Source organism: Pinus tabuliformis, chromosome 3_2, assembly GCF_031772625.1.
Source record: "Pinus tabuliformis cultivar Carrire ecotype Pingquan chromosome 3_2, CPIR1, whole genome shotgun sequence".
NCBI classification, from domain to species: domain Eukaryota; kingdom Viridiplantae; phylum Streptophyta; class Pinopsida; order Pinales; family Pinaceae; genus Pinus; species Pinus tabuliformis.
The window spans coordinates 548,895,217-548,967,305 of NC_142302.1; the positions used below are offsets into that span (position 1 = coordinate 548,895,217).

General features: G+C 40.2%; 1 protein-coding gene across 1 annotated transcript; it reads left to right on the forward strand.

Annotated features, from left to right (window-relative positions):
- Positions 1–6,064: 6,064 nt before the first annotated feature.
- Positions 6,065–57,394, forward strand: LOC149181681 (DNA-directed RNA polymerases II, IV and V subunit 11-like). The gene is made up of 5 exons (XM_089418376.1): positions 6,065–6,236; positions 6,406–6,495; positions 8,047–8,125; positions 8,290–8,385; positions 57,104–57,394. Exons 1-5 carry the CDS (start codon positions 6,184–6,186, stop codon positions 57,146–57,148), a joined length of 363 nt encoding a protein of 120 aa, XP_089274502.1. The 5' UTR covers positions 6,065–6,183; the 3' UTR covers positions 57,149–57,394.
- Positions 57,395–72,089: the final 14,695 nt, after the last annotated feature.

A 72,089-nucleotide genomic window follows, 5' to 3' on the forward strand; every position in this document is an offset into this window, starting at 1 on the left:
GTGTTAATATCATAACAAGATCAAACTATTTTAAAAAAAATTATGGTTTAGGAAAATTCAAAATCAATTGGATTTAGAACTAAATTGAAATCAAGTTTTTACTTCTCTTTTACATTATAATTTAGGGAGTTCAATGTTGAAATTTGTAGCTTGGGAGGTACTCCAAGCCCCAGGGGTTCAGGGGTTGGAGGACAAAGCGCTACAAGGGTAGCTTGTGGGCTTGGAACCCAAGAAAGAGGTTTTTGCACCAATCGTGTTTTTGGGGCATAACCATGATGGTTTCATGACATGTGATGGATGAGGATGACAATGCTCAGAAAGACGATTCCAACGCATTGAAAATCGTCCGAATCTGAGTTTCCGTTTGGGAGATATGAATTTTTTAAGTTGACGTAATTATTGATTTTTCAAGTAGGCCGACTAGAGAAAATCCAATAGAAGTGTCTCTTCAAATGACTCATTGGAGGCCTTAAAGGCTATATATTGAGGAAGAGTTCAGTCATTTTAAGCATTCATTTATGTAATGTCTCTCCCATAGAAAGGAGCTATGAAATTGCCCTAGCTGCAAGAAAGGAGGAGTTCTGGACAACGTGGAAGAAAGGGATTCGAAGTCTGCTACAGGAGACCGAGTGGCTGAGGCAAGTGCGGATTGTATTAGGGCTAGAACAATGGTGAAAATAGGGTTTGAGTTTGATGTGAAGAGGACCGAGAAGGCTAACTGTTAGGTCGAGCTCCTAAGGGTCAAATACATTGCTGTTTGGAGGTTGTTTGGGCACATTTGCGAAGGTCTGTTGCTACAACAAGTTGTTGTGCTAGGATGCAAGCCATAGCACATAGCTAGAGGTTGCTTGAGGGCTGTCAAGGGTGGAAAGTACCCTAAGAAAGCATCGTGGGTGAGGAGGATAACTTTGATGGTATTCTGCAACCCTTAAAAGGCTAGTTTATTGACTCTGGGATGAAACTAGGGCTGTAGTAAGTGCCCTAACCAAGAGTGCATCAAACAACAATGCAAACAAATGACAACAATGTTTTGTGGAGGGATGTTGGGTCAAAGGTGTTGACAAGTTTGGTTTGTGATTGTAGCAACTTGTTGGTGCCATGTGGAGGATCTTCCGAGGAGGTGAAGAGTCTTCCTAGGAGTAGAATTGACAGTGGCGTGATTGGGTGTCATTGATATGATTGGAGGGCAGTGTGTTGGCTACCCAAAGTAGCCGTTGACAATATATCTTGAAGGACATAGAGCAGCTGAAGGTTGGGTGAAGGACAATGTCAAAGTGCAACACTTTGATGGACGAAGGCTACTGCTAGCTGGCAGATTGGATCTCAGGTATTGGCCAGCCCAGAGGAGCAGATTGGACCAACCCAAGTACACCGTGCAAAAGGACGTGCAACAGTGTTAGAGGGAAGCCCTCTTAAAGTCTCAATGTGTAGTGGCCTTGATGGACTAAGGCACTACTATTGAGCAAAACAGGTGCGATGGACTGACATAACAAGATATGACAAGAAGTGTTGCAGCCAAGTTTGTCGTTATATCTTGTAACCATAGGCTGTTGTATTTATCAAATTTGGATTAATATAACGAAGATTGGTGATTGTACATTATTATACAATTTGTTTAAAACTATGTTCATTGTGCATTGTATGATTTACTACTTTAGATTTTCTGTTGTGCAAAGTATTTTATGGTTGAGACTCTTAGTTTGGTGATTTAAGACTCTAACCTAGATCCATGGTCACAAAATTTCAAAATGGTATCAGAGGGTATCTGAGCTACTTTAAAAGCTAGTAAATCAGAGTTTGCACAACAAAGTACAACGTGAGAGGGAGTTTTTCACATTGTGAGTGAAGGAGTCACTACAATGTCGAAGTTGCAGGTTTGTCTTCGGTATGAAGACGTGTTGGAAGGGTTGTCCAACTACACTACTTGGAAAGAAATGATCAAGTTGGTCTTGCAGGTCAACAAGATCTGGGATTTCGCTGAGAAAGATATCAAGAAGCCATCTGACCCTAATGAGTTGGAAATATGGGGAGACTTGGATACGAAAGTGAGGTTGATCATCCTTGATGGTGTGAAGGATCCCTTTATACCTCATGTGCCCGGGAATAACAATGCACACGAGATGTGGATGGCTCTTCAGAATTTGTTCCAAAATAAGAACAAGAACCGGGTGCTGGTATTGGAGGATAAGTTGAAATCCACCAAGATGATAAAGGGTGAAGGAACGACTTCGTATCTAACAAGGATATCTCAGGTTCAAGATGAGCTTGCTATCGTCAGGGTCAAAGTTTCAGATGCAGAGATGGTAAGGATTGCCTTGAAAGGGTTCACAAGGAATGGAAACCCTTCATCAAAGGAATTGTTGCCAGGGAGAAGTTGCCAGACTGGAATAGACTATGGGACGACTTCATTCAGGAAGAGTTGCGAGACGAGGATCTTCATCCTTCCAAGAAGGTAGATGAGGACGTGGCACTTCCAACAAAAATGAAGGGTAAGCAGAAGGACTTGAGTAAAATCAAGTGTTTTCACTATGGCGAGATGGGTCATTATGCGTCAAAATGTCTAAAGAAGAAAGGAGATGATGATAAGAGAAAATGGAAGCATGCCTCCCTTATTTCCCATCAAGAAAAGTTAGAAGAAGAAGAGGGTACCCTTTCACTAATTTCTCATTTCTCATAAAGTACTATCAAAGAGGATGGATGGTACATGGACAATGGTGCGACAAAGCATATGACAGGGTCACAAGATGTTTTTGAGACTCTAGCTGAATAGGACTCAAAGTTGCAAATGGTGCTGGGTGACAAGAGTCAGTTGGAGATCCAAGGATTGAGTGTGGTGCCATTCAGGTTGGAGATAGGACGTATGTTGTGGGTCTAGGATGTACTGTTTGTACCAGGACTCAAGTATAATGTGCTCTCTGTCTCGATGATGGAGAGGAAGGGTTTTGAGGTATTGTTCCAAGATGGGAAGGCAAGACTCAAGACTAGAGGCTCTAAGTCCGATGGGATTGTGCTTGGAGTCAGGGCAAATGGTCTCTACAAGTTGATGGGAAAACCTGAGGATCATATAAAGAAGCAGGGGTAGGTATAGGTTCTAGAGGAGCAGGAGTAGGTGTAGGTTCCTGAGATTAAGGAACACTTTTCCGAGAAACTCCAAGATCCAGAAGCTCAGAGGGAGTCAAGTTCGAGAGGGAGTTTGTAGACTCAGAGGGAGAAACTGCAACCCAAGAAGAGCACATGGTCAGTGGGGAGCAAGGGTGCTTCCACATTTGGCACGAAGGAACCATGGAAGGAATGGAAAGCATCGTAGGAAAAGAAAAAGAATCAGGAGGCTTTGAATGACAACGACACTTCCGAGCGAGGCATAGTTCATGCTTCTGGGATTGTTGCTATTGTGAGTAATAGGAGCTAGGAAAGTGTTGCGAATGGTGATGATAAAGATGAAGTACTTCTGAGGTGTGGAGGTACCTCTCTTGCTAAGAGGGAGTGTTGAATTTTGTAGCTTGGGAGGTACTCGAAGACCCAGGGGTTGGAGGACAAAGCGCCATAAGGGCAGCTTGTGGGCTTGGAACCCAAGAAAGGGGTTTTTGCACCAATCATGCTTTTGGGGCAGAAAACTGATGGTTTCATGGCACATGATGGATGAGGATGATAGTGCTAAGAAAGACGATTCCAACACATCGAAAATCGTCCGAATCCGAGTTGCCGTTTGGGAGATATGAATTTTTTAAGTTGACGTAATTATTGATTTTTCAAGTAGGCCAACTTGAGAAAATCCAATAGAGGTGTCTCTTCAAATGACTTGTTGGAGGCCTTAAAGGCTATATATTGAGGACAAGTTGAGTCATTTTAAGCATCCATTTGTGCAACGTCTTTCCTAGAGAAAGGGGCTCTCAAATTACCCTAGTCACAACAAAGGAGGAGTTCTGGACAACGTGGAAGAAAGGGATCTGAAGTCTGCCACAAGTGGTCGAGTGGCTGAGGCAAGTGCAGATTGTCTTAGGGTTGGAACAGTGGTGAAAACAGGATCCGAGTTTTTTGTGAAGAGGGCCGAGAAGGTTGACTGTTAGGCCGAGTTACTAAGGGTCAAATATGTTGTTGTTTGGAGGTTGTTTAGGCACATTTTTGAAGGTCTGTTGCTACAATAAGTTGTTGTGCTAGGCCGCAAGCCATAACACACAACTAGAGGCTACGTGAGGGCTGTTAAGGGTGGACAATACCCTGAGAAAGCACCATGGGTGAGGAGGAGACCTTTGAGGGTATGTTACAGCCCTTAAAGGGCTAGTTTGTTGACTGTGGGATGAAACTAGGGTTGTAGTAAGTGCCCTAACCAGTAGTGCAACAAACAATAGCACAAACAAATAACAACGGTGTTTTGTGGAGGGATGTTGGCTCAAATGTGTTGACCAGTTTGGATCGTGATTGTAGCAGCCTGTTGGTGCAATGTGGAGGATTTTCCGAGGAGGTGAACAGTCTTCCTAGAAGTAGAATTGACAGTGACGTGATTGGGTGCCATTGATTTGATTAAGGGAGATACACGTTCCTCACAACTCTCCGAAAATCCATGTCTTCACTTGTGACATAAATGGGGGGAAATTAACCAAAATTGAATTGTTTGTTTTCTTTCTCCACATCACGTTGCGACCTATCAAACAACCATCATTCTTAGCCAATCATCCTCCTAAGATGCAAGTCTCAGTGGAGGTCAAATAAAGCCCATAGTGGAAGCATGGGAGAGGACAAGAGGTAATAAGCCTCCATTGAAGACATAATGTATCATCATGATGGGGGGTGATGGGTGAATACGATGTGTGACTTAAAATACTCAACTGTGGCTCCAATCAATGTTGTTGTGTCGTGACACTTATTGCTCCATGAGATTATGGTATAAGATGATTGACATTTGTTCCATTAAAAAAAAAACCCCTTTTGTTCAAGTTCGCCATGAGTCTACCCACTGATTGTTTCACTGCATGATGTAGAACCATTCCACCTCACATCTTAGGAGTTAAACCTCAGCTCAAATTAGGTTGTTGATGGCTTCCAATCCGAGATCTATGACATTAGACCTTTGTGCATATGCCTTATTGTTACTTGTGAGTCTCTAAAATCCATTAGGTGATTAGGGTGAAGAGATCTGACAAAAGAGATATCTTTAAAAATAGTATATACTTCTACTAAGATATTAACTTGCAAACCAAGTTTCCATATGAATTTGCCTTCGATTGGTCCTCCAACACGAAAAGTGATCCCTTGGACCTCCCTCCCCTCATTTTAAATCATAACCATTTTTTTTCATATAGTGGGAAAGCCCATCATAACTTAGTTGTCAAACCAACAATGGGGATAATTATCACTCATTGCTATCTGTTAATGCAGGTTGACTCATCATTGTCATTGTGCATAGATGCGTCCTCTAGTCCAATATGGTAGACATGTTGTCATGTTTAACAATTTGACTCAGTCAAATAAATAAATAAATTAAAAATAATCATTATAATTATCAATAAAACATTTTAACTCAATCAAATTACATAAATAAATTATAATTATATTATATCTCTCGAGATGCAAATCCTTTTAAAAGAGAAAAGAAATTTGATCACTCTCTGCGTTTAGTAGATCCAAAGTTATGATGCATCTACGCTCGTTTTAATTACGTACTGGTGGTGGTCTATAAGGAAGTAGACTATGACTCCTACCAGATACCTCTAAGTTTTGAATTATTAGCCCATTCCCTTATGTCCAACAAAAACAAACTCTTAATCAAACAAACACAATTTTAAAACATAATCCAACTCTAATATTAAATCATAACCATCATACCCATACCAATAATATATATATTTTCAAATAATAACCATCATACACATACCAATAATATATATATTTTAAATAATAACCAATCATACACATACCAATAATATTTTTATTATAAAATACATTAATTTTTTAAATTATAACCATCACACACATACCAATAATATTTTTATAAAATAAATTTTCGAAGTAAATATTTTATTTTGATAACCGCCATACGATACAATTTATGTCGCTTAGCATATAAATTCAAACCCTTTGCCGAACAATTCATTAACCTTCACTATTTCAAGTGAGAATCACGGAAATCATCGTCTGTCATTCGCAGAAACCTGCGTCTTTTTATACCTGCACCAGAAGGTCACCATGAATGCCCCAGATCGATATGAGAAGTTTGTGGTGCCCGAGGGCACTAAAAAGTATGCGTACCGCTATTCCTCTGAATTATGTTCTGAACTTCCCTGCGTCCATGTTTTATTTTTTGAGTTCTGTTTGGCTTTCCGAGTTGGTGTTTGCATTTGGGTTTCAGCTCTGTTTTCTGAATTGAAATGTGTGTTTCTTGGTCGGTGCATTTGCGTCTGTGTTCAGAGTGAGCTATGAACGGGACATGAAGATTATGAATGCTGCAACATTTGTCATCGAAAGAGAAGATCACACAATTGGCAATATCGTTCGCATGTAAGTACTGCTTGCTTTCCTGCATATTTGCATATGAAGACGAAATGGGTATGGTCAAAGCTGCAAGATAGGGTCAACCGGTCTTGGTTGGGGTCGTTTCACATACGAATGAGGTTCAAATTCCCCAGAGCTTTGTTTTGCTCTTCGTGGTCCGGCTCGCCCTTTCATTCATGTATTTGACCAGGTGCAATTTTCTGGGCGAGTCTAGCTGAGTAGATTCCCTAGACATGGAACCTTACCTAAGGAATGCGTTTGAAGGCTGTAAGCTAGCTACATTTCATTTAAAGAGGAACAACCCAATTGTGGCCGAGTTGCAAGATAGTGTCAGTTTGAACTCTTTTTCGGGCACCGGTTCCAGTCTCATTGGATTCAGGACAGGACCCATATACATCGAAGACATATATTCTGGAAATTAGGACCTTATAATGCCAAATTGTGAAGATCAAGTTTCCTTAATCTTCTACGAAGCCCTTGTCATCAAGAATCATTGAAATCAAAATCCTATCGTGTTCTAAATTCCACCCATTCGATGACACAAATTCATTAAATTTCACATCTGTCATATGTATAATCTGAAGAGCTGCACTGTAAAGCTTAGAAGTCAGGTTCGAGGGGTATGACTTGTACTTAGCGTTAATCTCTTCTAAACTCAGGTCATTTTGATGGATTGCAGAGGGAGTGGAGCTCTTGTGGGTTGACAGTCGTTTAACCCCACCAGTGAACCAACTCCTGTTATTTATATACAGAGAGAGAGTGAAAGGAATGTCGTGAAACGCACTACTATATACCAAAAAATGCAGGCTGCCAAAATAGCCACCACGAAGAACTATCAAGATTCAAAACTCAAAAAGAAAACTGGTTAATTACCAAATTGCAGATAAATACTGTCAACGTCCACTAATGCCAAACATAAAAGAGAAACAGTCCATGAAGCATAGGCATATAAACATAGGCCCTTGGCCCAAGAACAAAGAACCAAACAGAAGTATCAGGTAGTGTTGTGATCCTAGTTAACCCCAAGTTTCCCCAAGTTTCAAGCCTAATTAAGGGTATTGAAAATTTGTTTCAAGCCTCGTCACTTAAGCTTTGCTTTTCTCGTGGCCCATTTTATTATGACATTGATGTTTCTGGACGGCCCTGAGAAGATTGGTTCTGGGAAGCTATCTTGCTGCGCTTGTGATTACGTTACATATGGATTGGATCGTTTTACGGTTTACCATGCCTATGATTGTATTACAAGCTCGAATGAGAGCCAGGGTGAAAGGGAACTGGTGTCAAAATTGATCATCCTTAGGGCCTTTCGACAAGGGGCATTTGCCCAGCATCTGGTTGCAGGTCATTAGGGTCACCGGGTGTTGCCTCCAATTATCTCCAATTTTTTTTTGTTTTTTCACTTGTTGTGCCCTTTTGTACACCTCGATTGAGAAAGTTCAGAACTCCTTTCCGTTTAACACATGCCACTGTTTTTCTTCATTTCGTTCATTCATTTCCAATTTTTCGTTCCTGGTCCCGAGAGAAAATAGCTATTGACATTTTATGTACATATGACAGGCAATTGCACAGGGATCCAAATGTGCTCTTTGCTGGCTACAAATTGCCACATCCATTGCAGTACAAGATTCTTCTCAGGGTCAGTTTTATGTCTTCAACAGGGATCAATCTTTCTCTCAAATAGATTTTGAATTCATCAATTTTGTTAGTGAACCATGTGCAAGGAGAATGTTCTTATGTCTATTTATGACTATATGTTTTAGACTAAATATTTATGCCTCTAAATGGTGTGTGGCTCAACAGATCCAAACTACAAGCCAGTCTTCTCCAATGCAGGCTTATAACTTGGCAATTGATGATCTTGATAAAGAGCTCGATCATTTGAAAAAAGCTTTCGAGGTAGTCTTTATTTCCTCTCTTCACCTTGTATTCTCTCTATTTCCCTTTACAATAGGTGATTGCTAAATGGGTACTTAACCAGATATTTGTCTAGCATCAGCCGTTTGTTACTGTTTTTACTAGTACTTGCATCATGATTCATAGCTGATGCTCATAGACTATTACGCTAATACTTGCAAGACAACCAATGCTTACAGATAATTACATCGGTAAGAACAACATAAATTCTAATTTGATAGTATGCTTCAGAGATCAGAGAAGGCTAATCTACTGAAACTATTAATATAGGCCACCTCCCTAATGCAGAAATGTGGAACCCATGTGAAGCGATTTTAATTATCCTAAATTTTACTTGGGAAAAGTACATTGATTTAATTAATTAATGGAAACTTAGGCTAGATGATGACCCATGGTATTTGGCCTTAGAAGAATTATAAATTGCTGGAATGAGTGAGTGAAGGACACATTATTTTCAAAATCACTTTGAGTGAGAGAGAAGAGGGTTGACTTGGGTGAAAAATAGGAAAGTCGAGCAGCTGAGGAGAGGGGTTGTATTCTAGGCCAAGTTTTCTATTGAAGAGGCCAAGTCTTGGGCTGTGGAAAGGGGGCGTACAATGTGAAAAGAGGCTGTGCTTCAGGCTGTACCAAGCAGAAGGGAAGGACCGATTTCTAGGGCCGTTGATTGGCTGTAATATCTTTGGTACTGCTGCTGTAATATTTTCCTGAAACCTAATAAAATTCCTCTCTGCTGGTTTTCCCCACATTGGGGTTTTCTAGGGTAAATAACTGTGTAAAAATTGAGTGTTTGAATTTCTGTTTTCTGGTGTGCATAAATTGTTAGAAGCTCAAGTGTGTTAACTGTGCGTAGATTTCATATTTAAATTTTTTGGGTTTTCAGTAAAAATAAAAATCTGGATTTAAAATTTTATTGGTACATTAAATTGATTGCTGGGCTTAGAGAATTTAACATGGTATCAAAGCCAAGCCTCTGAACAAAATTCAATTATTCAGGGTTTGATCTTCCATGGCAAGTAGTGTCAGTTATGAAGACAAGTTTGAAGGAGCCTCAAACTATCTTCAGTCAAAAGTTCGGATCACGACAGTTCTCAAGGAGAACAAGTTGTGGAACTTTGTTAACTCCACGGTGGTTGTGCCAACATCAGATCCTATTGCCCTAGATCTCCATGAGGTGAAAGAAGCAAGGGCACAAAGGATCTTGGACGGGGTGAAAGATCACTTGATTCCCCATATATTTGAGAAAAATAATGTCAAAGAGATGTGGGATGCACTCAGAGTGACAATCAGATTTGAAAGATGGTGCTTAGGGACAAGCTCCACAACACTAGGATGTCCAAGGGAGAGAATGCGACTTCTTACCTTACCAGGTTCACGCAAGTGCGTGATGAGATGGCAACTGTGGGGGAGATAGTCCTTGATTCTAAATTGGTGTGTATAGCCTTGAATGGCTTTACAAAGCAGTGGGATGTATTTGTCAAATGCATCATGGGATGATAGCGTCTTCCCACTTTGGAAAAGCTGTGGGATGATTTCATACAAGTGCGGATTTGAGAAGGGTCTCAACGTGGAGATCAAAAAAGAAGAACGAGGAAGAAGAGAACATGGCCCTTACCTCTAAGGGCAAGGGAAAGGCCAAGAAAGACTCCACTGAAGGAGCTACGTCGAAGGGCAATAAAAAGAAGTCAGATGCTAGCAAAGGGAAATTCTTTGCATGCCACCAACCAGGACATTTTGCCAACTAATGTCATAACAAGAAAAAGGGCAAACAAAAGAAGTAGACAATTGCTATAATTGAGATGGATGAGTTTGCAGCTAGATTTGAGGATGAGTTTTAACTTTTCACTCATCGTGTCCCTCTAGTTCAATGGCCACCAGTGTGTGTTATGTTGATAGTGGCGCTTCATGTCACATGAGTGGAATGTGAGACTACTTCACCAATTTGAAGGAGCATAGTTTGGACTTCCACATTAAGCTTGTAGACAATGTTAAGTATAAGCCAATAGGCAACGAATTGTCAAGTTTCAGAGGGAGTCTGGGAGGCCTCTATTGGTGAAGGATGTGCTATGCACTGCAGGCTTGATGAAGAATCTGATTTATGTTTCAACTTATGTTGCACGAAATGCCTTCCTGGGTGGCGTATTGATATTGGAAACATATTGAAACTTCCTTGAAATGTTGTCAATTGTACCGTACGGTCTTTTGCGATTTTTAAACGACATACTATACAACCAACAATGTTTCGGGGCCATTTCAACCAAAAATTGCAATGTTTCGGTGAGTTATGTGGCTGTTAGGTGTGGGTTCCTTCTATGGCCCAAAAATGCTTAATTAAACTTTTTTCGTAAAGTTTCTTTCACTCCTAGCCTAATTTCATTAAAACAATTATAGTTAGAGTTCTCTCTAGTCTTGATATTAGTGGTGATTCAAGCGGAACTAGATGTACTAGTAGAATTGCCTCTTTTGTTGGACAAGCATCTTGTTATAATTTTGTTGATGAGTTATGATTACTAATATGTATTAAATATTTATCTTTTATTTCAGTTTTATCACATATAGCCTCATGTATAAAGGTTGTGTTATCACTCAAACTAGTTGGGGTCCTAGGAGGGGATCTTAAAGGGCAACTACTAGGTCAAGGGAAACAATGGAGCGATAACCCATTGTCACCTCAACTAAGGCTCCCTACTCTTTACGGACTTATACCGATGGGAGGAGACTTGATATGAAGGGAATCACTAGATGAATGAGTCAATGAAGAGAAAAGGAGTGATTTCTTAGGTCTATTCACAAGAGAGACTCAAATGTATGGTTTACTTGCTTGAGAAGCAAGGTGTAAGGCTTTCTAAGAAGGGCCAAGGGGATTTCAAGGGCTAGGGTTTGTAAATAAGATTTATGAATGAGGGACCTAGTCCTAGAAAAATTTGTGAAAACTTGGTTCCAAAATGGTCTTTGTGAAATTATCTTCAAAAAGTTGCGGGACCAAACGAGACCAAGTGGACCCAAAATTAGGTCAAGTAAGAGGAATTGGTCATTAAGGGGGGGAGCTTGACCTAATTGTGGAAGAGAAGAAGATCAATGGACAAATCTTCTTGAATGCAATGCAATGATCTAGATGAGGTCACTAGCCAAGGGAAACTTAGGGCAAGAAATTATCCTTGAGCTAGAGCTTGCAATATCTCGAGATCCCACTGGCCGGATTTGCTTCAAATTCAGAGGGCCTTTAGAGCAAACTTGATCACAGTTGTGGACCAGTGTTTGGATGGCTAGATTGTGAGATAATTGATGCCCTAGGTGACCTATGTAGGCTAGGCCTAGAGAGAAAGAGAGAAAGGTGAGAAAAATATGCTTTTAGGTGATCACCTATGGAGGACCAATGCCTAATCCTTTGGGAGAAATGGAGTCAAGATGATTCCAATGCTTGGAGTGATTTCACTTGGTCAAGGAGGCCTCTAGAACAATTTCGCATGGCAATTAGGGCATGGGACAATTGCTTCAAGGTATTTATACTTCGATATGCAATATGTGATGACTTATCGAGATAAAATTTTAACGAAATATCTCTAGGAACATTCACTTATTCAAAATATGGCCCATGACATGATGCAATGCTATAAAAAGACAAATTTCCACCATTTCACACAAGAAAAGCAACAAAATTCAGTCTAGTATAACGAAATTCCCTAGCAACATGCATGTGTGTTAATTTTAGGTATGTTCTATGCCTAGAGCAATTTATTTCAATTTTCACAGTTAGCTCCATATCTTTTCCAGATTAGCAATCACATCAGCATTAAAGTAAACTGCAGATAGAACATAAACATAAATCGCAGAAGACAAGCCAAGACAAGAGGACACAAGATGTGGCACTAGCAAGGGACAAACCCCAATGCGGGGAAACCCTTGATCAATTCTTATTATATGTTCTTCAATAGTTCAGCAGAGAGAGAGAGAGAGATAGTATGTATACAACAGAAGTCAACACTTTGACTTATCTAGATAAGAGCATAGATCATCTCTAAGAAGATGATACATGAGATCAGTTGAAGACATGCTGCTTCAATTGACTCTCCAAGGTGACTCCTTCACCTTTTGTTGTCTTGCATTTTGTCATCATGTTACACCTCACCACGCTACACCATGCTGCACCCATCATCACTATGCTGCATCTCATCACGCTTCATTAATCATGACTGTACCCATCACTGTACTGCATTATGTGCCATTGTTGCACCATGTTGCCATCTTGACCTATGTGTTGGCTGCACCTTGCTTGCTTGTTGTCCCTAGCATGCTTGTTGTCCTTAGCATGCTTGCTGTTGCATGCTAGTTGTCCCTTGCATGCTAGCTGTAACATTGCATGCTTGGTGTATTTGCTGCTAAGTACCATACAACTGTCCCAATGTTAGTTAGTTGTCCCTTGCATGCTGCTCTCCTTCAGAGATAGATGCTTCGGCTGTTCCGATTGTTCCCAGCAGTCTCAACTGTTCTCGGTAGTTTGGCAATTCTGGCAGTTTCAGCTGTTCTGGACAGTCCTGACAGTTCCGATTGTTCTCGGCAGTTCCACCAATTCCTGGCAGTTCCCGACTGTTCTCGGCAGTTCAGGCAGTTCCACCAGTTCCCGACTGTTCTCGATGAGAGGGATCCAAGCAAAATATCAGCTTCCATTAATAAGATGATCCACATGGAGTTTGGCCCTAGTTGCCAATTTTAACACCCCCTCTCAACTAGGGAGAACTCCATCCGCTGATCCATATGTCCGACTGTACTATCTTTGCCATCAGTGCCCTACACTGCTCTGATTTGCTGAGCTCTGCTGAACCATGAAGAAGAAGAATTGATCGAGAATGTCTCATACCATTCTCTACTGACTTGAAGTCAGTTTCATTTGAAGAGAGAGTGTCGCATCACTCTTACTGACCTGGAGTCAGTTTTATTGATCCTAGATCAATATCACAAGAGAGTGTCTCAAACCACTCATATTGATCCCAGATCAATGGAGGTCATCCTAGCATAGGGAGTATGATAGATACAATGATGCGTCCATCGATGGTACTATTATGGTCCCTAACCCCCTTTCCCTGCACATTGATCAGATGAGAGGTACTTCCCATGAGTCCCAGACTGCATGGGTAGGATGCCTCGACAGGAGAACTAAACATCTTGTCCATGGGAGAACGAATCATCCTGCCCCACAGTCGCCACGGGAGAACTAATCATCTCGGCCCATAGGAGAACTAATCATCCTGTTTCACAGTTGCCATGGGAGAACTAATCATCCCGGCCCACAGGAGAACTAATCATCTTGTTCAACAGTTGCTACGGGAGAACTAATCATCCTGGCCCACAGGAGAACTAATCATCTTGTTCCACAGTGCCCACGGGGTATCACAGGGGAAGGTTGAACTTGTCATCCTGTACATAGCACACCACCAGGGGAGGGTAAGTCGCCCTGTGGTCGTATGTTGCTCCAGTAAGTAACCAAGCCCTCCAGAGCTCCCAGAGGTCAATGCATGAAAAATGCAGGGCCCTTATAAGAAGGTCTCCCAATGACTCCAAGTCGTTCGGGAAAGTCACAGATTTGACCTTTCCCGGAGGCTTTGACAAAAATGTCTGCGACCTGTACATCAATCTCAATGCGATGGAGCCTCCTCGCTCATCGACTTACCATATCCCAGATAAGGCAGTATCTGATGTCTATCTGCTGGAGCAATCATCGAATACGAGATTCCTCAATAATCGAATCCCCCCTCTGGTTGTCACAGAGAATCACAATGGTATTCGTCATGTGTACAAATAGCTCACTTAAGAGCTTCTGCAACCATGCAGCTTCACACAAGATCATACTCGTAGCTATGTATTCGGTCTCAACGGTGCTTATAGCAACCGACTTCTGCTTCCTGCTCATTCATGATATCGAAGCAAAATCCAAAGAGAACCAACACTGAGAAGTGCTCTAGTGATCCTCCACACTACCTGCCCAGTTAGCATTCAAATAATCATGCAGTTTCATATTTCGGCAGTGTATCTCAATCCATGAGAGATTGTGCCCCGAAGATATCTCAGAAGATTCTTGGCACCAATCCAGTGAGGCTCAACCAAATATGAGCTCACCATGCTAATTGCAAAACATATGTTCGGACGGAAGTTCACCAAGAACATCAACGCGAATGAGTTTATGAAACTCAGAGGCATTTCCCAAATCTGGTCCGACATCACTACCGTATAACTTCTGAAAGTTATGATCCTCGAGGTAGTCACAGTCTTGCAGTTTATCATTCCACATCCGGAATCCAACTCCCTCTTACTTCTGCAAATGAGAGGGTTTGCACCTGTCAGAAATAGGTCGTCCTCATTAGGTGCCTGTATGAGAGGTCTATCATCCACAACCTTCGGGTAATGGTTTGGATCGGTTTCACTGCTAGTGAATCTCAGCTTCATCAGACAACTATCAATCCTCTCATGCTATGCCAGGGGTGTTTTGCTTCAAACCATAGAGGGCTTTCTTCCACCTGTATACATGAGATTCTCGATCATGAATCTCAAACTCCTTGGGTTGTTTCAAACCTGTGGACCTGCTGCATGAGGGGAATAGTCCCCTTGTAAGATTTTCCTTCGGTACATCTCAGACATGTACCTTCATGCTCCACTTGAATTCAGACATCCCTATCACCATCTGACTCACATCGGGTAGGGCCCCATAGGTAGACCTCCAGTGTTATAGATGCGATATGTCAATTGACATGATCCCCAATGGACCATCCTGCAACTTGATACAAATTGCCAACCCAGAACCCATGAGAAAAAACATCTTTGAATTTTTTTTTTTAACACGTACCTTTCCATCGATGAATGCCACCCTTGAAACCTTTGACTTTCATTTCTGAGATGGACACCAGGTTCTTCTTGCGATCAGGTACATAAAAGAGATTCTGTAAATGAATTGAGTTACCCTCATTCAATTGAGGGTTAACATTCCCTACACCCTTTTCGGGATAGGTGGCATCGACTTCAAGTATAATCCCACAATTGTTTCCATCTTTACCAAATTAGAGAGTGCACCCATCTATCTGATGAAGTGCCTTGAAGCACTACAATCAATAAGCCAGATTCCCAAAGAATTTGAAGGAGAGGGCCAATACAAGATAATGCTTCTTTATCTTATCAGAAACAACATTTGATTCTTCATACATGGGGTTCCTTGCTTTCTTTGAAGAGTCGGCCATTTCCTTGATGACCTGCATTACCTGTCATTCCTTTGATCATTGAAGATGTCCTTGGAATGATTGTTATCATCATCAAGTGATGTGTCCCTGCCATTCAGACACTCCTTTGCATAATGGCCGAACTAGTTATCTGCCTTTCCTTCCACCCTGAGATCCGGTCTTCCAATGAAGTGATCTTTAGGTAGGCCATATTCCGCTGCGCCATTTTGATAATATTCTTTGCTTCGACTTCACCCTTGGTTAATTTGAAGAGGGATGAGTAATCCATCGATCATTTTTTCCTTTCCCAACTGTCTTTGGTGATTGCTCTTTCACTCTTGCTTGGGCATTGCCTTTACCTTAGCTCTGATACCATGTTAATTTTAGGTATGTTCTATGCTTGGAGCAATTTATTTCAATTTTCATAGTTAGCTCCATATCTTTTCCAGATTAGCAATCACATCAGCATTAAAGTAAACTGCAGATAGAACATAAACATAAATCGCAGAAGACAAGCCAAGACAAGAGGACACAAGATGTGGTGCTAGCCAGGGACAAACCCCAATGTGGGGAAATCCTTGATCAATTCTTCTTATATGTTCTTCAATAGTTCAGTAGAGAGATAGAGAGATAGTACGTATACAACAGAAGTCAACACTTTGACTTATCTAGATAAGAGCATAGATCATCTCTAAGAAGATGTTACATGAGATCAGTTGAAGACATGCTGCTTCGACTAATTCTCCAAGGTGACTCCTTCACTTATCGATGTGCTGCATTTCGGCATCATGTTGCACCTCACCGCGCTACACCATGCTGCACCCATCATCACTATGCTGCATCTCATCACGCTTCATTAATCATGACTGTACCCATCACTGTACTGCATTATGTGCCATTGTTGCACCATGTTGCCATCCAGACCTATGTGTTGGTTGCGCCTTGCTTGCTTGTTGTCCCTAGCATGCTTGTTGTCCTTAGCATGCTTGTTGTTGCATGCTAGTTGTCCCTTGCATGCTAGCTGTAACATTGCATGCTTGGTGTATTTGCTGCTAAGTACCATACAACTGTCCCAATGTTAGTTAGCTGTCCCTTGCATGCTGCTCTCCGTCGGAGACAGATGCTCTGGCTGTTCCGACAGTTCCCGGCAGTTCTGGCTGTTCCTAGCAGTTCTAGTAGATCCAATTGTTCTCGTATGTTCCGGCTGTTCCCGGCAGTCCAAGCAGTTCCCGACAGTCACGGCTGTTCTGGCAGTTCCTGGCAGTTCCGGTTGTTCTGACAGTTCCTGCAGTTCTTGCAGTTCCTGCAATTCTGGCAGTTCTCGGTAGTTCCTGCGTTTCTCGACAGTTTTGGCAGTTCCGACAGTTCTGGTAGTTCCTGGCAGTTCGGACAGTTTCGGCAGTTCCTGGCGGTTCCGACAGTTCCGGTAGTTCCCGACAGTTCCGACAGTTCTGGTAGTTCTGACAGTTTTGGCTTCTGCCCTCTAGATCAGGGCAGCGTTATCCGTTAGGATCTCTCCTTCTACTAAAACCTAAAGACAAGTAGAGAGGAAGAGATCCCAAGTGTGTTGAAGTGACTTGAAGGCCACCTCTATTTATACTAAAACGTTGAGCACAAGTGGGGTTTATTTGGTTGCTCGCTGACCTTGACGAATTGTCCCATAACACAAATAAATTCATATCTCCATGAATACTTATCGGAATCGGATGATCTTTAGATCAATCCTACACCTCTCGATGAGAGGGATCTAAGAAAAATATTAGCTTCCATTAATAAGATGACCCACATAGAGTTTGGCCCTAGTTGCCAATTTTAACAATGGGACATAAGAAAAAGACAAAATAGCATTAAAAGAGCACTTACATGTGAGAACAGATACATCCAATCATCATCATATGCCAATATAGAAGCTGCAAGACAAAAATTAAGAGATCCAAACATCAAAATTCATCCATCCATCCAATTTCATCCTCCAAAAAGAATAGCAAAAATCTCTTAAGAGAGAATGATCAATCCAAGTGATGATGAGAGAATGAATCGACATGCATGTGACATAAGAAAAAGACAAAATAACATTAAAAGAGCACTTACATGTGAGAACAAGTACATCCAATCATCATCATATGCCAATATAGAAGCTCCAAAACAAAAATGAAGAGAGCCAAACATCAAAATTTATCCATCCATCCAATTTCGTCCTCCAAAAAGAATAGCGAAAATCTCTTAAGAGAGAATGATCAATCCAAGTGATGATGAGAGAATGAATCAACTCTTCATCTATTTATACAATGTCTAATGATTTCAGTTTAGCTAATTTTGGCCTAATTTAGCCCCTAGAATAAAATAATGTGCAAGGTAACAATAACTTTTGGTGACAAGCCCACCAAATAGCCCAATAACACATGAATAAGCCTCTCAAGAGGGTTGAATGATCAAGAAAGTGAGTCGTTGGGCCATTGAGGAGGCCTAAGGAAGTCCAAAGGGTGCCATATTGTAGAAATTGACTCCCATCATAGTGGACAAGGGGGTGGCCCCTTGTTTTCCAAGCAAAACCCTGTGGTGCTCCCAAGTGGGTGTGGGGGCACAAGGTCATCCTCATGTGTCTCCAAATGGATCAGAAGTGCCTGTAGACCATTTGTAAGGGCTGGAATGATGACATAAGCCTTGCCTCTGCAGTGGGGAACAATCCTTTGGACCCTGGAACATCTGCCAATTGTATGGTGCATCTGTGAAGCTGGTTGGGCATGGTGAACCAAGTGCATCATCCTCATCTAAAAGGTGGAATAGGAGCAATCAACGAATGTTGTTGGGGACCTTGTAAGCCTCAAATGGGAATCCACTTGTAATCTTGTATAAGATCCAATGCATCCCCTTGCCCTCCAATACAACAAATCATTAGAATAATCAAGTAAAAAAGCTTACAAGTCATGACACCAGTGGGGTATTTCATGGTGGCATGCCCTTCCATAGTGGGCTTTGGCATGTGCAAGTGTCTTCAAGCTAAATAGGGGGTTAGCCAATGACCTTATTAGGTGGTTTCAACCTCTAGAGGGGGTGGCATGTCTGTGGTACATCCTTCAAGTGGTAGGTGGCAAATGATATACTAATGGAACGAAGTGAGGGTTAGGGAAAACATCCAGACCACATCCCACACCTGGGTATATGAGTGTAGGAGGGAGTAAATTGTGGTACATGAGTTAACCCGACCTTTGTTTTTCCACCCTTCTTCATATGCCTTTTGCCATTTATTGATTTTTCTTCATAATTGCTCAAGGCTCCAGGGGATGAGAGCATGATGCGTAATATGTAGCAGTGGATACTCCTTTAAGTTGGGGTGGTTCATTGCCCACTAAGGGTTGATGCAGCTAAAAAGAAAAGAAAAAGCATAATTTGCCCACTCTCAGCAGGAAATATACCAAAAAATGCAAAAGATGGTCGGGACATACAAATTTAGGCGCCTCACATAATGAATAAAACCATAAGTGCTCCAATTCCTTTCTGATGATGAAGAGCTTGCCACTTGTGGAAGAACACGAATGGCAAGATTTTGCAAATGTACACCATTTCCTCCATGACAAATGCACCACCTAACTGGATTCATGGTGCTTCTCTCCTCCAAATTTGATAGATCTGCATAACCATCTAATCCTACAACAAAACTGGCAAATTCTTCCTTTACCTCCTTGTGTAGATGAGATGGAAATATTCTCATAAGGGTTTTTTTACCCCATTAGCCACCTCTCCTTCCTCTTCTTATTGCTTTGAGAAATAAGCTCCTCATCATAAAATTTGGGGTTCAAGGCATGTGCTAAAGTGTGCAATGGAGTGTTGAAATTGTTTCACCTATCAACAATGATTTTCTTGACTAAATCAGCAAAATGATCATCAACAAACAAAAGTTGTGGAGACTCTTGTGAAATGATTTCCATAGTTTTCTCAACCATGGAATCCATGCCATCATATACCTCTCCTAAGAAAGGTTGGTCAATGTCAGCATTCCAAAGAAGCTCAAATGCAGGGGTTGTGAACTTTAGCAAGAAATCTATCTTGCTCCACCAATCCTCATCAAGGCACAAGCAGATCTGCTCTGAATCTGCTTGTATCCACTCAACCCAAAGTTGACTCACCACCATAGAAACTAATGCATGCTTAACCTCAACAAGGCGGCACAACATCAGGAAGTTTGAGGCATATCTTGTCTCAACAACTTTTAACAACTCCAATTTGGAGTACTCTCGAAATATTGCTTGAGATTGGTGGTGGTTGGTGATGAATTTAACAATCTCCCTTGCTTCCCCTGTGATTTCCTTTATCCATGGAACTTTGTTGTCGATCTCCTCTAAGATCAGATTCAGATTATGGACAATGTAGGGTGTCCAAAAGATGTGGTCATACCTCCCCTCAATAATTAAACCTGCAGCTTTGCAAACTGGTGCATTATCCGTGATAACTTGCACCACCTTGTTAGGTCCTATTTGTTCAATAGATTTTATAATAACATCAGCAATGAACTGTGCATCTTTTACCTCTCCTGAGCAGTCTTTCGCCTTTATAAACATTGCTCCTTTGGGGGAAGTGGCAATGATATTTATCAATGGTCTACGCCTTGTATATGTCCATCCATCTGAGACTATGGTAACCTAGACATACTCTGGGAAGAACAAATTGGGCCCCTTGTACCCTTGAGGAGCTTTGTTAATTGCCCTTATCAAATTTTGCTAGTAAGGAGAGCGAACAACATTGAATAATATACCACATGCATAAATGCACCTAGCCACTCTGGAATCAGTTTCTTCTCTCGCTTGCACATTCACCAATTTAGCAATTCTGTTATCTTGAACTGAAGGGGATGCCCCTCTGGTATTTTTGGATGGTGGTTGTTCATGTTGTTGAGTGGCACTGGCTCTCCTCTTCCTTGCTTCAACTACAATCCTTGGCTCAATGTTAGATGGAGCTTGAGGAGTAGCTTGACTAAGCTCATCATGCCTTCTCTTAATTCCATCTGCCTCATCTTGGTTTCTTTGATACGCCCTCCTTGCCAATGGGTCTGTTTTTGTGCAACCTACAATCCTCTGTCCTCCTCCATGCAAAAGATGTGCCTTCACTCTTGGGTAGGAGCCCTTGTATGAATTATTGCAAATGTTATATCGCCATTCCCATGAGCCACCATCTCCACATTTTTTCAGCTTCTGAACATGCCTCCAAAGAGGATAATATTTAGCACTTGGGTTGGCCCTGGGGCTTGAACTTGCAGCTGCACTTTGGTTGGAAGCCATTGCTGCAAAAAAAAGGAAAATCTGTAAAGAAAAAACGTTTTTCATATTTTTGGCAGCATAAACCCTTGAAAAATGGAAGAAATTAAGAAAATGAATGCTTCTTCCCCAAAATAATTTTTTGTAGCTGAAGCTACCCCAAAATGCCAGAAAAGACGTAGAAATATGGCTGTAGTTGAGCCAAAAGCCAAGAATGTCGTAGCCGGAAACACTGCACTCCAAATCTACTACTGAAATCTCTCTCTTGCTGCTGAAATCTCCTTTGCTCACTGTTGAAAATGCCCTAGTTGAAACCACTGCTCTCTTCCTCTTTTCTCCTTTGCTAAAATCGTCCGTCTCCAAGAGAAACGACTTGCTCAATTGTGTGATGAGAGAATGAGGCGAGAGTCTTTTTTATAACTTGAGAGAGGCATCTAGAAGCATCCAAAAGATATTTTAGTTGCCCAATAAAAAATTAGAAGCGAAAAAATAAAATAAAAATAATAAAAAGGCAAGTGTTAAGTGGAAACTCCGCCGTACGGCTTGAAAACTCGTTTCTGGCTGTATTGGCCACGTTTCCCTAGCTAGAAACATGCCAATATGGCCAAAAACGAGTTTCCAAGCCATATGGTACGAGTTTCCTTGTTTCCATTTCGTTTCCGGCCGAAAATGGACCCCTGGGCAATGTTTCCTGCAACATCGGCTTGACATCTAATTAAGGCATTGTTAAGTAATCATTAGTTAATTGTTCTAAGTTAAAGATCATAATCTTAAGAGACTTTGAAATTTTGATTGTTTGTCTTAAGCATTTGGCATCTTTAGTTTCATTGGTTATCATTCGAAGTGAGCATTTCAACATTGGTTATTGGCATATCTCAAGTAATCATTGTTGAATTAGACATCCGTTCTAAACATCTTTTGGAATATTGTTGGACATTGGCACTTGTATGTTTAAGCACATGCCTTGTCTTAAGATTGTTATCTAATCATTATTAAGTACTTTGGCTATAAGATAATTTACACGAAGTACTTAAGTAACATAAGTAATCTTAACTCAAGAAGACTTCACTCAATCTATCTTGCATACGCATCATAGGACTTAGTTTGCATTAATAATTTACCTACAAGCATAAGCTTGGTTGATAGACTCCTAGGGCAACCCTTTTCCAATTAGCTTGAGGGATTCAACTCTTCTTAGTGGTTAACACAATGACCTTGCGTTTGTTAGAGCCACAATTTTTGCAGCACCGAAGGCACTGGGTGGGTGGAACACAGGGGGATATATCGTTAATGAGGCCATTTCCTGCTTCCCATTGGCTTCCATTTCACATCCAACTCTGAAAATTATTTCTCAAAACAATTAAGGTGGAGGTTCAACTTACACTAAGCAGTTAAGCTAAAAATAACCAACATTCTTGCATCACACCTAGCTCTTAGGAATTGCATATCATATAGGATAGTCTATCATATTAAGCAGTAGGTGTCCATTCGGTTACTTGGTTTCAATTTATAATAAGCAAGAATTGTGACTCCATAAGGCACTGGTCTCATCTTAAAATCTAATCTAATCATTAATCTTGCTAAATTCTACCGAGTATCTAGGCCACTCATCTGTGTCTCCGAAGCAAGTTGGTTCCCAACTTGTTTTCCTTCACCTCATTCCATAGGGACTACCCCCCATAGCTTGCTATTGGGAGACAACTAGAACAGAGTGGGTGGGGATCAGAGTGACAACCCCTGCCTTGAGCGGTTGTTACGGTGCTTGTACAATCCAGGCGACAACAGGGCTAATAAGAATCCCTCTTTTAAACATCTCATAGATTTTTGTAGTGATGCTTATGTGCCTCTTCCAAAAGAGGATAGGAGCAAGTTTGATATAAAGTAGAAAAGTGCATTTTTTTTGGTTATAAAGATGGCATAATAGGTTACAAACTTTGGAAGTTTGAATTCAAGGGTGAAGCATTAGACTCAACAAAAGAAGATGGACTAGAAAAAGTAAAAACTTCAAACTCCAATCTTGAGGAGATTGATTCAGGAAAAAGGCAAAAAAAAGTATACCCTATTTGATTTTTGTTTTGGTTTTGTTTTATCTAATATGGTGATGAGATAATGGATTTAGAAGATTGTAAACTTTGGAAGAAGGTCATGGTTGAAGAAATGGTTGCCTTGATAAGAATGAGGCTTGGGAATTGGTTGAGTTGTTGACTAGAAGAAAGCTTGTTGGTAGCAAATGGGTTTTTCAAAAGTGTTTGAATATAGTTTAAAGCTTGCCTAATAATAAAGGGATATTCTCAGGCGGAGGGAATTGTTTTAAGTGAATTTGTTTTCTCCTTTTTTTTTAAATTAACTTTTATTTGAATTCTTTTGTCTATCGTTGCTACTGCTTTTGATCTTGAAGTAGCATAGATGGATGTGAAGATAACTTTCCTACATAGGAGTCTTGAAAATGAAATCTAGATGAAATAGCTAGAAGGGTTTGCAGTGAAGGGAAAGAGCTAGCTTGCAAGTTGAAGAAATCTTTGTATGGATTAATGCAATCTCCAGGATTGTAGTGGTATCAAAGTTTGATGCTTATATATTAGGACTTGATTTCTCAAGAAACAAAGCTAATCACTATGTATTCCTTGTTGATTGGTGATCATTTCCTATCCCAATAAGTGTAAAATTATTTGCAAATCAGTGTTGTCAAGTCACAAGAATAGGTAGATGACGCGTCTCATGTATAATATGCATGAGTTGTTGGAATTTTGATATATGCTATGGTATGTACTAAACAAGACATTGCTCATACAATTGGAGTTTTGAGTAAGTATGTTGCCAACCCTAGGAAAGGAAATTGGGTGGAGTAAGGAGGGTTTTCAGATATTTTCATGGCACTTTAGATTATGTGTCGTGGTGCCAAAGAAGACCTACAAACCACATAGGGAGATTCATACAGGTATTCTTGATGCACAATGGGTTAGAGATCTTGATTATATAAGATCTAGAAGTGGTTATGGTTTTAACCTATTTGAGCTATAGTTGCATTGTCAACTTCAGATGTTGGATACATGGCTACTAGCCATGGATGTAAGGAAGCTTAATGGTTGCAAAGATTGTGTTGAAGTATTCTGTTGTTCAGAAAGCAGTGATGATACATTTTAATAGCTCAAGTGCAATTTTTTTCAAAGAACTTTGCTTATCATTCTAAGACAAAACATATTGGTGAGCAATGTTTTTTTGTTAGAGACATGGTTGAAGACAACAAGGTTGGAGAAGGTTGATGCATTGAAGAATGTTGTAAACTCATTGATGAGGTTCATTAGTATTTGGAAGTTCTCTCAGTGTAGAGAATCAATGGCCATTGTTGCCCTTAAGAGCTATTAATTCCTTGCCCTTGACCCATTTTTTTCAAAGTATACAACAAATGTAACCTTTGCAGGTGGACTTAACCACATTCTAGTGGGGGTTCAAGGGGGACCCACACTTTTAGCTGTGGGAGCATGGCGTTCTGTTGTGCTTTTTTGGTGGGTGGTTTTAACTTTTGGTCCATTGTAATCTAATCATTATTAAAGGGTTAAGGTTTTGATGGATTAAAGGATTGGGGTTGATTGAAGCTACAAAGCACTTGAAATATTGTGCGGTGAACTAATGAGTAAACAAAATGAGTTAGAGAGAGGTGTGACTCTTAGCAAGGTTGATTTTCTTGGTTAAGGGTTTCAAGGTAAATTTTGTCTATACTGCGTGAATGTGCTATTATTATTTTGTTTTACATTTTCTTAGTATTGTGTTGCTGCTTGAATCCACAATTGGGATTATCGTGGAGAAAATATTTAAATCCACCTGGTGTGGCCTTGGGGGCAAGTTTCGAGTTGAGTTGCTGTTGCTCCTCTTGTGTCTAGGCTAACTCCTAGAGAAGCCAAGGGGGGTGGACCCGATGAAAATAACTAAGGCTCAACTACTCTAATGTTAAATAGGTCAAGTTCTAGGAGTTAAAATTGAATGATCAAAGATACATCCAAATTATATCAATATATCATTTGCAGCAAATGAATTCAAAGCATCATAATAATAATGACCATCTACAAGCTATAAGATATTACAATAATGGACAAGATGGAGCAGAAGTAGACTAGTGCTAAATATCAAGTAAATATTCCAAGTGAAAAGATAACTTTGAAAGTAATGTTTTGGAAGTAAATGATCAATAAATGATGCTTAAAGTAAATGTTTGGAAAGTAAATGCTTTGTTAAACGAAATGCATGTACTTGAAATATTGACAATTTGCCTTGGAAAGATGGACAAGCTTTATGAAACTTAGAAAGCAAAATGAAATGAAACTCCTAGTGCCATTGCTGCAAGATGAATGTATTGGAATGTATCTTGTTTTATTTTAAGTTAAACTAGTCCTAATTGGTTAGTTGCAAATTTGAAGCAAGTTTCAATTGAATTCTTTCCCCAAGCCTTATCCTCGTTGGGGCCTCGATCTTAGAATAAGAAGACTTATGGGGAAGAGGGTCCCTAAGTTTCTACTTCAACCAACAAAGTTGGAGGTAAATTTGATTATTGCAAAGACAAATTTGAAAGATTTAAATCAAATGTACAAAATTGCTTGAAGTGTAAAGTAAATGACTAAACTAGGTAGCAATTGCAAGACACAAGTAAATTGCAAGTGAGAGTAGATTGTATGAGGTAAAAATTTAACCCAACTACTCTAATGATGATTATGCTACACTATTTAGTTCAGCCAACAATGAAAATCATTCAAGCACCACAAAAAGGACTTCCCCAAATGGGGAAGGGGGGGATGCCTAGGGGAAAAATCCCATAACTCCCAAGAAAAATCAATTCTTTATTAGATCCCACTTATAGGAATGAGGGATAGAGAGATAATTTACAATGGATCTGTTTGGGAAAGGGATTTGAAGAGATTCTTTGGAAATAGTTTAGAATGAGATCCCTCAAAGGGATCAAGTACTCTTCTCCAAAGATTTGTTACAAATTAGAAGCAATTTAAAAGAAAATTACAATTGTCCCTTTTGGGAAAATTTCAAGAATGAGAGAAAAGTCTCTTTGCAAAGTTACAATGGATCACAAGAGGCCCTTTTGACAATCCTAAAAGAGAGACTTTTTCTACAAACTTCAAATGGTTTCCTTAAAATGATCTTTGGGTAGAAAAACCATTTAAAGGGGTTTTGCAAAACAGTGTTGATAATATCGGTATCGGGAAAATATCAGCGAGGGTCCAGAAAATATCTTATCGGCAATATCGGCAAAATATTGACAAATATCGGCAAGCATAAAAAATGCATAATATATTCTTTTTTTTGTTGTTGTTCTTTTTTCTTCGTTGTTTTCAGATTTTTAAACATATAAAGCAATAACAACATGAAATAAACACATTGGCACATAAATATGAAGAAAACACTGATATATATGATGTCAAATAGAAATGATATATCAAAGGCGATACCAAATCCTGCTGATCCCTGATAATTATCCATTCAAGGACTCAAATGTGGAGAACCAATACAAAATAATATCACATATATAAAAGTATCTCATCATCATGAGTTATATGTAGCATAACAAATAAAACTAGCAGCTATCTATCTGAAATCACTGCCCTCTCCCCCTTTTACGGGAAAACATGATGGGCTGTTTGCCAGGCCTGCCCCTAGTAGTAGAAGGCCCTGACCCTGCCTTTGCACCTAATGTCAAATAATGAGTGCTAGGTATGGGGCTATGCTCTCCAATATCTATAGCAGATGGTGTTGATGCTGATGCTCTCGCAGTGTCCTCCGACTCCGAGTCCTCCTCTTGCTGTCCCTGTTCTAATGGATCATCTGCCACTGGCTCTAACCATGAAGGTGACTCCTCCAATATGGGCTCCTCAGACTCCACCCTACATGGAGACAATACATCAATATTGTCTAAGGAAATGGCATCTGGATCCATTGGTGATTCTATTTGCCTCACTCGAAGTCGGATGTTGTAATGCACATACACCAAATCGTTGAGGCGTGCGAACTCCAACCTGTAAGAGTGTCAAAAAAAGTAATGAGTCTTGACTCTTGACTCTTGACACTTGAAGGTCATAAATTAAAAATAAAAAATTACAATAAGTGTAATTGCTCAACTGAAGGCTTGAGCTCAAAGTTATACCTGTTGCGCTTTTTGGCGTGTATTTTCTCAAATACACTCCAATTGCGCTCACACCCTGAAGAGCTACATGTTTGACTCAAGATTCGTATGGCCAATTTCTGCAAATTTGGTGCCCTTGCACCATAGCTTCGCCACCAAATATCTACAACAAAATAATGAAATAAAAAATTCAAAAACTTAAAACATAATTAAACTTTCAAATAAAAGTTACATAATTGAATTTAAAAAAAATAGAATTATAAGTAAGGAAATTATAAATTGAAAATTCTAATTTCTAATGAGTGATGACTTGTCACTTACGTGGCATGAAGAGGGTCCTTTCCCTAATAGCATCATCAAAGCCAAATAGGCCAACACAATCCTGATAAGACTGTATCTCGCGATTGATTTTGCTACGAAGCTCAGGATCAGGTACCATCCTCTGAATACAGGAATGGAGCCCTTCCATCACCTCGCCATCAAAATCAAAGTTGCATTTGTATGAAAATGCGGGGTTGAGGAAGAGTGCTGCTGCATGAATGGGTCGATGAAGCATCCCTGTCCACCGACTATCAATGACATCCCATAACATCATTTGCCTATCAAGGCCAACAGAACCCTTGTCTGCATAATAGGAACGAATGGCCTCCTTGGCCCTATCCATGCCCTCATACAAATAAGCCATTGCAGGCTTCTCCCCATCCACCAATCTAAGAACCTTTACTATAGGTTCACTAACTGCACATGCTTCTTCTACTCCATGACAAAATGTCTTAGGGTGCGCCATTTTTGCAATGGCTTTCCCGTCATGTCTCTTGTTGTATCTACAATTACGCCAATCATCAGACACAAACATTTGCTTCAACTCGAACTGACATCGAAGCAAAGACTGAAGAGTAATAAAGGTTGTGGCAAAACGTGTGATCACAGGACGCCGCAACTCCTTGTTTCTAGTGAACCTCCTCATGAGGCTAAGAACAAAAGCATGGTTATAAATAAACTTGGGGATGCTCCTAGCCATATCAACCGCCTCCTTGATGAAGGAGAGTTTCCCCATATCCTCAAGCAACAAATCGAGACAATGTGCAGCACACGGAGTCCAGAACAATGTGGGATGCCTCTCCATAAGCATTTCGCTGGCAGACACATAATTAGCTGCATTGTCTGTTATGACTTGCACCACATTCTGCACACCAATCTCTCGAATGAACCCATCTAACAACTCACATATCGTTGCTGCATCTTTGATATGTTCTGATGCATCCAACGATTTAATAAACATGGTACCTTTAGGACAATGTACCAAGAAATTTAGAAGGGTCCTACCCTTCCTATCTGTCTAACCATCAGACATCACTGTGCATCCAATAACTTCCCATGTCTTTTTCAACTCCGCCAATCTAGAGTCGATGTCCTGCTTTTCTGCTTGAAGAATTGGCCCCCGCAATTCCTCATATGTGGCACTTTTGTAACCTGGGCCCACAACAGCAATAACATCACACATTGGCTGCCAAAATGGATTGGTTTTGGTGATGCTAAGAGGTAAGTCGCTCCAGAAAATACACCTCCCCATGACTCTATCTGCTTCTTGCTTCTCCTTCTTTTTAACAAGCGATTTTATGCCAGGTTGTGCTCCAGGTCCTGTTCGTGGAACAAAAAATGATGACCTCGCAGTCGCACTAGCAGTAGCAGGTGATGGTGTGCCAGCTGTGGAGCCCCTCCCACTAGGGCCACTACCCTCAACATCAAAATCAGGAGAAGATATCCCGAAAGATCTACCTGCACGTTCAGCTTTGTTTCTTTCTGCCTCTTCCTTCTTTCTGTCCTTTTCATCAATTGCCTCAAGAGCTTTTTGTATAAGCTCCGGACTAGAAACTGTACAAACCCCAACATCATGTCCACTGAGTCTAGCAAGATGGTATTTCAGTCGTGTAACCCCACCTGTCATCCTAGTCCCACACAATTTGCATGTAAGATATGCACGATTTGTCCCACCATCAGGGTTTCCATACTCCCAAAATGGGTCTAAGGCTTTTGGCATATTTGTATTTTGTAGTGGGCTAACTCAAACCGAGGGCACCAAAAAAAAATTGGAATTAGTAACTTAATAAGTAATACTAAATTACTAATAACGACATCATTTTACAAAACAGTTTTTTGCTACATTATTTGCAAATTTGCAATTTTGCAATGTGAATTGAAAATTGAAAATTCATAAATTCATTTGAAATTTCATAAGTTCATTTGAAATTTCATAAATTCATACATAGAATTTACTTTTAGAAATAGGCAAACGGTAAACCTACCTCACTGTTTATAATAAAATTAATAAATAGCCTCTGCAGCTATGAACTCAAAAGAAATGGAGTTTGCTCTCCAAATATGGAGAAAACTTGAAAACTTAAAAACTTAAAACCCTTGCACTTGCTCATGGGCATGAAAATCTTTTCAAATGGAAAAAAAAAAAGCAAAATGATTGTAGGCAAATAGGCAAGCAAGAACAATCCTAAAACTAACAAAAAATTCATTAAAATAGGGGTTTATTTGAACATACCTGTTAATGGAAGAAATGAAATTGTCTCACTGTTCTTGAAGCTTAGATCAATGAAATCTTCGTTGTTGGTGGCGATAATAGCTATGGAACGCTCAAACCCTCCTTGGTAGCAAGCACATAGCTCTCCCCTTCCTTCTCTAGCAATCAAAAATGAAAATGATTGAAAAAAAACCAAAATCGGACTTTTATAACCCGCGCGGAAATTTTTGACTGTTGCTGGGCGATATTTTCGATTGTCGCGCGATATTTTGTCGAAATATCGGCGATATTTCGGAAATATCGCGATATTTTCTCTGTGATATTTCGGCTCGCCGAAAATATTGCGATATTTACGAATATTGCGGCGATATTATCTGTCAGGCCAGGGTAACTCCAGCTATTGATGAACGCAAGACAAAACTGATTATTTCACATTAGATAACTATTATTTATATACACAAGAAACAGATCAGTTCATCTTCTAGATGACTGTCCGGCTTCACCTCATCCGTTTCGGATTAGGTGTCAACATTCCCCCCCTTAATCTGAAGGGATGTTGGTGAGTCCAAGCATCGTTCTGAATCTTTCAAGCTTTTCTCTTCCAAGCGCTTTGGTGAAGATGTCTGCAATTTGTTCGTTTGTGGAACAATGACGGAGATGGATTGTTTTGGCCTCAACATGATGTCGGATCAGATGATATTTAGTATTGATGTGCTTAGTACGATCATGGAACTTTGGATTTTTGGCCAACTTTATTGCAGATGTGTTATCAATCATGAGTGGAGTAGATTGTATTTGTTTTACTTGCAAATCTTCAAGAATTTTCCTGAGCCACACAATTTCTTTCGTTGCTTCAGCTGCTGCCACGTATTCTGCTTCTGTTGTGGAATCTGCTGGTACTGATTGTTTGCGTGATCTCCAGGAGACAGCTCCTGATCCAAGACTCATAGCATATCCTGAAGTAGATACCCCAGTTTCTTTGTCTCCATCGAAGTCTGAATCAGAGTATCCAATCAAGTTGAAGTCGTCCACCTGTGTATACTTGATTCCAAGGTCTTGAGTTCCCTTCAAGTACCTTAGAACTCTTTTTGCAGCAGACCAATGTCCCTCACAAGGCTTTTGCATAAACCTGGAGAGGATTCCAACAGCAAATGAAATGTCTGGTCTGGTAGTAGTGAGGTAGATGAGACTTCCTACAAGCTGTCTATACCTTGTTGCATCCTCAAATTCCTTTCCTTCAGTAGATGTGAGCTTCAAGTTTTGTTCCATTGGAGTAGAAAGGGGATTGCACTCTGTCATGCCAAATCTGTATAACAAATCTCCAATGTATTTCTTTTGAGAAAGAAATATGGACTTTGGATGTTGGGTTACTTCAATGCCAAGATAGTAATGAACATAGCCCAAATCAGTCATTTCAAATTTTTTTCCTAATTCTTTCTTTATGGATGCAATATAGCTTTCATTGTTCCCTGTCATTAAAAGATCATCTACATATACCACAAGATATACAACTGTTTTGCCAACTTTCTTGACAAATAAAGTTGCATCATCAAGATCAAAATGTTTGAAGTTGAGTTTCAGAAGATGCTCAGTTAGTTTTTCATACCAGGCTCGTGGTGCTTGTTTGAGGCCATACAAGGACTTCACAAGTTTGCATACTTTGTGTTCATGTCCTTTCACAGCAAATCCTTCAGGCTGGGACATAAAAACATTCTCTTTTAGATCTCCATTCAAGAATGCAGTTTTTACATCCATTTGATGGACTTTCCAACCGTTCTGAGCAGCTAGTGCAAAGAGTGTCCGGATGGTGGCCCATTTTGCTGTGGGAGCAAAAGTTTCCTCGTAATCGACCCCTTCTTTCTGTGCAAAACCTTTTGCCACAAGCCTAGCTTTGTGCTTGTCAAGTGAGCCATCAGCTTTGTACTTGTTCTTGTAGACCCACTTGCAGCCAATTGGTTTGGTTCCAAATGGAGGATCAACCAGCTTCCAAGTGCCATTCTTTATGAGGGCATCATACTCCTTCTGCATCGCTTCTTTCCATTCATCATAAGAAGCAGCTTCTTTGAAGGAAGTTGGTTCAAAATCTGTAGACAAGTTCAATTCACAATCATAAGTAACATCCATATCAACAGGTGAATTAGAGTTATCTACATCACCTCCATCTTGTCGATTTGAATTTCGGGTTCCTGTTTTTCCAATTTCATCAGGATGAACACTTTCAAGTGTCTTTGTCAGCCACTTTGGGGGACCTTTCTGAGATGGTCCAGGCTGTTCTGTTGATTGAGTTGGGTCTGAATCAAGATTGAGTCTCCCAATTCTATCAATTACATCACTTAAAGCATCATCCGTTGTTGGAGTGTCATGCAGGGGAGATTGTTCTTCAGAAGAAGATTCCACATGTTGATCTAGTATAGGAATCCCCCCTTCAAGATGTGGAATCTGATTATCAAACTCTTGGAATGATTTTGGTTTTGTGAATCTATCCAAGCGATCAAGTTGCCGCTCAACAACACTGTCAGATTTGGATGATTCAAGAAAAATGACATCTCTAGATAAAACAAACTTTTTATTTACTTCATCATAAAGGCGGTATGCTTTAGATGTGTTTGAATACCCCAGGAAGATACACTTACGACTTCTAGCACCAAGTTTGTTTCTATGTACCTTTGGTATTAAAGCATAACAGGTGGAACCAAATATCCTGAGATGTTTTACCGAAGGAACATGTCCATACCACAATTCATAAGGAGTCTTGTTTCTTATAGTACTAGATGGACATCTATTCTTTATATATGCAGCACATAGAACAGCATCAGCCCAAAACATTGTCTTTACATTTTTGAAGAAAAGCATGGATCGTACCATATTCAAAATTGTTCTGTTCATTCTTTCAGCTACACCATTCTGTTGAGGATTATAAGGCACAGTTGTTTGATGTTTAATCCCATGTTGGCGAAGATAGTGTTCAAATTCATTTGATGTATATTCTTTTCCATTATCAGTGCGAATAGACCCAATATGAGATTGTGCATCATTTTCAATCCACTTATGAAAATTCTTAAATGTTTGAAAAGCATCAGATTTGTTCTTCAATAAGTAAACCCAACACATTCTGGTGTAATCATCAATAAATGTCATGATATATTTATTTCCATTTGCAGAAGGAACAGGCATTGGACCACATAAATCTGAATGAATAAGTTCAAGCTTCCTATGTGCTCTTGAATGTGAATCATGAAAAGACTGTTTGCTATGCTTTCCTAGAATGCAAGCATCACATTGTTTATGTTTTCTAGGAATTGTAGGCAAACCAGCAACACCATTTTTCTTCAACAAGCGGAGACTATCATAGTTTAAATGCCCAAATCTAGCATGCCATAATAAACTTGATGGAAGTGTACATTCTTCATGATGAGAAATATATGAGAAATGCTGTGCATGAGCAGAGGTTCCTTGCAGTTTAAGGAGTCTTTCTTCTTCTATACCCCTCATGACAAGTGAGTGGTTAGATGCCTTTCTTACCTCAAGCTTGCCATCAAACATGTGAATGGAGTGACCTTGCTGGCGGATGTGGACCAGGGACAGCAAGTTTCTCTTCAGCTGTGGGAGATATAGAACATGATCCAGAAGAAAGTCTGGAAGACCAGGCAGTTTAAGCCTGATTGTGCCAAGCCCTGATGGCTTGATTTTTGACTGATCTGCAAAGTATACTGCTCCATCAACATTGTTAGTGAAATCTTCAAAGAAATCTCTCCTATGAGTCATATGACAGGTTGCTCCTGAATCAAGCAACCAGTCATTTTTCGAAGAAGCAAGTGAAGCATTAAACAAATCTTCATTTACTCCAATATTACATTGTGCCTCAATATAGTGTGCAGATTCGGGTGCTTTACCTTTGTCTGAGTCATCAGTTTTACCTTTCTGCTGATTTCTTCTCTGCTCAACTTTGTCCCATGGTAGCTTGCATGTAGAAGCATCATGTGATCCATTTCGTTTGCAGCGAATGCAATGCAGATCTGCCTTTTCTGCTTGAGAATGTCTGCCCCCCCTGCCTCAGAAGTATCTTCCTCTTCCTCTTCGTCCACCTCTTCCTCTTGCAGAATCTTGAGCAGGATGCTTTTCTTTGTGAGCAAGGCAAACAGTCTCTTCAGAAGATTCAGGGACTGTTTTCTTTCCAAAGGCTTTCTCTCTTTCAGCAAACTTTTTCACAAGAGAGTCAAAGGTTATATCTTTAAGGTTTCCATTTGCTTGTAAAGACTCAAGATAATTGGAGTAGGTAGGATAAAGTGCTTTGAGAAAGGCAATAAGAGAGATATCCAGCTCAACCTTAGTGGATTTTATATCATGCATTATAGACTTTATTTCAGATGCAAGAGCAAGAGGATCATTATTTTTCAGTTCAAGAGTGAAGAGTTTAATCATGAGCTGAACAACTTCAAGTGCAGAATGTGTATCATAGAGTTCTTTCAGCTTTTGTATAGCTTCAAAGGCAGTGGAATAGCAGGAAATATGACGACTTACTTCCTCATTGACAGATGCTGCGATCAATGCAAAGGCTTTGCTGTTCTTGTTTTCCCAAATGGCGAGTTCTTTGTCTGATGTGGGTTGCACAGGGTCTCTGTCTTCTTCTCCGACACACACTCCTTTCCACAGCTCATTGTAGATGAGGGTGTGTTTCACCATCCGAGACCATTCAGAATAGTTCTCCTTGCCAGTGAGAACTATTCCGACCATTGAAATGATTGAATGCATTCTGTAAAAAAAAATTTATCTCTGCCAAAAACACTTCTGTTGAGAGAGAAAAAAAATCCTTATGTGATAGCCTTATGCATGTTATTTTCTTCTAACATTTCATCAGTATAGCATGAGCATTTCTTATATCACCATTTCTTTATATCACTTCCATTATGTTTTAAGAAAAAACGAGGGTGTTCAAATATATGTATCACTGCTCAAAAAAGGCATTCACTTCACTGTTCAAATATATGTATCACTGCTCAAAAAGGCATTCACTTCACTTTTCAAATATATGTATCACTGCTCAAAAGAAAGGCATTCACTTCACTGTTCAAATATATGTATCATTGCTCAAAAAAAAGGCATTCACTTCACTTTTCAAATATATGTATCACTGCTCAAAAGAAAGGCATTCACTTCACTGTTCAAATATATGTATCACTGCTCAAAAAGGCATTCACTTCACTTTTCAAATATATGTATCACTGCTTTGAAAGAAGAGGGCGCTCAGCATATACCATTGTTTTGAAAAAAAAAGGGCGCATATATATATCACAGTTTTGAAAGAAGAGAGCGCTCAGCATATACCATTGTTTTGAAAAAAAAGAGGGCGCACATATATATCACACATGAAAACGCTGCCTTACGATCCTTGACCCACTTCGAGGTTCGACGACGTTGGAGCGTTTTTCCAACAGAGTCACACTGCAGCGTGAATGTTAAATCCCTCCCGACAGACCAAGCAATTTGCTGCACAATTTGCAGAGACAACAGCTCTAGTGGAAGACAGCACACGTCCAGCAGAGAGAGTCACACTGCAGCGCTCACCTGAATGTAAATCCCTCCCGACAGCCTTCGTTTCATTACTGGACAGAATGCATTGTTACAACAACGTCTATATGGGAGATCAAATGGAGGACTGTGCGAGGCCGAGGTTATATGTTAGCGAAGATCAGGCCACGGGAAGAAGTATTTTGGTTTTAACAAGTCCACACCTGAGTGCAAATAAATGATAGACGTGCGATTTGATTTACCATATGCGACGGGAATATTGGTATACCCATCATTCTTTGCAAGGACCGAAGCGTTCCCGTGGACCAAAGTTCCTCCACAGCGGCACCGGATCCAAATGACAATACGTTTATGCCAGAATCTCTTAGAGAAAGCCGTGACAGAGCTTCAGGGATTCTGCAAAGAATCACGCAGAGGTATGTCCAGGAACGCACAAGGGAGTTCTCATAACGGATGCATTCATTAGAGAAAGCCGCAGAGATACAAACGTTTATTCAAATGCAGAGGGCGCAGTCTCATGAGAGGGCAGTGTCAGAGAGCGCAGGGCAGTCAGAGGCAGCGCAGAGAATTCAGGTCAGAGGCGCAGCAAATTCAGGTCAGAGGGGCAGCGGATTCAGGCAAAGGCAGAGGCAGAGCCAGGTTATCACGCCAGAGCAGCTCTCAAGGCAGGAAAGGCAGGAGTTACTACTATTTTAGGGACTGGGACCTGAGCTCTGATACCATGTCAGGCCAGGGTAACTCCAGCTATTGATGAACGCAAGACAAAACTGATTATTTCACATTAGATAACTATTATTTATATACACAAGAAACGGATCAGTTCATCTTCTAGATGACTGTCCGGCTTCACCTCATCCGTTTCGGATTAGGTGTCAACATTATACGAAGTGCAAATGGAAGTTTATTTAATTTGCTGTCCAAAGGTAACCTTTTGAGTGTTTGGTTCCTCCACCAACACTCCTTTTGAACTGTTCAATGTTAGCCAAAAATCAACAAGCAAATTAGTTTAGAAAGCACTCAAAGGAAAATGATCTAAATCTATTAAAATTGCTATCATATAAAAGGAAAAAATAAGAAGTTTATAGTTGCAGGTAAAGGAGATGAGAGTGAGTCTTGATGGCTATGATCTTTAAGGTTTGGTTCAATACACCAAAGTTACTCCTCTTGGAAAGTATGGTCTACAAAAATAAATCTGCGAACAATACAAAATGATAGATACCAAAGCAAACTTTGGATATCTGCAATATTAATACCAATCCTGATCAAAATTTCTTTGCAAATATTAGAGAAATTAAATGAAATTTTAACTTTAGAAATTAGGACAGCCAAGAAGCACTGAGTTTGATCAGCTCTTTTTGGCTGATTTATGACTGTTAGGACAACCAACAATTCAAGCCTTTAATCTCCTAAATTTGACAATGTAGTACTTGAAAATGGCACCAAGAAAATTTATAGAATTTTGTGAGAAGGAAAGAGAGATAGTGGGATCTTTGAAAGCACTTTGACAACCTTTGAAAATCCTTTAGTAGAAACTCATTGATCTGGGTGGGAATAATGCTTCAAAGATATGCTTGAAGATGGCTGATCCAACCAAGGATTTCCCCAACTCCAAGCTTGAGAAACCTGCAAAAAACCCTTAGTCTTGCCAAGAAATTAGAATTTAGTAGTGATAGGTGTAGTTTACACAATGAAATGAATCAACATGCTATTCAACCAAGAATCACATATGAATTTCAATTCTAGAATTTTAATGAACAAGAGGTTAACAAATAATTGCTAACCTTCTCCTTTGGACAACAGTTTCCCTATCAAGGCCTAAGCTACAAACTCAAAGCAATAGCATGAAAACACAAGGTTACTTCAATATGCTCCAAGCAAACCACACAAGACACTAGATCATGGACTTCCAAAGTCTTTTCATTAAACGATTGACAGAAAAACAAGCCAAGACAAGAGACACAAGATGTGGTGGCTAGCCAGGAACAAACCCCAATGTGGGGAAACCCTTTGATCAAATCTTTTTTTATTTTCAATAGTTAAGCAGAGAGAGAGAGATATAGTACAATATCACTAATCAGTGATTTACAACAGCAGTAATGAAACCCTTGGACAGCAATAGTAAAAGTGATCAATCAGCCCCCAAAATGTCTTCAAGACAACCTAGGAGAACTCGGTCTCCAACAGAAGTAGTGGCAGCCCAAAACAGTCAATATACGATGGTCAAAACAGCAGTGCATGCTACAGCATACTGCAGCGAGCCCTAACCAGATAACGCAGTCATAAATGTGCCCTTAAACAGTGAACACAGACTTGTTCAGCACTTCGGCTAGCCTAGGAGAGGCTGCCCACACAAGGCTGCAGTCAATGGAGGCAATGTGCTGGTCAACACAGACCTAAACCATTTGCTGCACCTTCCTGCGCCGTCCTCCAATGCTGCCGTAGCTGCGTCCTCTCTCCTTTGTATACGCAAGAGACAATGGAAGAGATGAGAGGTAAGATGAGTTGAGATAATGAATCAACCTCTCCTCTATTTATATGCAACACTGGGCAAGAGTGCCACACACTTAACTGCTGGCCGACCTTGACAATTTGTCAAGTAATTACTTATAAATTCATATCTCCATAAATACTTGTCGGAATTGGATGATTTTTAGATCAATCCTACACCTCTCGACAAGAGGAATCTAGGAAAAATATCAGCTGCCATAAATGAGGTGACCCACATGGAGTTTGGCCCTAGTTGCTAATTTTAACAAAAAAGGAGAGGCCCAAGAGGCCCAATGAATTCCTTCCATTACACTGAGCGTATCACCTCAATTTGGCTGAGTGAGGACTACGTATGGCAGGCCTGCATAGGCCCCCTCTAGTGCTGCGTATGGCATGAGTGTGGCAGGCTCGTGTGTCCCTTTTTGGTGGCTAAAAAGGGGCTGTCATGTCAGCATATGGCAACTCCTTAATGCTTCCTATTGTGGGCCTTAAACAGGCTTGCAAATCCCTTGCTTTGTGGGCTGCTAGCCCCTTAAAAATAGGCCTGTGTAGGCCCTCTTTTGTGCTGATGCATGGGCCCCTTTGAGTGGCAACTCGTATCCCTTCATCGACAAATGAAATCAGCCTCTGTGGGGTCATTCAATCACCTTTTATGTGTTGATTTTTCTTCGGCACTTTAGAATCAGGTTTATGTCTAGAACATGATCACAAACACACGAAAATGCCACAACACAAGCACATTGCACAACAAAAAATGTACAACAGTGAATCAACTTAGTGCACAAGACAAATTTTTAACCCAAAACTTATTATATTACAAACTTTAATACAACAAACATAGGGCTCTCTTACCAGGGATCATGGCCCTTACAATTAGCCCTGATACAAGAACAACTAGGGCTTGAAGTCAACAACTTATGACACTCAATCTACCCTTGAACAAGATACATTTGACTCGCTGAAGGAGCGCTAAACTCAGCTTGTTCGGTCCACGTATCTTGAACACCTGGCAGGTCCTTTGCCACCTCTTTTGCTGCTCACAAGTACTTCTGCAACTTCAGAATGCTTGCATCTTCAACTGACCGATCTGCCTCTATCAATGGCATTGTTGCTCCAATGTCACTCATCTTAGGCTCACCAATCTGCCCTCTAACAACCCTCTTGCTACTTCAGTAAGTCTACTCTTAGGGTCTTCACAATTCTGCACTCTTATCACTAACTTCACTGAACTAGGGAATCAAACCAACCCTCACACAAACCACTGATCTAGGGCTTTGTTTGCACAACCCACACAAAAATGAATGATCACTACATACACTGTACTTGGGGCTTCTTTACTTGCTGTCCAGATAACTCCATATGAACAGACTTACCCCACCATAAAACTAGCACTTCTTCTCCACAAAGACGTAGCCACAAATCTTCCTTGTGGCCTATGCTCAACCTCAAGGATCTCGGTCCCGTGATGAATAAACAACGTCCTCCCACAATGCACCACTTCAGTGAACTCAGCCCTAAATTCTACTTCGCCACTACTCCAAAAACATCATCTGTCAACCCTTTATCTCCTTCGCTTAGCTACTATACTTGAGCTAGGCTCCTTCTTCATCACATAACCCCTCTTGGCTTTATGCATAGAAATTAAAGGAGGCTCGACCCTCTCTTTATGGCTAGAGATAACTCGACCTAATCACAGACATGACATTGATTTGAAGCACAAAAGTATTCAGCTCTTGCATAAAGGTTTACCTCAACTCAGATGCACATGATTTTCAACCCTTGATCACAGAATGATGCTCCGATTATTTGACCAACCCTTCTCCTTTAGACCTATACATAGAAACAAAGAAACAAAAACTCCGCTTTCTTCCTCCTATCCAACTCGTCTTCATGAGGTTTGCGCTCTATTTTAACTTGTCTTTTCTTGAGAAGAATTGCTCTTGTGATGGATGGTTCGAATGGACCAATCTTACCTTATTTTATAGTGTTCTATGGTGGTCTCACATTCCACCAAGGGTCACACCACATCATTAAAGCTGACCTAAGCATCCTTGCTTAAACACCATTAAATCATAAGACAAAAATTGCTTCCATTCATCTTTTGCCACATCATCAAAGCCTTAGGTGCTTCTTAGCCCTTCAAGGGTGCCCCACATGCTCTCAATGAATAAAATTTCATTTTCTCATCTTGGTCTTGTTCCCACAACTTTGGGTACACTGCTCGGCTCAACTCCTCACAAACCTAGTACCCTAGGGGTTGTGGGAGTACCTCCCAAGCTACACAAATCAACACTCCCTCGTAGCAAGGGAGGTACCTCCACCACTTGGAAGTATCTTGTCATCATCGGTGACACTAGCCCAATCTTTGGCGTTCACCACTACAACATACCCTGTAGAATGAACCACACTATCCTCAGTAGTGTCTTTAGAAGCTTCAGGCTTATTCCTTTCTTGATAGGCCTTCATGCCATACCAAGGTTCCTTCTTACTAGTAGAAGCCCCCGTGCTTCCCATTGATAGTGCGCTCTTCCTGGGTTGCATAATCTCCCTCTAAACTTGCATGCTCTTGCTCGAACTTGACTCTCTTTGAGTGTCAGGAACCTGCTTCTTCCCCTGATCTATAGGATTGCCCATCAATGGTATAGATGATGCTCCCTAACTTCAATGATAGCTTCAATAGAGTTGGAGCCTCTGGGCGTGATCTTCGCTTTCCCATCCTGAAAAATCACCTCAAACCCCTTCGCCTCGATCACTGGGAGAGACAACAAGATGTATCTGAGCTCTGGTACCCACAGTACATCACGAACTTGTAACAATCCACTTGACTCTACCCTAATTGGCACAATACCTGATCCTCTGATCGCTTTTTGACTCTTGTTGCCCACCTCCATGTGCAACTTTGAGTCCCATTCAGGTAGAGTTTCAAAAACTTCACGCAAACTTGTCAAATGCTTCGACGCTCCATTGTTCAAGTACCATGCAGCCTCGTTGATGGCACCCTCAGAGAAATGAGAAACTGGAGCAAAGTCCTCCTCCAACATGATTGAGAGGTCACCTAGCTCAGAAGATGCAACAACACCAACTACTTTCCCTTCCTCTTCTCATTGTCTCCCTTCTTCTTCCGCAAGCACTTGCTTGAAGAATGACCATATTTGACACATGTATAACACTTCAACTTGATCAAGTCCTTTGCGTTTCCCTTCATCTTCCCTGTAAGAGCCTTGTTATCATCAAAAGGCTTCTTCTTCTTATGGAGGTCCTCGTCTCACAGTTCACAAACTTGAGTAATCCTTGTCAGATATGGAGTCACACCTTCACCATCCAACATCTTGATGTTCTTCAACTTATCTCTCAATACCAACAACCGATTCTTGTTCTTATTCTGGAACAAATCTCGAAGAGTTTTCCACATCTCATGGGCAATGTTCTTCTTGGGTAGATGAGGTATCGAGTGATCTTTGACACCGTAGAAGAAGAGAGAGAGAAAAAGGGGTAGAAATTCTCTACAAGACTTTTGATCTTCAATTTTTTTCTAGGTGCCTTGTCCATTGGGCAGTGGGGTTTTTTGTTCCCCGCCATGTGCATATGAGCAGGTAACATATTGTATAGCTTTATCAAAGTCTTCAAATTATAGGTTTGACCAATGAGTCAAATAGCTAAAATTCCGATGGGCTATACTAAAAATGGATCTAGAGGTATTGTGTCTCGAGTACTTTTAAGGAAACATATTATTTGTAGACATGAAGTTGGGAAGAAGGCAAAGATGAATCAAACAAGTAGTTGGAGAGAGAGTTTGCTCCTAAATTAAAGATAGATATATGGAGGTCGATGTTGGAAAATCAGGAGACTTGTGTATTATAGATGATTTTCCTTAACTTGATAATTACTTGTGATACGTGTTGGGCCTTTTACTACTTTATTAGATCTTTGTTCATCAAGCAATTACCAAAACAATGAGGATCACAATAAGACAATGTACACAAGATATAGGCTCCAAGCTAGGGCAAAACCTCTCCAAGAAGAAAACCCAGAAAAATGCTTCTCTTCTTTAGAATTTGCTTACAAAGAGACTTCTAAGACCTAAAGACCAAAGCCGACAACCCTACCAAGCGCCAAGTTAGCCCCCGACAAGATCTTCTCTAAGGCAGCTTCCAAACTTTGACCTACTGCAACTTCGTCCTAGAATTTCAGCCCTGCAATTGCTTCTCAGAATTTTGGCCCTGCAATTTCGGCCTCCTGCAACTGTAGCTTCATAGAAACCTAGCTTCACACGTGTGGAGAGAGGGAGATTTAGCCTAAGAAACTTCACTTTTTCCTTCCTTTCTTCGTCCTTCTAGCTCTTCTTCTCCTTCGCTATTGCAGATCAAACTTGACTTGGATGAGTGTCTCAAATGAGGTCGAGCTCTTTGTATTTATAGCCTCCTTGAGGGGTTAAATATCCCTCTAGGCTGACTTGATCTTGCTCTTGGGCCGATTTGGTCTTGGGATACAAAATGGCTTTTTCCTGATAAAATAAATATTGATCTTTATTACAATGAGTCCAAATGGGACTATGACACATGACTAATAATATTCTTTATTCTAGAAAGACCTACAAGACCTGAAAGCATGAAGACCATGCTTTTGATTCAAACTTGAGTATGAAACCCATTCTCCAAAATAAAATATAATTTCTCTTTCTTTCTTTTTCTTTCTTTATAAAGAATATACAATGTCATGATTACACTGAGGTCATTATGAAAACTGAACCTAGTTACAATTCTTAACACTCCCTGTTAACTAGGGAGGTATTCGTAATCCCATTACATGGTACAAGGAATCTCAATCTTGAAGCACGCTCATAAGAAGAGTCAAATTGATAAGCTGTATTTTGTCAAGCATCTTTATCATAACCAACACTGTTCTTGAAGGCCTTGACTAGACAAGCTCATCCTTATTTGAGAGCATTATGTTGGGAGGCTTTACGTGAGCTGCCACACTTACCTCTAAGGCACATACCCCATTTGGATGTTCACAGGGTATGCCCTTTTAGGACTATTCTTATCTTGGATTTCCAAACCTGAATCATCAAAAAATATGGGTCCTCTTCGACTACTCTTATTATGGATGCCCTACCTCATCCTCAAAGAGTATCAGTGAACAACTTCTTTTCTTGGATTCTACAATCGATAAGAAGTTTCAATCTAAGATGTTTATCCAATCCTCCAGAGTCCAGACTATATTCTTTCTTTATGGTCTTCACTAAGACTTACAACTGTTAGTCCTGGTCTAGTGCATGACCCATAAAGACAAAAACTATCCAACATCACTCCCTCTCAATTAGGGAAGAGATGTCCACCAAACTAAGCTTACCTCTCAGGTACTCAAGCTTTTGGTTTGGTAATGCTTTAGTTAGTATGTCTGCTACTTGTTCATCAATAGGTAGATAGTGCAGCTCCAAGATCCCATCTCATACCAAGCTTCTGATGTAGTGGTGCTTATTATTTATATGCTTTGTCCTAGCATGAAACACCGGGTCTTCTGTCAATCTTATGCAACTTTCATTATCACAATGCATCTGTGTAGGTTTAAGCAGTGCTTCAAACAAGTCTGATAATAAATTTATGAGCCAAACTGCTTCCTGACAGACCTCGCTTGTAGCAACATATTTAACTTCAACACTACTCAAAGCAACTATATCTTGCTTTTTGCTCATCCATGAGACCATGGAAGACCCTAGGCTAAAACATCCTCCTGTTGTGCTTCTTCCGCCTGTCTCGCTGCCACCCCAATTTGAATCTGTATATCCCATGAGTTGGATTTCATTACTAGTATACCAAAGGTAGTGATGTATGGTTCCACACAAATATCTTAGGATATTCTTGGCTGCAATCCAATGATCATGTTTTGGCTCCATCTAAAACTGACTGAGGACATTTACTGCAAAACATATTTACCAGATACATCAAGGACCCAATGAACTGTTTGTAGCATGTAGGATCCACTGGACTAGACTCTGAACTCCTCAACTTCTTTAGATTGGTAATCATAGGAGTCATCATAGGCTTGCTATCCATCATGCCAAACTTCTCAAGTATCTTGATCACATCTTTACCTTGACCAAGATATATCTCACCTGGTTTCTGCCATACTTCTAGTCCCGAGTAATAATGCATAATTCATATCGAATTCATTTGCTAACTGTTTCGTGCATTCCTGAATCCAATGCTCTACACCTGTGACTTGTAGATCATCCACATACAAGAGTACGTTGACTAGTTCACCCTGGACCACCTTGAGATATAGGTTAGGATTTGCAGTAATCTGGGTAAAACCAAGTCTCAATTGGTACACATCCATTCTTGCATACTAAGCTCTAGGTGCTTGCTTTAAGTCATATAGAGTTTTCTTCAACTTGCATACATGAGTCTCCCTTTGATTTATTTCAAATATTTGAGGCTGCTCAATGTAAACCTCCTCATCAATGGTCCCATTCAAGAAAGTTGTCTTGACATCCATTTGATGGATGTTCCATCCCATAGTAGCAACCAACAAAACAAGCGATTTTATTGTTGTATATCTAGCTGTGGGAGCAAATATTCTTCGTTATCAATCCCTTCTTTCTGTGAGAAGCCTTTTGCTACAAACAATGCTTTGTATTTATCAATGCTCCCATTTGCAACGTGCTTTATCTTGTAAATCCATTTTGAAGTGACTATAGACTTGAGGGGTTGAATAGCCCTCCTTTAGGCCGGCTTGATCTTGCTCTTGGGCCAACTTGGTCTTGGGATACAAAATGGTTTTTGCTTGATAAGATAAATATCTTTCTATATTACAATGAGTCCAAATGGGACTATGACACATGATCAATAATATTCTTTATCCTAGAAAGACCTAGAAAACCTAATAGCATGAGGAACATGCTTTTGACTCAAACTTAAGTATGAAACCCATACTCCAAAATAAAATATAATTTCTCTTTCTTTCTTTATAAAGAGTATACAATGTCATGATTACAATTAGGTCATTATGAAGACCGAACCTAGTTACAATTTTCAACAATCGGTTATAGTGATGGCCATACAATTTGGATGGGTGGATTTGGGGGTTAGATTAAGGAGTGGATGGTGTGAAAATGGACCACAAGTCTTGCAATGTAAGTTGTAGTTGGTAGATAAGAGGAATCTTTTGGATATGGCCGTTTACAAGTTAAAGGAGGCTCCAAAGGCCTAGTCTTGAAAAGTTATATACGTGTCTACCTAACTGTGGAAAATACTTTCATGTTTGGGTACAAAGCAACTTTTTCATGTGTGGAAGTAGGATTGAAATTTTCAGCCAACATTGATACCAATATGAGTAATGAGTAAATTGTTAAACATGTGGTTGGTGACCTGGCATTTCCTACATCAACTAGGCTAAATACATGCCATACAAATAACTTTACCCCCCACAAAGATGATTTTTTGAGTGCAGTTGAGTAGAACACGTGGTGCATATAGAGAACATTGGAATGTGAGAGCATGGACAACAAAGTCAAGTATTTCTAGTATGTGGATATTTATTATCATCACATGCAAAGGTTGGTCAAGAGTGAAGACCTTGAGCTGCATCATTGGACAACTTGGAGGTAGGCTGCATACTTCTTTTATAATGCGCATGGTCTAAATAATTTTTTTGTTTTTGGCATAAGCGTTTGTATGTGAAATGATCATCAAAGGAGGGTGAAAGAATTAATATAGTATATGACTGTGAATGGATTGTTTCCCAATGACCCATTGTGTAGCATTTTTTTTGTCCATTACTATTGTTGTCACTATTTATCATAATGATTCTAAAATGATCATGTATTCATGTTGTCTTTGTTTTTGGAACCTTATTGATTCACTTGGCCCTTATGCTTATTGCATGCGTATTTTATCTTTATGTGTTATGACCTATATAGATTAGATGACCTTGGGTGTTGGTTTGAGTATATACATTTCATGGGAGATCATGGTGGGGTATGTTTTGGTTTTATTACCTATAATTTTTATTATTTTTCTTTGGTTGTATATTATTTAACTCATCTCTATTTTATATTGTATTATTTTAATGCTCAAGCTTGCAACTTGGTGTTTAGTTTGAAATTATAGCTTTGGTTGAGGGGAGTAGTTGAACTCTTGTACACAACCATATGTGTTGGATCTTGTTATATTACCTATTGTGATTATAGACTTTGTGGTATTAAAGTTAGTGGTCTTGCGTATGAGGTCATATATTTGGTGTGGATTTATGTTGAGGTACTTTTCTTCTAGGGTAATGATGAAGACATGTCATTGACCTTTGGATTAGGGTTTCTAATGGGAGATAAAGGTAGCTGGAAAAATAACCTTTCCTAAATACTTGGGATAGTTCATTGTGAAAGCAATGCATGCCTTGGAACACTACTCGTATAGTTGAAGTCATGGCATTCAAATAACAACTATTAATTCCAATTTTCCTTAACCTTAATACTTGCTTGTGAACTTTATTCTTCTTCTTTTGTTTCGTTACTAGATCTTCATCAAACAAATATCAAGATAAAAAATAATAAAGACGATGGACACAAAAGTTAGGCTCCAAGCCAAGGCAAAACCGTTTAAAGGGGAAAAGCCAGAAACTCTTCTCTTCTTATAGAATTTGCTTCAAATGAGACAACAAAGACCCAAACCCTAGACCAAGTTCTCTTCCAAGTACCAAGTTAGCCCTTCCAATATCACAACTCAATCTTGCATCAACTAGCTTCCAGCTGTAACTTTGACCACAACTTCGACCTTGAAATTTCGATTTGCAACTTTATCTAGCAACTTCAACCCTGTAGTTGTTCCAGAAACCCTAATTCAACTTCTTCAAGAGATCCTTCTTACTCAAGACATAATATTACTTCTTCCAGCAACTCGATATTGCAACTTGTCCTACTGCAACTCGATCCTACAATTTTAGCCTTCTAGGAATGTTGAAGGGGAAAATTGGAATTAATAGCCGCTACTATAAATTGGAATTTATAGTTGAAGCCATGTCATCATTCTTTGATTTCTTCATTCTATATAGCTTAATCCTCAAAGACATCTTTTGTCCTGATGTACTACTACTTACAGAGTACAAATTCACTAGCTTGTCATGCATAGCCTTGGAAGTTTTCAAATTTGCAAGAAATGGAACAAGAGGATATTTAATGGATTCAATGATGATCCTTTGTGCTGTTACTTCTCCTTTCTTGTACTTTGCTAGTTCTTGAGTCTTGTCTTTGCTAGGTTTAGTAATTTCTCCAGTTACATATTCCATTATTTCATATTTCGTAAGTAGGTCAATCCTTTTCTTCCATGATAGGAAATTCGATGAGCCAACGAGCTTATTGCTTTCCTTGCATAAAGAACCCATATGACCTTTAGATTTAGACATAGAATAACAATATGATACTTGCTTGATGCTCAAGAGTCCTCCCTTTCTGATGATGCCTCAACTATTTTGAGGCTGTCAAAATCTTCAAAGAAACTTCAATAATGACTTCCAATTGTGATGATACCAAGATGCTTCCTTCAGGGAGGTCTTCCAATAGATCCTTTTTTCAAGAGAGAACAACAATCTTCTCGTAGTCTTCTTCAAGCTTTCTTATGATGAGACCCTTCTTCTAGATCAGTAGGTCTTCCTTTTCCCCTTAGCAAACCCTTGTGTCCACAAGATGATTCTTCTAGCTGCCTTCTTGTTCACCTTAGCTCTGAAACCATGTTGGAAAATGCAAATATAGCAACTATTAATTCCAATTTTCCTTAACCTTAATACTTTTCTTGTGAACTTTATTCTTCTTCTTGTGTTTCATTATTAGATCTTATTCATCAAACAAATGTCGAGAGCAAAAATAATAAAGACAATGGACATAGGAGTTATGTTAAATTATGGTATGTTCTATGCTTAGAGCAATTTACTTATTTTTCTTTTTATTAGCCACAGATTAGCAATCACATATACATTAAGTAAAGTGCAGATAGAACATTAAATGATCAACCGAAAACAAGCCAAGACAAGAGACACAAGATGTGGCAGCTAGCCAGGGACAAACCCCAATTTGGGGAAACCCTTTGATCAAATCTTCTTTTATCTTCAATAGTTCAGCAGAGAGAAATAGTACAAAATCTGAATTCTGTAATTTTATATCAGCAACAGCAAACCCTAGATCAGCAAAGTCAAACTTGGTCAAACTAGCTGAAATTGACCTCTAAAATACTTGGTCAATTTCTAGTCAACTTGTCCTCGAATAGCCTGAAGAAACAGCCCTAGAACAACGCCAAAAATTTAGTCAACGTGTAGATTTCTGAAGTTAACTGCAGCCCTAAACTAGGGCAGTCAATACCGGTCAAACCAGAGGTCAGATCACCTCAATTTTTGTGCCAAAAATTGCGGCCTGCCTAGGAGAGGCAACCACACCCAATCCACACTTCTTGGAAGGTCAACGCTGGTCAACATTGGTCAAAGATGACTTGCTGTCCTGTTTCTGCGTCCTCTTTGCCCTAGGACGTCTTCCTTTCAGCCACACGCGTGAGAAAGAGAGAGAGACTCTTTCTGCGCAAGAGAGAGAGGTGTGTGAGAGTGAAGTGTCCAAATGAGGAGAATGCTCCTTGTATTTATATGCAAAACGTTGAGGTTGAATAGACATGACTATTGGGCTTCTGAGCCTACATAAGTTGCTGGCTGACTTGACAATTTGTCCATAATCAAAATAAATTCATATCTTCATAAATACTTATTGGAATCGGATGATCTTTAGATCAATCCTACACCTCTTGATGAGAGAAATCTAAGAAAAATATCAGCAGCCATTAATAAGGTGACCCACATGGAGTTTGGCCCTAGTTGCCAATTTTAACACTCCCTTTCAACTAGGGAGAACTTCATTTGCAATTTGTCAGACCGTCATTGCTCTCCATCCATCAAATGCACTGTCCTGTACAGCTTGATCCCATTCTGTTCTGCTCTGCTTTGTTCTGTTTTACTCTGCTTTGCGCTGCTCGAACTATGAAGAAGAAGAAATGATCGAGGATGTATCATACCATCCTCCACTGACCCGAAGTCGGTCTCAGAGTGTGTACCACTCTCACTGATCCCAGATCAGTATCATTGATCCCAGATCAATGGAGGTCATCCTCTCATAGGGAGTATGGTAGATACAACGATGCGTCCATCGATAGAACTACTATGGTCCCTATACTCATTTCCCTGCTCATTGATCAGATGAGAGGTACTTCCCATGAGTCCCAGACTGCATGGGTAGGATGCCTCGACAGGAGAACTAATCATTCTGTCCACAGGAGAACGAATCATCCTGTCCAGTGGATTCCATGGAGAACTAATCATCCTGGCCTACAGGAGAACTAATCATCCTGCTCCACAGTCGCCATGGAGAACGAATCATCCTGGCCCACAGGAGAACTAATCATCTTGTTCCACAATCGCCACGGGGTGTCACAGGGGAAGGTTGAACCTTTACCCTGTACATAGTGCACCACCAAGGGATGGTGAGTCACCCTGTGGTCTCATGTTGCTCCAAGAAGTACCCTGCGCCCCCCTGGAGCTCCCAGAGCTCAATACATCATACTCGACCCTTATCAACGGGTCTCTGAACGACACCAAGTCGTTCTCGGAAAGTCAGGAATTTGACCTTTCTTAGGGGCTTTGTCAGAATGTCGGTGACCTGTTCATCTGTACCGATATGTTGGAGCCTTATTGCTCCTCGCTGCACCATATCTCGAATATAGTGGTACCTGATATCGATATGCTTGTAGCGATCATGAAATACGAGATTTTTTGATAAACGGATCCCGCTTTGGTTGTCACATAGAATCACGGTGGTATCCAATGTAAATCCAAACAGCTCACTGAAGAGCTTTTGCAACCAGACTGCCTCACAGGAGGCCATGCTAGCAGCAATGTACTCTGCCTCCGCGGTGCTCAAAGCCACTGACTTCTGCTTCCTGCTCATCCAGGATATCGAGGTAGATCCCAAAGAGAAACAACACCCGGAAGTGCTCTTTTGGTCCACCACACTGCCTGCCCAATCAGCATCAGTATACCCAAGTAGTCTCACATCTCCGACAGTGTATCTCAACCCATGAGTGATTGTGCCACGAAGATATCTCAGCAGGTTCTTGGCACCAATCCAATGTAAGTGGTGAGGCTCAACCATATGTTGACTCAATGTGTTGACTGCAAAGCATATATCTGGATGGGAGTTCACCAAGAACATTAATGCTCTGACGAGTTGACGATACTCGGTAGCATTTTGTAAAACAGGTCCGGCAACACTACTGCTTAACTTCTTGAAGCTTGCAGTCCACCATGTTGAATCTTTCCAATATCTTCACCACATATTTTCCTTGAGATAGGAAAATCTCCCCTGGTTTCTGCCAGATTTCCAGTCCTAGGAAGTAATGCATAAGTCCTAGGTCTTTTATCTCGAACTCAGAAACCAACTCCCTCTTACATTCGTGAATGAAAGGGTCTGCACCTGTTAGAAAGAGGTTGTCAACATAAAGCACCAGTATGAGAGGCTTGTCATCTATAACCTTAAAGTAAAGGTTACGGTTGGCTTCACTCCTAATGAATCCCAGCTTCATCAAGTAGCTATCGATCCTCTCATACCATGCTCGGGGTGCTTGCTTTAGCCCATAGAGGGCCTTCTTCAACCTACACACATGAGATTCTCGATCATAAATCTCAAATCCTTCGGGTTGCTCCACATAGACCTCTTCTTTGATCGAACCATGTAAGAACGCAGTCTTGACATCCATCTGATGTAGGTTCCATCCTTGCGAAGCAGCAAGGGCTATGATCGAGCGGATGGTGGTATATCGGGCAACAGGTGCAAATATCTCATCATAGTCTATACCTTCCTTCTGGGAGAAGCCACGAGCGACAAAACGAGCCTTATACTTTTCCGTACTTCCATCAACTGCATGCTTTATCTTGTAAAGCCATTTTGAAGTGACAACTGCTTTGTCCTGGGGTCTGGGGACCACATCCCTGATATTGTTCTTCATAATGGACTCATATTCCTTGGTCATAGCATCCTTCCATACTTGATGCTTGATAGCATATGTGAATGATGAAGGCTCATTTTGGATGATCGTGCTCATGATGGTCAGGTATACCTGATACCTGTTCGACTTCTTACTTTCACGGAAGGTTCCTCGGGGTGCAATGTGTCCTTCAACATCATCAAGTGTTCCCCTAAGCCATGAAGGCCTCTTCCTAGAAGAGGAGGGCTTAGGCGGAGGAGGATCAATAGGATCCATAGGTTCTTCCACATCGGGCATCGTCTCATCTTCCTTTTCCTTCAGTTCCCTGGTGTCAGCATCTTTAGATCCCCTTAGAGTAGGAAGATTGTCTACTTTGCTAAGAGCCATATCTTCGTCAAAAGTGACATCATGGCTAATCTCGACTTCTCTTTGACCAGCCACATAGATTCTATAGCCCTTAGTATTTTCGCTATAGCCCACGAAGATTCCTTTCTTTCCAGATGCACCCAATTTATTCCTTTTCTCCTTCGGCACATGAAAATATATAGGGCTTCCAAAAATTCTAAAATGAGATACGTCAGGTTTCTTACCAGTGAACATCTCTTCGGGAGTCTTGGAACCCAATGCTTGATGAGGGCATCGGTTTTGTACATATACGGTAGTGTTTGCAGCTTCGGCCCATAAAAACTTCGGAAGTCTTTGATCATGGAGCATAGCACGGACAACTTCCACAATCGTATGGTTCTTCCTTTCCGCCACACCATTTTGCTCAGGAGTATATGGTGTAGTAGTCTCCCTCTTAATGCCAGCCTCATTGCAAAAGTCATGAAACTCATTGGATTCATATTTAGTCCCATTATCAGTCCTTAAGGTCTTGATCTTCTTCTCGGTTTGATTCTCGATCAAGGCTTTGAAGTGTCGAAACCAGGAGAACACTTCATCCTTCTTTTTCAAGAAGTATATCCAAGTCTTGCGAGAATAATCATCTGTAAAAGTGAGGTAATATGAATATCCTCCCAAGGAGTTCACAGGCATCATACCAGATATGTCTGAGTGAACCAATTGCAATATATCAGAGGTCTTGCTTTGGCTTGAGGGGAATGGTCCCCTTTTGAGCTTTCCTTTGGCACATCCTGGACATACACCTTCTTGTTCTACTCGGAATTCGGGCATCCTTGTCACCATTTGTCTCACATCGGGTAGAGCTTTATAATGAAGGTGAGCAAACCTCCGATGCCATAGTTCGGACTGAAGAGATGTGTCACAAGACATGACACCTAGCGGACTTCCTCCGACCTGATATAATGAATCAACTCGAAACCCAAGAGTGAAGGCATCTTTAATATTCTTTTTCCATACACGTACCTTGCCATCGCTGAAGGCCACCTTGTAGCCTTTGTCTTCCATAGCTGAAATGGACACCAGGTTCTTTTTGAGATCAGGTACATATAATACATCTTGTAGGTGGATTGTATTACCCTGATTCAATTTAAGAGTGACATTTCCTATGCCTTTCACGGGATATTTTGAATTATCTCCAAGAACAATTTCCAGGTTGGTTTCCTTATCTATCAGATTATAGAGAGCTTCTTTGTAACTAGTGAAGTGCCTTGAGGCACCATTGTCAATAAGCCAATTTCCCAGCGAGTCTGGGGGAGCAGAGGTAGATAGAGCTGCTGGTAGATAATATCCATCTTGCTTATTGTTAATGGTGTTAGATTCATACCTGGAATTTCTTGCCTTCTTAAATGGTTGTCTTCTTCCTTGATTTCCGGCACTTCTTTTGCCTTTGCCATTAGACTTGCCATTCCCTTGATTGCCATGAGAGGGATTTTGATCATTGTCCCGGTGTGAGTCCCTTTTATCAGGGCACTCCCTTGCATAGTGACGTGTTTTATTGCAATTGTAATATCGTCCTTTTCTTCCACCCTTTGGTCTAGCCTTTCCTTTGAATTTAGCCCCGGAATTGTTTCTTCTTTTAGCATGAGAAGAAAAGGTAGCGAGATGCCCTTTAAGTATGGGCATTTCTTGCTCTTCCATCCTTGTTTCTTCTTGAATGCATCTCGCCATTAATTCCTCAAATCTAGGAATTACATTATTGTTCAGAAGAGTAGTCCTGAACAACGTTGAAAATATCGGTATCGGCAAAATATCGGTGAGGGTCCAGAAAATATCTTATCGGCAATATCGGCGAAAATATTGACAAAATATCAACAAAATATCGGCAAATATATGCAAGCATAAAAAATTGTTCACACCTAATCCTCTGCGGTTGGGTAAACTGGAACGTGAACAGTCATCAAGAAGATGAACTGTTCCGTCTCCTTTTTGTATATAAACAATAGTTCTCTAATGAAATAAAATATCAGTTTTCTTCTGCTCATTCTGGAGTTACCCTGGCCTGACAAAATGCATAATATATTCCTTTTTTTTTGGTCAGATTTCTAAACATATAAAGCAATAACAACACGAACTAAGCACATTGGCACATAAATATGAAGAAGGCACTGATATATATGATGTCAAATAGAAATGATACATCAAACTTCAAAGGCGATACCAAATCCTGCTGATCTCTGATAATTGTCCAATCAAGGACTCAAACAAAATAACATCACATATCCTGCTGATCCCTAATAATTGTCCATTCAAGGACTCAAACAAAATAACATCACATATATAAAACTTTAAAAATATTTCATCATCATGAGTTATAAACTTATATGTAGCAAAAGTTGCAAAACAAATAAAACTAGCAGCTCTCTATCTGAGACCATTGGCCTCTCCTTAGCAATTTTTTTTTTGTCTTGTTCAACAATTGCTTCAAGAGCTTTTTGTATAACCTCTGCACTAGAAACCATACAAGGCATTACATCTGCATCATGTGCAGAGAGTCTAGCCAGATGGTATTTCAATCGTGTAACCCCTCCTGACATCTTGGTCCCACACAATTTGCATGATATATATGCCTGATTTGCCCCACCAACAGCCTCCCCATACTCCCAAAATGGGTCCAAGGCTTTTGGCATATTTGACATTTGTAGTGAACTAATTCAAACCTAGGGCACAAAAAAAACAAAAAATTGGCATTAAACCCCCCAACACAAAAAATAATAAGTAATAACCACCTCATTTAAAAAAAATTACTACATTATTTGCATTTTGCAATGTGAATGAAAAATGGCAATAAGAGGGTGCATAAGAAAGTTGAAAAAAAAAATGAAGCTTGCTGTCCAAATATGGAGAAACCCCTTGCATTGGCTCATGGGCATGAAAATCATAGCAAATGGAAAAAAAGCAAAGAAACAAAATGTTGGTAGGCAAAGAGGCAAGCAAGCATAACCCTAAATCTATGAAAAAATCATTAACATAGGGGTTTTTAAGAACATACTTGTTAATGGAAGAAATGAAGTTTGTCTCGCTATTCTTCAATCTTTGATCCACAAAAAAATCTTAGTTGGTGGTGATAATCGTTGTTTGATCCTCAAACCCTCCTTGACAACCACCACAAAACTCTTCCCCTTCCTTCTCCAACACTCAGAAACAAAAATGAAGAAAAAAAATGATTTTCCCTTTTTCTAGCTGTGGCAAAACACGCCCGGCGATATTTTATATCGACTCGCGATATTTTGCCGAGATATTGCCAATATTTGAGAAATATCGCGATATTTTCGGGAGCCAAAAATATCACAATATTTTCTCGGTGATATTTCAGCTTGCCGAAAATACCACGATATTTCTGATATTCGGCGATATATCGCCGATATTATCTTCACTGGTCCTGAATATATACCATTCAGATGTTAGTCCTCCACGAGTTGTGAGTGTCATTTCCCTGTCAGAAATTACTTCCCCAATAGATAGGAGATCGTTCTTGATCTCGGTGATCCTTAAGAAATATGCTTGCATACTTTCATCTTTGCCCTTCTTAATTTCCTTCAACTTATTTCTAAGAAACAAGACTTGATTTGCATCATTAACTTTAAATCAACTCACCAGTGTATTGTGGATTTCCTTGGAGGTGTTCAGCTCAGAAACATAGGCCACCAAATGTTTGTCGATAGAGTCCCAGACGATCTTCCTTGCTTTGACTTCTCCCTTGGTCCATTTGTTTCTAGCAGCAATGGATGCATTTGACGGAGGCTCAACAATTCCACCTCTCACATGGCCCAATACTTCCTGCTCTTCTAATGTTAGATCGAGAGACATCTTCCATCTGTGATAGTCAGATTTCTCACGGAGTTTGTCTTCAGCAGGGAAGTGTGTTGAGGACCCCATGTTTTAAGACTGTCTACCAATCCTTCTCTTCGGTGATTGCTCTTGCTCTTGCTTGGGCTTTGTCTTCACCTCAGCTCTGATACCATGTTAAATTATGGTATGTTCTATGCTTAGAGCAATTTACTTATTTTTCTTTTTATTAGCCACAGATTAACAATCACATATACATTAAGTAAAGTGCAGATAGAACATTAAATGATCAACCGAAAACAAGCCAAGACAAGAGACACAAGATGTGGCAACTAGCCAGGGACAAACCCCAATTTGGGGAAACCCTTTGATCAAATCTTCTTTTATCTTCAATAGTTCAACAGAGAGAAATAGTACAAAATCTGAATTCTGTAATTTTATATCGGCAACAGCAAACCTAGATCAGCAAAGTCAAACTTGGTCAAACTAGTTGAAATTGACCTCTAAAATACTTGGTCAATTTATGGTGAACTTGTCCTCGAACACCCTGAAGAAACAGCCCTAGAACAACCCCAAAAGTTCAGTCAAAGTGCAGATTTCTGAAGTTAACTATAGCCCTAAATTAGGGCAGTCAATACCAGACAAACCAGAGGTCAGATCACCTTGATTTTTGAGCCAAAAATACCACACCCAATCCGCACTTCTTGGAAGGTCAACGCTGGTCAAAGATGACTTGCTGTCTTGTTTCTGCGTCCTCTTTGCCCTAGGACGTCTTCCTTTCAGCCACATGTGTGAGAAAGAGAGAGAGACTCTTTCTGTGCAAGAGAGAGAGAGAGATGTGTGTGAGAGTGAAGTGTCTAAATGAGGAGAATGCTCCTTGTATTTATATGCAAAACGTTGAGGTTGAATAGACATGACTGTTGGGCTTCTGAGCCTACATAAGTTGCTGGCCGACTTGACAATTTGTCCATAATCAAAATAAATTCATATCTTCATAAATACTTATCAGAATCGGATGATATTTAGATCAATCCTACACCTCTCGACGAGAGGAATCTAAGAAAAATATCAGCAACCATAAATAAGGTGACCCACATGGAGTTTGGCCCTAGTTGCCAATTTTAACAAGTTAGGCTCTAAGCCAGGGCAAAAACCTAAAGGGAAAGCCCAAAAACTTTTATCTTCTTATAGAATCTGCTTCAAATGAGACAACAAAGACCCAAGCCCTCGACCAAGTCTTCTTTCAATTACCAAGTCAGCCCTTCCAATATCACAACTCAATCCCTGCATCAACCAACTTCCAGCTGCAACTTCAACCTAGCAACTTTAACTTACAACTTCGGCCGTGTAGTTGCTGCAAAAACCGTAATGCAACTTCCTCAAGAGACCCTAGATAGAGCGAGACAACTCCTCCCAAGGTCAACAAGGTCAAGATAGACTATTACTTCTTCCAGTTAGTCGATATTGCACTTGTGCTACTGCAACTCGATCCTACAATTTTGGCCTTCTAGGAAGTTGCAGAAACCCTACTTTTTCGCACATGTGAGAGAGATTAGCCCAAAAACAAGATTTTCTTCCTTCTCTCCTCCTAGACCTTCACTCTTCTTTTCTTCTGCTTCCCAACTATAGATCAAACTTCTTTTCTTGAGATCGAACTTGTTGATGAGTGAGTGCCAAATGAGGTTGAACTGCTCCTTTATATAGCCTTTCCAAGGGGTCGAATTCCCTCCTTTAGGCCGACTTGAAGCTTCCAGGGCCGACTTGTACTTTGGAGGTTTCTAGGAATTTTCTAGACTCAAAATAAATTATTTTACAAGATATATTTTGCCCGGAAGGGTCTTATAAACATGATGTTGACTTTCTTGACTCATGACAATAAATCCTATGACCTACGTTCTAACAAACACTAGAAGCATGAAGGGCATGCTTTTACCTAGAAGTCCCTCAATAAAGAGCATGAAACCCATGCTTTAAAATAATAACTTTTTCTTTTCCTTCTTTTGTTTGTCACATAAGATACATATTGAAATGAGTACAACAACAATTATGAAGACCGAAACTAGTTACACTGCCAACATTCCTTAGTGAAGTAAAAAATCAAGATCAAAGCTCTGTTTTTGTAATGATGTTCTGTGGATATGCATCTCTTTCTATGCTTGTTCTTGTATTTGGACACGATTGAGTGGGGATTCTGGTTGAATCTTACTGTACACACGGGTGTCTGAATTGTTAGGTACTCTCATTTGTTAGATCAATATTCTGATAGACTGCAATTTTAAGAGTTATTCTGATATTTTAAACTTTGTAGTATTGACCAAAAACTTTTAAGCGTCTCTGATGTCCAATGAGTAACACTGACATTTTTCAATCTGCAGGATGAATTGGTGCGTCTTCAATCAGAAAACCGAGATGGTTTATAGAAAACAATTCCTCTGACTGAAGAATGTCTTGAACAAGTTGTGCTATGGACTAGGATAAATGTTAATACACTATAATAGATTTCTGTCTGATCTGAAATATATGCCTTTATCTCTGGAGTTTTGATAAGAATATTTTTAGTGTTGTTGAATTAGTTCTCTGAATTTTGGTTTGAAAGATACATCATAAATGAATGATTCGATTTTGCATCACTCCCACAACAATCATCAATAGACTGGGTTAAAATATATTTTTGGAGCACTTTTAATATTTGGGATAGTTTTTATTACTAAAATATGTAGGAACTGATGATTGGTCAACGGTGAATGTGTGATTGAATTATTTGATTGTGGAAATGTTTTACCCACAATACATGTGCAAATCAGTTTATTAAAGCTGCATTGGCAAGTAGGGTTTTTTGCACGGTCACTAATTTCTTTAACTGAAATACAGACGGGTTAAATGTTATAACATATTTTGTGGAGTCTTTAACTTCATAGATTCATTATAATAACAACTTCCTTTGGAACAAGCAAATCAATGTTATCTTTAAAAGTATAGGAACAAATAAAAACAAAGGATGCAAGGGTATTTGTTAATTTTTCTAATCCATGATATGCAGATCTGATTCCTAAGAGCTAAAACTAAAACTGAGAGAAAACTCATGGAACACCAATCAGAACTGATTCTTTTCGAAAACAAAAACTGTAGAATCATAGATCAGAGCAAGACGCAACATATCTAAATTTGAGGTTGTTAAATTGGCAACTAGGACCAAACTCCATGTGGATCAGCTTATTTATGACAGCTGATATTTTTATTGGATCCCTCTCGTCGAGAGGTGTAGGATTGATCCAAAGATCATCCGATTCCGATAAGTATTTATGGAGATATGAATTTATTTTGTTTATATAATTATTACCAAGCCGACCAGCAACTTGAGTAGGCTCAGAAGCCCAATAGACGTGTCTATTCATCATCTACGTTCTAGTATAAATTGGTGAGGATTTGAAGTCATTTGAACACACATTCTTGGTGTGTTCTCCTCCTCTCCACGTCTTGGGTTTTTGGAGAAGGAGGGACACCTAAAATATACATTTGCTGATGCCCTAGCCGCAGTAGCTGATGCCCTAGCCACAGTGCAGATGATGCCCTGGCCGCAGGCTTATAAGAAGATCTAAATGCAGATAAGAGGAGACTTATGTGCAGCATGAATAAGCCCCTATACTGCTGTCCTAAAGAGGCTCCTATCTGCGGTGCTAAAGAGCCCTATCCACTGTTCCAAAGTGCCCTAACCGCAGGTCAAGAGATGCCCTAAATCCGCAGTCTGTTGAGCCCTTATTCACAGCTAAACAGTGATCCTATTCCACAGCAACTGGAGCCTTATACGCAGCTAAGAGGAGGTTCTATACACAGCCAATACGGAGGCCCTAATACGCTGCCTGTAGCAGCCTAAACGCAGTCTACACACAGCATATATATACGCACAGCCTGAAGCACTTGTACACTGTCCACGCTGGAATGAAGACGCAGTCCACCCTTGGTATGACAATCTTCGTATTACATGGATAAGGTATGACTATATGCTGTTGTGGTATGCCTGTAGAATACCTGGTATAAGGATGACCATATCATGGATCTATTCTATAGATCACATGCCTATTTATAAGGAAAAGCTGTACCCAAGCTACTACAATCTAATAATCATTGTTGCAGTAATGATAAGGATATCAGAGATGGCCATCATGCTGTAGAACTCATTGGAGACCTGGTTGATATAATGAAATGACTGTCATAATAGAAATCTCTGTATAGCAATGAGAGCAGTAAACCAGTCATTGAGTACACATTAGATGGGTGCAGATCCTTGATGTTGAGATCAACACTGTGATATTTGGGTACAGCGTAACATGATGAATGGGCAGCGTGAAGATCATGAGCAGCATGTAGGATGCTGTGTGTTGGCACTATACTGTAAGGTACAACAAATGAACGAGATGCAGAATGATGATAGGTGAAGGAGTCACCTTGAGAATCAGTTGAAGCAGAATGTCTTCAACTGATCTCATAATTATACGAAATGATCTATGCTAGATCTAGATAAGTCAAAGTATTGACTGCTGTTGTAAATGTACTCTCTCTCTCTCTTTCTCTGCTGAACTTTGAAGATAAAAGAAGATTTGATCAAAGGGTTTCCCCACACATTGTGGGGTTTGTCCCTGGCTCGCGCCATATCTTGTGTCCTCTTGTCTTGGCTTGTCTTCTGCGTTTTGTATTTATGTTCTATCTGCAGTTTATCGTAATGCTGATGTGATTGCTAACAGTGAAAATTTAAATAAATTGCTCAAGCATAGAACATACCTAAAATTTAACATGGTATCAGAGCTGAGGTGAAGACAATGCCCAAGCAAGAGTGAAAGAGCAATCACCAAAGGCAGTTGGGACAAGACAGAAGAATCAATGGGTTCCCCATAATTCACCTAGGGTGAAGTCAAAGCAGAGAATGTTATCAGAATGGCACAGCAGGAGTTTCTGATGGCCCATCTAATGATCCCTTCATTGGGAAGTTCGGATCTAAGGGTGGAAGGAAAGGCAGATGCCTTGTTGAAATAAGTTCGGCCGTTATGCGAAGGAGTGTCCGAATGGCAGGGACACATCTCTTGATGAAGATAACAATCATTCCTGGGCGATTAAAGGAATGACTGGTAATGCAGGTCATCAAGGAAATGGTCGACTCTTCCACGAAAGCAAGAAACCCTAAAATCTCTTCTATGTACCTGATCGCAAGAAGAACCTGGTGTCCATCTGAATGGAAGTCGAAGGTTACAAAGGTACGTGTTTGAAAATAGATATTTTAAAGATACTTTTGAGTTCAGGGTTGTATCAAGTTGCAGGAAGTCCATTGGGGACCATGTCCATTGACTCAGCACCGGAGGTCTGTGAGTCAGATGGTGACTTAAATGCCTGAATTCAAAAGGGAGCATGCAGGTACTTGTCTGAAATGTACTGAAGGAAAATATTATAAGGGGACCATTCCCCTCATGCAGCAGGTCCACAGGCTTGGAACAACCCGAGGAGTTTAAGACTCATGATCGGGAATCTCATGTATACAGGTGGAAGAAAGCTCTCTATGGCTTGAAGCAAAACACCTCGAGCATAGTATGAGAGGATTGATAGCTGTCTAATGCAGCTGAGACTCACCAGGAGTGAAACTGATCCAAACCATTACTCGAAGGTTGTGGATGATAAACCTCTCATACCAGCACCTATGTCTGACAGGTGCAGACCCTCTCATTTATAGGAGATAGAGGGAGTTGGATTCTGAATGTGAAAAGATAAGCTGCAAGCCTGTGACTACCTCAAGGGTCTTAACTTTCAGAAGTTATATGGTAGTGATGTCGGACTTGATTTGGGAAATGCCTCTGAGTTTTATAAACTCATTCGCGTTGATGTTCTTGGAGAACCTCTGTCCGGACATCTGTGTTGCAGTTAGCATGGTGAGCTCATATTTGGTTGAGCCTCACTGGATTGGTGCCAAGAATCTTCTGAGGTATCTTCAGGGCACAATCTCTCATGGATTGAGATACACTGCCGAAAAGATGAAATTGCATTATTATTCGAATGCTGAATGGGCAGGCAGTGTGGAGGATCACTAAAGCACTTTTAAGTGCTCTTTCTCTTTGGAATCTGCCTCGATACCCTGGATGAGCAGGAAGCAGACGTCGGTGACTCTGAGCACCACCAAGGCAGAATACATTGCTGCTAGTATGGCCTTCTGTGAGGCAGTCTGGTTGCTGAAGCTCTTCAGTGAGCTGTTTGTACACATGATGAATACCACTGTGATTCTCTGTGACAACCAGAGATGGGATTCGATTATTGAGGAATCCTGTATTCGTCGATTGCTCCAGCCGATAGACATCATCTGGGATATGGTAAGTTGATGATCTAGGAGGCTCCATCGAACTATGATGATGTAAAGGACAGAGCCCCGAGGAAAGATCAAATTTGTGATTTTCCTGGACGACTTGGAGTCATCGAGAGACCTTTGAAGAAGGGTCCTACATGTTGTATACATTGAGCTCTGGGAGCTCTGGGGGGCTTGCAGTTCTACTGGAGCAACATATGACCACAGGGTGACTCACCCTCCCCTGGTGGTGTGCACTGGAACAAGATGATTCGCTCTCTTGTGGGACAAGATGATTCGCTCTCTTGTGGAACAGGATTGATTAGTTCTCCTGTGAGGCCTGGATTGATGTGTTCTCCATGGCGATTGTGGCAGGATTGATTAGTTCTCCTGTGAGGCCTGGATTGATGTGTTCTCCATGGCGATTGTAGCAGGATTGATGTGTTCTCCTGTGAGGACAGGATTGATTAAGTTCTCCTGTCGAGGCATCCTACCCATGCAGTCTGGGACTCATGGGAAGTACCTCTCATCTGATCAATGAGCAGGGAAATGAAGTTAGGGACCATAGTAGTACCGATGGACGCATCGTTGTATCTACCGTACTCCCTATGCTAGGATGACCTCCATTGATCTGGGATCAATGATACTGGTCTGGGACCAGTGGTAGGAGTTGTACATACTATGACGCTGACTTCGGGTCAGCTGTGACTGGTCTGGGACCAGTGGTACATACTCCGAGACTGACTTTGTGTCAGTGCAGGACTGGTCTGGGACCAGTGGGAGTTGTACATACCATGACGCTGACTTCGGGTCAGCTGTAACTGGTCTGGGACCAGTGGTACATACTCCGAGACTGACTTTGTGTCAGTGTAGTACTGGTCTGGGACCAGTGAGAGTGGTACATACTATGACACTGACTTCGGGTCGGTTGAAACTGGTCTGGGACCAGTGGTACACTCTCTGAGACTGCGATACTGGTCTGGGACCAATGGTAGGAGTGGTACTTACTATGAAGCTGACTTCGGGTCAGCTGAGACTAGTCTGGGACTAGTGGTACGCACTCTGAGACTGACTTCGGGTCAGTGGAGAATGGTATGAGACATTCTCGATCAATTCTTCTTCTTCATAGTTCAGCAGAGCTGAGCAGAGCAGAGCTAGCAGAGCCAGCAGAGCTAGCAGAGCCAACAGAGTTGAGCAGAGCAGAGCTAGCAGAGCCGAGCAGAGCAGAGCTAGCAGAGCAGAGCTAGCAGAGCCAGCAGAGCTGAGCAGAGCTGAGCAAAGCAGAGTTAGCAGAGCCAGCAGAGCTGAGCAGAGTTGGGCAGAGCAGTGCAGGGCACTGATGGCCGAGATTGTACAGTCGGACTTATGGATCACTGGATGGAGTTCTCCCTAGTTGAGAGGGAGTGTTAAATTGGCAACTAGGACCAAACTCCATGTGGATCAGCTTATTTATGACAGCTGATATTTTTATTGGATCCCTCTCGTCGAGAGGTGTAGGATTGATCCAAAGATCATCCGATTCCGATAAGTATTTATGGAGATATGAATTTATTTTGTTTATATAATTATTACCAAGCCGACCAGCAACTTGAGTAGGCTCAGAAGCCCAATAGACGTGTCTATTCATCATCTACGTTCTAGTATAAATTGGTGAGGATTTGAAGTCATTTTAACACACATTCTTGGTGTGTTCTCCTCCTCTCCACGTCTTGGGTTTTTGGAGAAGGAGGGACACCTAAAATATACATTTGCTGATGCCCTAGCCGCAGTAGCTGATGCCCTAGCCACAGTGCAGATGATGCCCTAGCCGCAGGCTTATAAGAAGATCTAAATGCAGATAAGAGGAGACTTATGTGCAGCATGAATAAGCCCCTATACTGCTGTCCTAAAGAGGCTCCTATCTGCGGTGCTAAAGAGCCCTATCCACTGTTCCAAAGTGCCCTAACCGCAGGTCAAGAGATGCCCTAAATCCGCAGTCTGTTGAGCCCTTATTCACAGCTAAACAGTGATCCTATTCCACAGCAACTGGAGCCTTATACGCAGCTAAGAGGAGGTTCTATACACAGCCAATACGGAGGCCCTAATACGCTGCCTGTAGCAGCCTAAACGCAGTCTACACACAGCATATATATACGCACAGCCTGAAGCACTTGTACACTGTCCACGCTGGAATGAAGACGCAGTCCACCCTTGGTATGACAATCTTCGTATTACATGGATAAGGTATGACTATATGCTGTTGTGGTATGCCTGTAGAATACCTGGTATAAGGATGACCATATCATGGATCTATTCTATAGATCACATGCCTATTTATAAGGAAAAGCTGTACCCAAGCTACTACAATCTAATAATCATTGTTGCAGTAATGATAAGGATATCAGAGATGGCCATCATGCTGTAGAACTCATTGGAGACCTGGTTGATATAATGAAATGACTGTCATAATAGAAATCTCTGTATAGCAATGAGAGCAGTAAACCAGTCATTGAGTACACATTAGATGGGTGCAGATCCTTGATGTTGAGATCAACACTGTGATATTTGGGTACAGCGTAACATGATGAATGGGCAGCGTGAAGATCATGAGCAGCATGTAGGATGCTGTGTGTTGGCGCTATACTGTAAGGTACAACAAATGAACGAGATGCAGAATGATGATAGGTGAAGGAGTCACCTTGAGAATCAGTTGAAGCAGAATGTCTTCAACTGATCTCATAATTATACGAAATGATCTATGCTAGATCTAGATAAGTCAAAGTATTGACTGCTGTTGTAAATGTACTCTCTCTCTCTCTTTCTCTGCTGAACTTTGAAGATAAAAGAAGATTTGATCAAAGGGTTTCCCCACACATTGTGGGGTTTGTCCCTGGCTCGCGCCATATCTTGTGTCCTCTTGTCTTGGCTTGTCTTCTGCGTTTTGTATTTATGTTCTATCTGCAGTTTATCGTAATGCTGATGTGATTGCTAACAGTGAAAATTTAAATAAATTGCTCAAGCATAGAACATACCTAAAATTTAACAATCTGCCTAGTATTGAGTGATAGATCCGAGATTTTCATCCTACCAAAAATCATAAAACATCAAACTGGTTTGTGGACTCTAATGCTTGTAAAAATTAGATCAGCATGAAAAATAACTTCACTGAATGAATAACAAAAGGAGGATAGTGCCTAACATTGCAGGGCGACTCACATAACTGGCATTCAAACTCTCTCCATGCTTTTCTCAAGCAGCCAAGTGCAGAAGAGAGAGAAATCGAGGAGATATAGCTTGGTCATAACTCTTATTAACTGACACGTTGACTACCCGAAGAGAATCTTGCCACTTAAGCAATATGGATACTAAAAATTTTCTCACGTGCATTAAGTGATCTTGTGCAGATCCGAAATTAGTAAATTACTCTATAGGTGGGGTGCACTATGCAAGAGGAATCCCAAGGGGAACTAGGAAAATCTCTTTAGATGTGTTGCCCTCACTTTTATTAATGCAAAAACATGAATGATGATTAATCACTAGCCTAGTCAATGTCTGAAAATAGAAATCCCTAAAAAATAGGAGATGATGTCAAATGGAAGAAATGATATTGAGAACATGTTAAGAGCAACAAACTAACACTCTCTTTGCGAAGAATGTGTTCACCACCATATCTAGTCTCACACCGAGTCTGTCTCTTAAGAACTTCAGCCTTTCTACGGGCTTTGTTAGATAGAGCATTGGCCGCTTGAATGTAAAAATATACCTAAAGATAATTTATTTTCTCTCTATCCTGCTCTTTGGGAAATTAATAGCTACAGAACATTGGCCACTTGATAGTAAAAATATACTTAAAGATCAGTTCTTTTCTCTCTGTCCTGCCCCTTGGGAAATCATAGGTGGATGACCTTCTTGAGTGATGTCACCTCACATAACTGGCATTTGAACTCTCTCCATGATTTTCTCAAGCAACCAAGTGTAGGAGGTGTTGAAGAATCTAGGGAAAATACTGACTTGATGATTCTTCTTCAGTCTTATTGATAATGTTTGTGTTGTCATTCTCTTCTATATGCTTATCTTCGTTATGTTAGTGTGTTCTTCAAACAATTATCAAAATAGAAGATCAACAATAGAACATGTACACGGTATGTTGGCTTCAAGCCAGGGAAAAACCTCTCCTCTTGAGAGTAAAACCCTTGAATCTCTTCTTATAGATGTTTAGTGCATGAATAGTGAATACCAAGACCGTTGACAAATTTAGGATAACCTTCAATACACGTTGTCACTATCCCTTGCATTGTCTGACCTTTGCTTCACAGTCTTTAGCTTCTACTGCACACCTTCAGATTTTGGCCTCCTTATCCATTCGGCTTCTTAACACAGCTCTCTGCTTTACGGCTACCACAATCCTTCACTTGACTTTGTGTGGAGATCTTCGGTATGCTGGTAACGCTGCAACAGACTTGCACCTACAGATCATATGTGAAACCGACTTCACCTAGAGACAGTCCTTACAGTGAAGATTTCTTTGTTGTATTAACTGCGTTCAACACTTCCACCAAGAGGTATATTTCACCGAGAGACAGTCCTCACTATCCGAGCCTTTTCGTAGTTACTGCGGTTTTGTGTCTTCCTTTCTTCGCTGCTACTTTAGAGATGTTCGAAATTCTGGGCTTGTAATTCCACATCATACGTTATATATATGAGTTAGCATTGACATGATGATAGGCTGACGTGTGAGCCATGAGCTGGGCCGACATAAGGAGCTCACTGTTTTCATCTAGGTCGACTTGCAAGGGATAGTGACACTCGTTTATTTGAAGCGTAGATCCTTCATGCCTTTCATAATATTTATGATAAGACACATAAAAACCTAAAGACATCAAGAATATGTTCTTGACCTATGGTACACACACCTTGCTCATGAAACCCATGATGCAAGGAATAACAAATGTTTCTTTTCATAATATTATATTTTCAAGTCATAATGAAAACCGAACCTAGTTACGTTTTCTTCAACACTCCCTCTTAACTAGGGAGGTATTCATTAAATGGTACAAGGCTATTCATCACTAAAGAGATCTCATAAAAAGAGTTGGACTAGTAATCCATTTGTATAGCATCATGATAACCAACATTGTCACAGAGCAAGGCCTTGACAGGTTCATCATTTTCTATTTTTATGTAAAGGTTTGGATCAGCTGTACTTTTCCTGAAACCCAACCTTTTGCAAGTAAGCATCCATTTTGGCATACCATGCCCTAGGGGCTTGCTTGATGCCATAGGGTGCTTTCTTTAATCTGCAAACGTGAGTTTCCCTTTCCTTTACTTCATGTCCTAATGGTTGTTCGATGTAGACTTCTTCATGTATGGTGCCATTCAGAAATGTTGTTTTGACATCCATTTGATGTACCTTCCATTTCATGGATGCTCCCAGAGACATCATAGCTCAGATTGTGGTGTACTGTGGGAGCAAATGTTTCTTCATAGTCAATGCCTTGCCTTCTTCCTGAGAGAAGCCTCTAGCCACTAATCTTGCCTTGAGTTTGTCAATGCTTCCATCGGCAACATTCTTGATTTTATATAACCATTTAGAGGTTACCACGGACTTGTCATATGTTCTTGGGACAATTTCCCAAACTCCATTCTTCATGATAGATTGGTATTCCTCATTCATTGCATCTTTCCATTCTTGATGTTTGGCTGCTTCTTCAAAGGTAGAAGGTTCTTCTTCAATGAGCTTTGATATGTATGCTGCATATCCTGAGTATCTTTTTGGTTTCTTGCTTTCCCTGAAAGTTCGGTTTGCCGTGTGACCTTCTGCTTCTTGAAGAGTGGATGTTAACCAATAAGGTCTTTTCCTTCCTTCAGGGATGGTGATAGGTTCACTGGGACCTTCTTCTTCATGGTGAGAGATTTCTTCTTCATTAGAAGCTTCCTCTTCAAACATAGGAAGATCCTCTTCATCAGAATCAGATGGGAGATCCTTGGATTTCTTGAAGGCAATGCTTTCATCAAAGATTGCATCTCTGCTTACTTCTATTTGGTGTCCTTCCTTTATGTAGATTTTGTAGGCTTTGGAAGAGTTGCTATATCCAACAAAGATTCCCTTCTTGCTTGAGGGATCTAGCTTCTTCCTTTTGTCCTTGGGAATGTGGATATATAATGGACATCCAAATATCTGGAGATGATCAATGTTAGGATTCTTTCCAGTAAAGACTTCTTCAGGAGTTATATTGCCAAGAGACCTGTGGGGACTTCTATTTTGAATATATACTGCAGTTTTTGTTGCTTCTCCCCACAAGAATTTTGGTAGGTCTTGATCATGTAGCATAGCCTTGACACTTTCCTCTATAGCTCTATTCTTTCGTTCAGCTACTCCATTTTGTTCAGGATTATAGGGAACAATGAGCTCCCTCTTAATCCCAGCCTCTTTACAGAAAGCAATAAGTTCTTTGGAAGTGTATTCACCTCCATTATCTGATCTTAGGATCTTTATCTTTCTTTCTGTAAGATTTTCTACCTCTGTCTTGAATTCTTGAAATTTTGTGAATACTTCATCTTTTGTTTTAAGTAGATACACCCAAGTTTTTCTTGAATGATCATCGATGAATGTAACATAGTATAGATGACCTCCAAGAGATTTGGACATAGGCCCACATACATCAGAGTGAATAAGATCCAGAATCTCTTGAGCTCTAGATGTACTGTTTGCAAATGGTTTCTTTGTACTCTTTCCCAGGGCACAACTTTTGCAGACTCCTTCATGCTCTTCTTTAAGATTTGGAATCCCATTTACAATGGAATTTAGGGTTGGTAGAATTTTGTAATGGAGATGGCCCAATCTTCTATGCCATAATTCACATGGGCTTATTTCAATGTGGACAAGTGCTTGATTTTGAGGGGATGAGAGTCTGTGTAGTCTGCCTTCTCTAACTCCATTGACTCTAGCTTTTTCAATGCTTGAATCTTTGGCCCAAACTACTACTGTACCATCAATAAAAGCATTCTATCTCGCTTTTCTTCTAGAGATGAAACAGAAATTAGATTTTTGTACAAACCTGGAACATATAATATGTTATTGAGATGAATGTTACCTCCTCCTTCCAACGGAATTGATGTTGATCCAGTTCCTTTGACAGGATAGCTTTTGTTGCCACCAAGCTCCACTAAGTATGAAGATTTTCCTTTAGATAAGGTTTTGAGTTGCTTGTGATACTCGGTCATATGTCTTGAAGCTCCGTTGTCTATTACCCATATGTTTTCATCTTGGAAAGTTCCGGAGAGAGCTGAGAACAATCCTTCATTTCTTGAATCTTTTGAGTCTTGAGAAGAGAAGAATTTACTCCATACTGATTTGAAGTATTGCTTGATTGGTCCAGCTAAAGATGAGCACATCTTTATCAGCTTTTCTATGGCACAGTTGATCTCCTTCATGCCCTCTTTAAACCATAGCTCTGAAACCATGTTGAAGAATCTAGGGCAAATACTGACTTAGTGATTCTTCTTCAATCTTATTGATAATGTTTGTGTTGTCTTTCTCTTCTATATTCTTATATTCGTTATGTTAGTGTGTTCTTCAAACAATTACCAAAATAGAAGATCAACAGTAGAACATGTACACGGTATGTTGGCTCCAAGCCAGGGAAAAACCTCTCCTCTTGAGAGTAAAACCCTTGAATCTCTTCTTATAGATGTTTAGTGTATGAATACCAAGACCTTTGACAAATTTAGGATTACCTTCAATATATGTTGTCACTATCCCTTGCACTGTCTGACCTTTGCTTCACAGTCTTTAGCTTCTACTGCACACCTTCAGATTTTGGCCTCCTTATGCATTCGGCTTCTTAACACAGTTCTCTGCTTTATGGCTACCATAATCCTTCACTTGACTTTGTGTGGAGATCTTCGGTATGGTGGTAATGCTGCAACAGACTTGCACCTACAGATTATATGTGAGACCGACTTCACCGAGAGACAGTCCTTACAGTGAAGATTTCTTTGTTGTATTAACTGTGTTCAGCACTTCCACCAAGAGGTATATTTCACCAAGAGACAGTCCTCACTATCTGAGCCTTTTCCGAGTTACTGCGGTTCTGTGTCTTCCTTTTTTTGCTGCTACTTCAGAGATGTCCGAAGTTCTGGGCTTGTAATGCCACATCATACGTAATATATATGAGTCAGCGTTGACAAGATGATAGGCTGTCGTGTGAGCCATGAGCTTGGCCGACATAAGGAGCTCACTGTTTTCATTTAGGCCGACTTTGTGTGGAGATCTTCGGTATGGTGGTAATGCTGCAACAGACTTGCACCTACAGATTATATGTGAGACCGACTTCACCGAGAGACAGTCCTTACAGTGAAGATTTCTTTGTTGTATTAACTGTGTTCAGCACTTCCACCAAGAGGTATATTTCACCAAGAGACAGTCCTCACTATCTGAGCCTTTTCCGAGTTACTGCGGTTCTGTGTCTTCCTTTTTTTGCTGCTACTTCAGAGATGTCCGAAGTTCTGGGCTTGTAATGCCACATCATACGTAATATATATGAGTCAGCGTTGACAAGATGATAGGCTGTCGTGTGAGCCATGAGCTTGGCCGACATAAGGAGCTCACTGTTTTCATTTAGGCCGACTTGCAAGTGATAGTGACACTCATTTATTTGAAGCGTAGATCCTTCATGACTTCCATAATATTTATGATAAGACACAAAAACCTAAAAACATCAAGAAGATATTCTTGACCTATGGTAAACACATCTTGCTCATTGAACCCATGATGCAAGGAATAACGAATGTTTCTTTTCATAATATCATATTTTCAAGTCATAATGAAAACCGAACCTAGTTACGTTTTCTTCAACAGGAGGCAGTCAAATTAACACACATGATGTATAGCTCGCTTATAACTCTTATTGATTCGTTGACTATCCTAGGAGGATTGTCCAACTTAGGTGATGTGCATACTAAAAATTTATTGATATGCATAAAGCAATCTTGCACAGATCTGAGAGTTACTCACTAGGCGGGGTGCCCCATGCAAGAGGAATCTCAAGAACTCAGAAAATCAGAAAATCTTTTCAGATGTGGTGCCTTCACTTTTATTAATGGAGAAACAAAAATGAAAATTAATAACTAACCTAGTCAATCTCCAAAATTAGTAACTCCTAAAACCTAGTAAACCCCTAAATTATAGGAGAGGATTCCAAATGAAAGAAATGATATGGAGAACATGTTAAAAGAAACACACTAACACTTCCTCTTTGCAAAGAATGTGTTCACCATCGCAACAATTCTCAGATCTAGTCTGTCTCTTAGCAACTCAATCTTTTGCTTTGCTAGGGTCTCTGTTAGAACATTGGCCACCTCTGAATCTGGAGAAATATACTCCATGATTATTGCTTTCCTCTCTACCCTACCCCTTAGGAAATGACAGTGATCTAAATTGATGGATTAATGCTGGATGTGTTCCAAAAGTATTTGATTTCGTAGAACTAGTCTTCTAGTGTGCTTGGCATTTTGACAAAAATACTAGAAAAGTTGAATTTTTTGTTAAGGGAAAAATATACTCCTTATCACGCCAAAGGTTTTTAGAAAAATGTTATGATTGCTTGATGCAAACAAAGGCATCGAACTTCTTTATGTCGATTCTTTTCATGGAATCCGAAGGTGGTGGTCCAAATATACTTAAGGACTTCATGATCCATTCTGCTCAAATCTCAGCTAATTTCATGGCAATTGGCATCACTCTATTGGAAGAGCCCTATAGGAATTTCTCTTGGTTATTTGCATCGCTGTATGGGATGAGATTTAATGTCTCACATACTTGGGTCAATTTTGCATATTATATACTTCTCTTGCAGGAAAGAAACCATGTTTGATTGGGTAGAGGTTATTTCAAATGGATTTTTTTTTTTTCAGTTATCCATTTATCTAAAAACCCAAAGGTTCTTTATGACTACTTGTCTAGTTTTGGCAATAGGTTTCTATAACCCTCTTGAAGGTTTTCCATTAATAAATAATGTGAATGTTGAAGTTGAACCGATTCAATCCTAGTATGCAATTCTATGAAAAGAAAAGTCTCCCTTTCGTTTCTATCTTATTCAAGATAATTTCACTAGAAGATTTAGATACATGTTGACTAGAGTTGATAGATATTTTGATGTTGAAGTCTAAAGACTATTGTTCTTAGTTCATCCTTCTTCATATAAAGAAAAATAAGTAGTTTATTCAATTACCCTTTTCAATAAATCTAACGTTACTATAAATAATTCTTCTCATTAATATGAAGTATATAGAAATATCAAGGAATTCAAACTTAAAAGATGCTAAGTCCGTTAAATGGTTTGACACTGAAGGAGTATTTTCATAACTTTCAGCATTTATGAGGTAGGGTAATTTATTCCTCAGAATTGTAGAAGGAATAGGAGACAATGATCAAGACGTGCCAAAGAAAAAGGAAAAAGTGACCAGGAATGAAGACTCGGCCACTGAAATCAACAAAATCTCTCAACAACATATTAAAGCAAAGCAAAGAGGAAAAATCGTAAACAATGTATAGTCTTCCTCCACTCCCTAGGGACATAATAGTTCCTCTTCTACACGAATAAATCATAGCTATAGGAGAGAGTGATGCAGGGGATGATGGTGAGGAACCCCTTTGCATTGGCTTTGAGAAAACTCATACTCTTTCACAATAAAGAGAGAAAAACTTAGAAGAATTCACTACAACTTGAATGCCCTATTGATATGGAACTGGATAATGCTACGATAATGCTACGATACCCGATTGGGTAGCATTGAGGATAGCTGAATGTCAGAATATTGTAGAGGAATTGGCTCATGAAGAACCGACAATCTTTGAAGAACAATCTTTAACCAGCATAATACCCGATATAATAAGGCAGGAAGAAAATTGCAAATTGAGAAAGTTCGTGTTAAAAATAAAAAGGTGGCAAAGAAATGGAGACCGAAGGTGGATGTTTTAGGGGTTGGACGTACAAGACCCCTGAAACTGCACACTGCACATGACTATAGGAGATGCTCTTGCCATCTCTATCTCATAG

Excerpts from the sequence above, each read along its gene's own strand:
- LOC149181681 (XM_089418376.1), top strand. The coding sequence starts at position 6,184 with ATGAATGCCCCAGATCGATATGAGAAGTTTGTGGTGCCCGAGGGCACT. Across the intron at positions 8,126-8,289 it reads AGTACAAGATTCTTCTCAGG|ATCCAAACTACAAGCCAGTC; the intron begins GTCAGTTTTATG and ends GTGGCTCAACAG. Across the intron at positions 8,386-57,103 it reads ATTTGAAAAAAGCTTTCGAG|GATGAATTGGTGCGTCTTCA; the intron begins GTAGTCTTTATT and ends TTCAATCTGCAG.